Source organism: Lactuca serriola, chromosome 3 (assembly GCF_051521515.1).
Source record: "Lactuca serriola cultivar US96UC23 chromosome 3, Lser_US96UC23_V15, whole genome shotgun sequence".
NCBI classification, from domain to species: Eukaryota; Viridiplantae; Streptophyta; class Magnoliopsida; order Asterales; family Asteraceae; genus Lactuca; species Lactuca serriola.
In genome coordinates, this window is record NC_136410.1 from 172,943,620 (window position 1) to 173,005,486 (window position 61,867).

The window sequence follows — 61,867 nt, forward strand, 5'->3', positions numbered from 1 at the left end:
TAAAAAATAGGAACTTACAGAGTTAGTTAGTGGATTTTACCTGAAGTAGAGCCATACGTATTGACTCTCCCATCTCTTAGATCTCTCAGGAAAACAGGGCAGCGTCGTCTCCAATGCCCCTTCTCTTAGCAATAAAAGCAAATGGACCTCCTTGGCACATTATGTGGGATAATCTCATGCTCATTCCTTTCTATACTTTCAATGTTGCTAGTGTCCAATGAAGTATAGGAGTTTGATCGACCAATCAGATTTGCTTGACCATTGAGCCAAATCACCGCTGATTCAGCAACAATAAGAAAATAGGACAAATCAATTAGGGTCATGTCGTGGTCCATCATATAGTACTCTCTAACAAACTCACCATATGATTCAGGAAGTGACTAAAGAACCCAGTCAACAATCAACTCACTTGAAATTTCGACACCCAACATGCTTAACCTATCAATGTGTGACTTCATCTCTAAGATGTTTGCACACACAGGTTTCCCATCTTCGTGTTTACTTTCCAAAAGGGCTTGAGTGAGCTTGAACTTTTCAAGCCTTTGAACTTGTGGGTCAGGGAGAACAATTGGAGGTCGTGGAGGAAGTGAAGCATGACTCTCATTTCCTTGATCGTATCTCGGAACGTCATCTTCATTTGGAAAGCTTGTTCCAAAGGATTTGGGAAGACCATTGTAAGATTCATACATCAACAAAACGGGAGAAAATTCAAGTTAAGTTGATTGAGTCCTTAATAAAACACCCAAATGAGTTATTAAGGCTAGGATCCAACACAATATTCTACAACCTAGAAGAGGGATTCCGTAATCTAGTTGCAGAATATTTGAAGGTAGGTAATTGAAGATTTACCAATTTCAACCATGAAAAACGAAAAGGAAGTTTAAGTTTTAAATGAATTGAAACTCCTAGATCTTTTAAGATTCATTGAAATTTTCAATGGCATGTTTAAATCTCTATTATGCCCTTCTATTTATGACTGGGATGCCGAGGATCACAAATAAGGTGTGAATAACCATACTAATCACGTGGTTGAAGGGCCAATATATTTGTTTTGGGCTAGAAATTAATGCATGGATGGTTTAGGGTTGTTATTAATGTGTTTTGGACATCTTTTGTGTTTGTATGAGTTTCGGTCTAGGTAGGTTTTCAAAGACTTGTACGGTATGCTAGATAGTTTTCGGTTTATCCAAGTTGTATTCGACATTTTATGATTGAATTGTATGCATGCTTGGTTGTTTAATCTTCTTCTTCTTCTTCATTTCTATTGCAATTGATTGATCATTAGATTGATCCACAGATTTGGGACCTGACAATTGGTATCAGAGCAATTCTATGACATCCCCAAAATCAGGGACAGAAAAGACCGTTTTGTTTATGCTTTGTAAAAATTAGAGTACTTCATTTTATAAAAGTGTTGCGGAATTTGTTCCCAGAAAAACATGGTAAATACGTAATTAAAACATTTTCGAAGAAACGTATTTATTTCATTTTAAAACGTTTGGGATGTCATCGTTAATACAGAAACATAAGCATAAACAGAACTTATAATTGTTTACACTAGTGATCTACATCTCTTTAAATCTCTCGGTGTAAAGTGACTTCATATCAACACCTGTGATATAAATAAACTGAGTGGGTCAAGTTGGGAAACCTGGTGAGTACATAGGGTTTTCAACCCACAATAATATAAATATTATGTTAAACAATCAAACAATCCACCCAATCACCCATCCCCATTATCTTCTTTACTCTTAAGGATTTAATCCTAAGAGTCATCTATCCTGCATTCGTTTATTCCGAAGTCCCTTACTTCCAGGGTTATAGGGCTGGCACTAAATCCATAGCTGCCGATGTTCGTTCATAAAGCACTAAATCCATAGCTGCTATATTCTACTCATCGGGTACTAAATCCATAGCTACCAGTGTTCAATAGGTACTAAGTCCATAGCTACCAATTCCTAACAGGTACTAAATCCATAGCTACCAGCGTCTAACTAATAGGTACTAAGTCCATAGCTACCAATTTCCAACAGGTACTAAATCCATAGCTACCAACGTCTAACATGTACTGAGTCCATAGCTACCGGTGTTCGTCCCATAGGCACTAAGTCTATAGCTGCCAATATATGCTCACGTCATCTTCTGTCTCTCATCATTCATCTACCCATCTCTTACCCAACATATTCGTATATATAAAATACGTATACAGTTTAAATCCTTTAAAACATGTATAAAACGTTCATCCAGCATAGACAACAAGTATTAAGATAATATGCACACATAGCACGTAGTGTATATAAAATACTTCATATCTATGTGTAAGATGAAAGGGACTATGCACTCACTTGAAATGTGGTGACTCAGCTCTCGGACAACGCTTCGATACTCTCAAAACGATATTCCTTCGATAAAATCTAGTACCAATACCACTAGGGTTTAGTCTAACGATAATCACGATTAATTAATAGTCTAGCTATTATTACCATTATATAAGCTTTAAACAATACTTATATAACCCATAATAATAGCCCAAGTATTTATTATAAGTTCCTAATAACGTTACTATAATTAAATAAAAGCTATATTAAAAATAGCGTAGGCGTAGCTTACTTACAACGGGTTTTTCTCAATACTGAGCGCCGCTGGAGCGGCGTTCCTGATCCGAAAGGGTCTTCTTCTCGGAGCCGTCGGGCACTCCGGGGCTTCCGCCTCCCGCTAGGGAGGTTCCCTAGGCTTTTCGGGGTGTTTCGGGGGGGGGGGGGGGGTTCGGGGCTAGAGAGAAGTTCTAGAGAGAGAGAGAAGTGAGGGGAGGTGTGAGAAATGAATGGAGGCCTCACCACTTATTTATACGGGCTGGAGGAAGGTTCACGTCGTGAATTTTTAATATTCACGTCGTGAGCCAGGCGCAGCCTGGTGCTGACACGTGGCATCGCACACAGGGTGAAAATCAGCCGATTTTCAAAAATTCATAACTTTCGCATACGAACTCCGTTTTTGACGTTCTTTATATCCACACGTAGGTAAAAAACAAGATCTACAACTTTCATTTAGACTCCGTCGGCTAATTCTTGACCGATCTCAAATATAACAGTAGGAGGTGTTTAGACAGTTAAATGACCGCGAAGAATTCGTAACTCCTTCATATGAACTCCGTTTTCGTCCATCTTTTTACCGTTGAGTTCCTATTAATGAGATTTCAACTCTCATTTAGGTCGGGTAAGCCAAAAACCGTTCGAACTAAAATTCGAGTTTCAGGTCGTGCACTGCTAAGCCGAATCTTAGAAAAATCATAACTTCCTCATACGAAGTCAGATTTGGGCGTTCTTTTTATCGACGCTCTTAGTTTAACATATTCTACAACTTTTTTTTAGATTGCTAAGGCTAAATCTCGCTCTATCGTAAATTCACTATTTACGCTTCCCGGTATCGTGTCGGTTTTGCCGTAAAACTTCGACGGGCCATAACTTCTTCGTTATAACTCGGATTTCGGCGTTCTTTATATGTACGGAAACCTTGTGACATACTCTACAACTTGGTTAAGATTATTTATTCTAAACAATCTTTTGTCAAAAAATCATTTTCGACCCCTATTGCCTCTAATTTGACTAGCCCGGATCTACGGGCGTTACAATTATCTCCCCCTTAGGATGATTACGTCCCGGAATCATCAACGAAACAGGGTTGTATAATGACTCCATACGTCATCTCTTCATCCTAGGTAATAATTATAACTTCTACATTCCTTCAAGTCTATCTCTTAGACTCATTGACTGCAAGCAGTACTCGATCGTGCACCTGCTCTATACCTCAGGTTAGACTAATTATGACCTTTAAGTCACAATCTCGATCCTTACTAGATACGAACTTGAGATGAGTTCTTTTATTACTACCATAGATCGATGTGTCATATTCTAATGACCTATCATCGTACGTTGCAACACTTAGACTTAGGTCTCTTAGAGTTAAACTCTGAAACAGACTATGCCTTCCTTCATGTTCTAATGTGATATAATCACACGTTAACATTAGGCATTTCTAGCTATCAACTTCTTTAACAACGAGCGCGATATTTCTATTGATCGCTTTGATTCCAATCGTTTGGTTTAAGTCGGACGCTTCATCAAACTTGGTTCTCTGAACCACGTAACCTACTCATCGTAGTCGGACTCAATGGGATATGACCACTAGGGTCGGGATAACAACAATATTCTTAGTCATTACCGAAACGATGGTAACGACACACCGGAATAAAACGAAATCAATTACTAGCTTCTTGGTAACCTTCTGACTTTCCCTGATCCAAGTGTGAGTCCTGTGCTTCCGGTAGTATAGGCCTCTACTACCATTCACACCTACTCATACTCGTCCCAAGTATTGTCTCGCAGTTTCCCAAGTCACCATGCAACAAATCACACAATTATTCAACACATCAGATAACAAAACGAAGGTTTTATATTAATTCTTGAAACGATTACATAGGTGTTCAAGTTCACCCTAGACTATGCCTCTATTAGGATACATCATAAAATACTATGGCTACTACATAACTTGATCTTCCGATGTGAAGTTCTCATCGTTGATTCCTCGCCTGGTTCTCTGCCTCGTCGAGGATCATGTGAAATGCCCTTGGCCTTGGTGGCGTTTCTGGTCTTGTTGCTTTATTTTTCCTTGGTCAGTCTCTAGACATGTGCCCCTTGCCTCCACATCCGTAGCATACTTTATCATTATGTGTGCAGTCCTTGGAATAGTGACCAGTCCTCCCATACTTGTAACAAGTCACTTCCTCGTTGCACTTCCCACCATGTTCTTCTTGCATTTATCACACCATCTCGCTTCACCTCCATCTCCTCCTCCAAGCTTTGAGAATTTTCTTTCCTTGTTCGACCTCGAAGATCCTTCAAACTTCCGCTTCTCTCCTGCCTTATCTTTTTCTAGACCCTTTTCTCTTATCTGGGCCTCTACGTTCTTAGCTGCCCTAACAGCTGCTTTCAAGGTAGTTGCCATTTTGACCATTGTGCCAAAGTCAGTGGGCAGTCCGTTAGCAAACCTATCAATCTTGGAGAGTTCAGTAGGCACCAAGTAGGGGAATAGCTTCATCCTCTCAGTGAATGCGGTGGCATACTCATCAACACTCATCTTCCCTTTCTTCAGGTTCTGAAACTCGTTTTTTAGGTCTATCAGATCTATCTCCGAGCAGTACTGCATTTTCAACTGTACCAAAAACTCTTCCCACGACATCCTTAAGGCTTCTCCTCATGGCATCGTATCTGCCAATAGCTTCCACCAGCTCAAGACTCCAGTTTTCAGCTGTCTTACTGCGAAGATAGTCTTCTGTTTCTCGTTACAGCTGCAGCTCTCAAACACCATCTCCATCTCAGAGATCCAATCCATAATCTCAACCGGCTTTGGGCTTCCTGAGAGGCTTGGTGGTTTCGCACCCAAGAAATTCTTGTACATCCGCACATCCTTGTTGTTTCTCCCTTCTGGGCCATCCCTTTGCTCACCTTGAGTCCCTACTTGACTCACTTGGCGGCTATAGTTCCCTTCCTCAGATTGCTCGGGAAATGGCTCCGTTGGTTCAACATGTACGGTAGGTTCGTCCCTATTCAACACCCGTCTCATTTCTTCCCTTTGTTCAGCCAACATAGCCCGAATCATGGCTTGAACTCCGACCATGGTGACTGGCTCAGGCGCAACTTCTTCTGCAACAGGTATTTGCTGAACCACTGGGGGTTGGTTCCTGTTCCCATTTGCGTTTACGTTTCCGCTACGGGTCCTTACCATCTTGATCTACACACCGAATAAGGTGAATCTAGATTTCTACTTAGGATTGACGGTTGAATCATCCTTATCACCCCGAAACGTTTATATGCTAGTTCTAATATCGTATTCGTACGTTTAGAATCCTAAACACATAAGGTTTCCAGATCCGGTCGGCAACAGACCATAGATCCGAACAATTAACAACATATCATGCACAAAGCATTTAGCACATAAAAGCAATTTAGGCATCATTCCTAAAATAAGCTAGTGCTCACGCCTCACAATCATCGCTTAGCATTCTAAGTTTAAGTCTAGAAATAAATCCATATTCCTAGTTCGCTTAAATTAATGCTCTGATACCAACTGTGACATCCCCAAAATCACGGGCAGAAAAGACCGGTTTGTTTATGCTTTGTAAAAATCAGAGTACTTCATTTTATAAAAGTGTTGCGGAATTTGTTCCCAGAAAAACATGGTAAATACGTAATTAAAACATTTTCGAAGAAACGTATTTATTTCATTTTAAAACATTTGGGATGTCATCGTTAATACAGAAACATAAGCATAAACAGAACTTACAATTGTTTACACTAGTGATCTACATCTCTTTAAATCTCTCGGTGTAAAGTGACTTCATATCAACACCTGTGATATAAATAAACTGAGTGGGTCAGGTTGGGAAACCTGGTGAGTACATAGGGTTTTCAACCCACAATAATATAAATATTATGTTAAACAATCAAACAATCCACCCAATCACCCATCCCCATTATCTTCTTTACTCTTAAGGATTCAATCCTAAGAGTCATCTATCCTGCATTCGTTTATTCCGAAGTCCCTTACTTCCAAGGTTATAGGGTTGGCACTAAATCCATAGTTGCCGATGTTCATTCGTAAAGCACTAAATCCATAGCTGCTATATTCTACTCATCGGGTACTAAATCCATAGCTACCAGTGTTCAATAGGTACTAAGTCCATAGCTACCAATTCCTAACAGGTACTAAATCCATAGCTACCAGCGTCTAACTAATAGGTACTAAGTCCATAGCTACCAATTTCCAACAGGTACTAAATCCATAGCTACCAACGTCTAACAGGTACTGAGTCCATAGCTACCGGTGTTCGTCCCATAGGCACTAAGTCTATAGCTGCCAATGTATACTCACGTCATCTTCTGTCTCTCATCATTCATCTACCCATCTCTTACCCAACATATTCGTATATATAAAATACGTATACAGTTTAAATCCTTTAAAACATGTATAAAACGTTCATCCAGCATAGACAGCAAGTATTCAGATAATATGCACACATAGCACATAGTTTATATAAAATACTTCATATCTATGTGTAAGATGAAAGGGACTATGCACTCACTTGAAAGGTGGTGACTCAGCTCTCGGACAACGCTTAGATACTCTCAAAACGATATTCCTTCGATAAAACCTAGTACCAATACCACTAGGGTTTAGTCTAACGATAATCGCGATTAATTAATAGTCTAGCTATTATTACTATTATATAAGCTTTAAACAATACTTATATAACCCATAATAATAGCCCAAGTATTTATTATAAGTTTCTAATAACGTTACTATAATTAAATAAAAGCTATATTAAAAATAGCGTAGGCGTAGCTTACTTACAGCGGGTTTTCCTCAAAACTGGGCGCCGCTGGAGCAGTGTTCCCGAGCTGAAAGGGTCTTCTTCTTGGAGCCGTCGGACACTCTAGGGCTTCCGCCTCGCGCTAGGGAGGTTCCCTAGGCTTTTCGGGGTGTTTCGGGGGGGGGGGGGGGGGTGGGGGGGGGTTCGAGGCTAAAGAGAAGTTCTAGAGAGAGAGAAGTGAGGGGAGGTGTGAGGAATGAATGAAGGCCTCACCACTTATTTATAGGGTCTGGAGGAAGGTTCACGTCGTGAATTTTTAATATTCACGTCGTGAGCCAGGCTGGCTATAGCCTGGTGCTGACACGTGGCATCGCACACAGGGTGAAAATCAGCCGATTTTCAAAAATTCATAACTTTCGCATACGAACTCCGTTTTTGACGTTCTTTATATCCACGGGTAGGTAAAAACAAGATCTACAACTTTCATTTAGACTCCGTTGGCTAATTCTTGACCGATCTCAAATTTAACAGTAGGAGGCGTTTAGACTTTTAAATGACCGCGAAGAATTCGTAACTCCTTCATATGAACTCCGTTTTCGTCCATCTTTTTACCGTTGAGTTCCTATTAATGAGATCTTAAACTCTCATTTAGGTCGCGTAAGCCAAAAACCGTTCGAACTAAAATTCAAGTTTCGGGTCGTGCACTACTAAGCCGAATCTTAGAAAAATCATAACTTCCTCATACGAAGTCAGATTTGGGCGTTCTTTTTATCGACGCTCTTAGTTTAACATATTCTACAAATTTTGTTTAGATTGCTAAGGCTAAATCTCGATCTATCGTAAATTCACTATTTACGCTTCCCGGTATCGTGCCGGTTTTGCCGTAAAACTTCGACGGGCCATAACTTCTTCGTTATAACTCGGATTTCGGCGTTCTTTATATGTACGGAAACCTTGTGAAATACTCTACAACTTGGTTAAGATTATTTATTCTAAATAATCTTTTATCGAAAAGTCATTTTCAACCCCTATTGCCTCTAATTTGACTAGCCCGGATCTACGGGCGTTACAAATTCTACTGTCGATCAATTGTGTTTTTCTGTTTTCGGCTCGTCAACAACTCGCGATCTTCATTTTCGGTCAATTGGCAAGTTCGAATATGCTCTAGTTTGAAGACTGGATCGTTGTTTGCTTTATCAAAATCAATATCTACATCATATTTAAGTTTGTGAAGGAATTCTTATAGTTTTCGGTTGTATCTACACACACTGAAAACTCATTGTCATTTGTGTTCTGATCAAATCTGTGTACTTGGAAGCATTTTTTGGAAGTTTTGGCTGTGCGGAAAAATTTGGCAATCGGATCAAGACTCAACGTTTTCACTGAAAAAAAAATCCTTAGTTTTCGGCTCATCTTCAGAAACCGAAAACCATTTTTGTTCATCTTAGGAAACCGAAAATACAAGCTTCTTCAGAAACCGAAAATCCAAGTTTCTTCAAGAAACCGAAAACCCAAGCAGAAACCGAAAATCCAAACATTTTCAAAAACCGAAAACTCACTTGATTCTAGTTTTCGGTCTAACTTTTCCACCGAAAACCTGTCTTTGATCAATTTTATTTTTCTTTCAATTTATTTTTCAAACAAAATCGAATATTTAAAAAAAAACATCAAAAAGGGAAAAACAAATGGATTCTCAAAGCATGACAGTACATCAGGAACTTGACACCATCATGGGAAAAACTTCTCGGATTCCCCGACTCCTAAATGTTGAAGGCTTCCCGGAATGGGAATACTGGATCGAGAAGTATATTAAAATGAAAGACTTAAAGATTTGGCATAGTATGCTTAGGGGACCAATTCGACTTACTACTACAGTGGATAACACAATTGTCGACAAACGGATTGAAAATTATACAGATGAGGATTTTGAAAAGGTCGAAAAGCAGGAGAAAGCCCTTGCTACGCTTACAATGGCATTATCTCCAGAAATCGATCAGGGTTTTTGTGAGTATACATCTGCGAAAGCACTTTGGGAAGCATTAATAGAATCTATGAGGGTAATGAGGATATGAAGCAGAGTCGTCAGGACATGCTTCGACAAAAGTTGAACATGTTCAACTATGTCCTGGGCGAAACTCTTGAGAATCAGCTCCAGAGGTTTATTACTCTCACTACAGAAATGAGTTCTGTAGGTGTTTCGGTAACAAGATTAGAAATCAACAAGAAGTTGTTAAACTCCCTTCCAAAATCCTAGGACATGAATGTCTCAGTGATAAAGAAAAACAAAAGACTTAAACAGGCTGAGTCTGGCAGAAACTATAGCTATCATCAAGGCTTGTGATCTTGATGACAAATAGAGAGAGATTAATCATGTTAATTCTTATTCCACTGCGAATCTAGGGATACAAGCAACAAACAACAATGATTTTTCAAGCTTTACTGTTGCGCTAGCTCCTCAAGTTACCCCAACTTCACATGTTCAACAAGTTCAACCTTTCATGACTCATCAACCGATTCAACCTACATCCTATGTTCTCCCTTCCATGCAACAAGTTCAAGTCTCTCAACCTCAGATCACTTCTCAACATGTTAATCCCATTGTTGGCTCATCTAATGTTGTACCTCCTCAATCTCATGGTTTCAGTTCTTAGATGTCTATCATGAAAGAAAAAGAAGAAAATATGGCCCTTGCCACGAGTTTGTTAAATTTCTACAATGCTTTTGTGGCTGGAGAAATCTCCCCACAACTTTCGTTCGTCGACCTTCATCAGATTCATCCTGAAGATGTAGAAGAGATGGATATAACCTGGCAGATGGCCATGGATGTGTTCAGGGCAAAGCAGTTTTCTAAGAAAACTGGCAAAAATAACTAGAGTGAGAATTCTGACAAAAAGGTCGGATTCAACAAAGGCAAACTTTGTTCTTACAATTGCCATGAGCCAGGGCACTTTGCTAGGGAATGTCCAAAGCCTGACAGAAGGGAAAATGTTGATCGAACCATGGTGCCAGTTACCTATGTCCACAGCAACAACAGAGGATCCTCATCAACCAATCAATCTGCAATGTTGGCTCAATCCTTTGATTGGGAAGATCAAATTCAGACCCTGAATATTTCAGGACCAGAATATACTTATTTGGCCCAGATCGAGGATTGCAAAGAGAAAGAGGCGGAGATAGATCCCGAAGAAGATATGATGAACCTCGAGTTTGCTTTCATGGTGCAAACTACCTCTGACCCATTTAAGCCCGAGGTAAGTGAATCTGGTTGATCTCCATCTTGTGCTAAAACTATGAAAATTTTGCGAAAATCAATAGAGTTAATCAAGAGAGAGAACGAGGACTTAAAATATGAGGGATACACACTTAGGAAAAACCAAAAGCCCTTAAAGACTCAACTAGAAAATAAAATAAAGGGCTTTAGGAAATTACAAGAGGATTATAGCAACGAATGTGAGAACTAGGACCATATCAAACGAAAATTTGAAACTGTGACTACTGAACTTGACTCATTGAAAACATGTTTTGAAAATGCTAAATTCAATTTTAAAAAATTTGATGGGTCAAGCGAAGTTGTTGCGAAAATGATAGAAAATCAAATACAGTGGAAGGATGTCACTTGTGTAAACCAAAAGAAAGTAAGACTAGTTTTTGAGAGTGTCCCTCCTCCCTACAATCACAATTATACTTCTATTCCATTATCTCAGGAAGAAATAGATCGAGAACCTTTTCTTTTTTATGGAAAACCTGCTTCTGAACAAGTTACATGTTAAAACGAAAAGGTTTTGGATTGTAACATTTCAAATTTGAGTGCAGATAAATCCATAGCTCAAGGGGAGCAGAGAGATGAAGAGTCTGATGTTCTTAAGTCTAATAATGATGATGTGTAAAATTTTGGTGTCAATTTGTGTAATGAGTCTACATTAAATTCGAATTTAAACAATTTTGTGTCTGGTGGTATTGTTTTTTCTGATGATAAGATTGCAACTGATAATGTTTTGTCTGAGAATGTATCTTTGTCTGATTCAAATGCTTCTACATCTTCCACATTTGCTTCAAAATCCTATGATTGTTCTTGCAAATGTGAAAGTGGTAGAAATAAAAATAAAAGAAAGAAATCTGTAAAAAGCAGTGTTAAAACCAATGATAGTAAACAAATATGTTTTAACTGTGGCACTACTGGACACATTGCAAGAAACTATTTAAACCGGATATTTGTATCGCACACATCAAAAAAAGGAGAGAATGAATTTCGGGGATGATCTTTAACTAGAAAAACCCCTAGAATTTGTTCTCGGGATGGTGACTTGAGCATAAATCCAAACAAGAAAATGGACAATTTTCAGAAGAATAAACAGGTTTTCCACAAATTCAATAATAGTTTGCCAAAATCAACTCAGGCTAAGCCTAAGTCGATTTTGTCAAAGGGCAGGACCAGATCTTCATACTCTTTGAGTAGAAAGTCCTCCGGCTCAAAGCAAGCTACCAAAGTTTCAAAGCCTAACTTTAAATGGGTACAAAAATTGAATTCAGATCAGTCACCATTAACCTCTAACTCTAATGAAAGGAAAGAATCAAATGAAAAATCTGTGAAAGTAAAGGGTAAACCCAGGATTGTGATGACCTAGGTTCCCAAAATTGAATAAATTCGCTCCTTGTGCAGGGACAGTCGCGGAGGAGTATCGTCAGACCTTGGTATGTCGATAGTGGCTGCTCCCAGAACATGACAGGAGATATCTCCCAACTATATGACATTCAAACATTTAATGGGGGATATGTCTCGTTTGTGGGCGGTGAAGGTGGAAAAATAACTCAGAAAGGAATAGTGTCGAACGGAGTGCTTAGTTTTGAAAATGTCAACTATGCTCCTGAATTGAAGCACATCCTGTTCAGCGTCTCTCAGATTTGCGACAAAGGGTATTCGACGCACTTTACTGATAAAGAATGTCTTATTTTAAAGTCGGGCATTGTCATTCCAGAGGAGTGGATTCTTGCAAAATCTAAGCGAGATGGGAATGCCTACATCATAGACATGAACAGCAATATTCCCGATGAAGTCAGTTGCCTATTCTCCAAAGTCTCATAACAAACTGCGATGTTGTGGCATCGTCGTCTCGGTCACGTAAATGCAAAGAATCTGAATCGGCTTGCAAAGAACGAATTGATCCGAGGTCTGCCTGTTAGAGATTTCATTACGTTTGAAAAGTGTGTTTCATGTGCTTAAGGAAAACATCATCGGAACGTGTCCCCTTCGGTAGTAATATGAAAACCATAAAACAGGGGTTGAACTCTAACTCTTTCGGAACGTCTAAGAGGTAAGGGCTCGTCAATTGGTTCAGCCGGAGTTTCCACCTCGGTTTGAGTGCCAGCGGTAGAGGTTCCTTCATCTATCGACTCTTGAATCTCTTCAAGCTCGATTTGCCTCCCACTGTCTCCTTGGCCTATGAGTTCTCGCTCTCGGAAAACTCCTCTCCTCGCAACAAAGACAACATTGTCCTTCGGTCTATAGAAGAGATATCCAAAGGATTTCTGCGGGTAGCCGATGAAAATACATCGCTCACTACGAGGTTCGAGCTTGTCATGAGTATCTCATCTTACGAAAGCCTCGCAACCCCAAACCTTGATATGTGCTAACGAGGGAGCTTTCCCTATCCACATCTCGTGAGGTGTTTTGGCAACCTTCTTAGTAGGGACTCGGTTAAGGATATGGGCGGCAGTCTCTAAGGCATACCCCCAAAAAGAGATAGGTAGTGAAGCACGACTCATCATAGAGCGAACCATATCCAATAAGGTTCGATTACGCCTTTCTGCTACACCATTCAACTGCGGTGTCCTAGGAGGCGTCAATTGTGAAACTATTCCACACTCCTTGAGATAATCGTGGAACTCAAGACTTAGGTACTCTCCTCCTCGATCGGATCGAAGCATCTTGATTTTCCTGCCCAATTGATTCTCCACTTCATTCTTGAACTCTTTGAACTTTTCAAAAGTTTCTGACTTTTGCTTGATTAAATAGATATACCCATATCTACTATAGTCATCAGTAAAAGTCACATAGAAGCGGTTCCCATCCTTCGTGGTTGATCTAAATGGTCCACATACATCGGTATGTATTAGGTCCAATAGACCCTCACCCTTTTCGCAAGTACTTGTGAAGGGTGACTTAGACATCTTTCCAAGAAAACAAGACTCGCATGTGTCATCTTCCCTAAGGTCGAATGACTCCAACACTCCATCCTTTTGGAGTTGGGCTATGCGTTTCTTGTTGACATGTCCAAGACGACAATGCCACAAGGATGCTTTATCCATACTATTGGAAGAATCTATGTTTAAAACATCATTTCCTAAGTTATCAACAATCATAATAGTTTCATAAATTCCATTACACGGTATTGCTTCAAAATAAAAGACACCATTTAGATAAGCTAAAATAGAACCATTCTCATTATTAAAAGAAAATCTAAAACCTTGTCTAAACAAACCATGAAATGAAATGATGTTTCTAGCCATTTCTGGCGAATAGCAACAATTGTTCAAATCTAAACTTAAACCATTCCTAAGCACCAAAGAATACACTCCAATCTTGGTCAAAGGCGATGATCTTCTGTTCCCCATGATTAGATTTATTCTTCCAGCCTCCACATCCCTATTTCTTCTTAGTCCCTGCACATTAGAATAAATGTGGTAACCACAACCGGTATCAAGAACCCAAGAAATAGCATGAGATGAATCGTTAGATTTAATTGTGTATATACCTGCGAAAGATGGCTTGATCTTTCCTTCCTTGATGGCTTGCAGGTACTCTGCGCAGCTTCTCTTCCAATGTCTTATCTTGTGGCAGTGGTGGCACTCTGCCTCCTTTGGGTTAGGGCAGGGCTTAGCAGGATCAACTTTGGTCCCACTAGAAGAGGCACCATCTCGGGCTTTAACCTTGCGATAGTTCTTAGACGAAGCCTTCCTCTTCTTTCCCTTTCCTTGTCCAATAGCCAAGACAGGAGTAGCGGGTGTGTTGGGAGTTGGTGCAACAGACTTGTCCTTGAAGTTGCTCTCATCGACTCTCAAGAGACCTTGGAGTTTGCTTAGGGTGACCTCTTCTTTGTTCATGTGGTAGGTCATCCTAAATTGATTATAGCTTGGAGGCAAAGAGTGAAGCACCATGTCGATCGCCAAGTCTTCCCCAAAGTCAACATTCAACTTGCGAAGACAAGCGACATACCTTTGCATCTTTTGCAGGTGCACGGTAAGAGACTCTCCATGACCCATCTTAGCGGAAATCATGTTAGTGAAAATCTCATAACGCTCTTGCCTCGCATTTTGGTGGTATCTCTCCAATAAGTCTTGATGCATCTTGTACGGGTACATGTCCTCATAGGACTTTTGGAATTCGGAGTTCATAGTGGCTATCATGATGCAATGTACCTTCGTTGCATCGCGCTCATGAGTTTCAAAAGCGGTCATTTCAGCCGGAGTAGCGATTTCAGGGTTAATTTTCTCGAGCTTCTCATCGATGACATACTCCTTATCCTCATAGCGAGCAATGGTGCGAATGTATCTTATCCATTCGCTAAAGTTCGTTCCATCAAAGGTGACCTTTTGACAAAGGCTCATCAATGTGAATGAACTAGCAGCAGCGTTGTTTGCGTTCGACATCTACAAATAGAAAGGACAAAGATAGATTAGAATATGAATCCCTAATTATCACCCAATAAGAAAAATTAGGGCTAGGATCCAACAGCAATATTTACATATTAGAAAAGGGATGCCGTAATCCAACATGCAAATAATATGAAGGTAAGTGAATGACGATTCACTAATTCTCCACCATGAAAACCTAACTTTAAGTTCTCAATTAATTTGAGAATTCCTAGGTTTAGATGAGATTCATTGAAACATTTCAATGGCATGTTTAAATCTCGATATGCCCCTCTTGTTTGTGACTGGGATACCGAGGATCACAAAGCGGGTGTGAATTACCATGCAAATTCACATGGTGCCTTCATTGTAACGATCATCTATTCGATGTGCCGGTAAACCACACACGCTCCATCGAACTATGATAAACAATGAATCACCCTTTGCCACCTTTTCTTAGAACCAATTAGTGTGCCGGTAAACCACACACGCTCCACTAACTTCTTAGCAAGGGTGCAAAGTGTAATTTCATGGGATTGCATGAATTCACTTTTCCTAAAGTAACTAAGATTGGGAAATTTTATAAAACATATAGTTACTTTGTATTTCATATTATACTTTTAATAAGAGGATGAGGTTGCCCTATCCTACTTGTTCGGCTAACGACCCTCCACCGATCAAGTAAGCGGTGGGTGTGAGTGTACACCCATTAAGCGCCATTTTATAGGCCGCAACCTTATACCCACCTTATAGATCGGCTTCGTGAATGAGGACTACTAACGGTAAGACTAACATTTTAGTTATACATACATACATACATACATATATATATATATATATATATATATATATATATATATTAATCTTGTAATATTATATTAGTATAGGGTTATTTTTTCAACTTGTAAAAATCTAGGGTTTGAAATTTAAATTGTCTAAATTAAAACTTTTAATCACAAAACATAAATTTCAAAACTTGAGGGCAAGTTTTAAACATTTAAAACATAGAGGATCAAATAACAAATAATCTTAATTAACAATTAATTCCATAATTATCCATATTTGATTTATTTAAGATTTCTTGCAAGATAATTACCAAGTTAATCAAAATAATTAATTAATTATCACATAAGGAAATTAAATATTTTATTAATTGATAAATATATTTAATTAGATCAATATTATAGTCATATATATCAGAAATTCAGATTAGGGTTGATCTAATATGATAAAGGCAAGTTTCCATAAGATAAATATCAAAAAATCCCGAATCTGGCCCTTCCTGACGCTCGGACTCGCCGAGTCAGGCCAACTCGCCGATTCCACTATGGGACTCGCCGAGTTCATGACTCAGAAACACAAATTTCGAATTTTGCAAATAAGATTCAAACAAACAAGCAACAATTTAATAGAAACCAATCTAGGCTCTGATACCACTGATGGGTTTTAGCCATAAGAACTTTCCTATGTGCGCACGCAAAAACCTTAATGCTTGGATCTAGGTTTTCTAATTAAACATGATTTCAATCCAAGACTTCTAACGACTAATTAGGTATAAGAACAATACAAAATCAGATCTAGAAGTTTACCTTTGAATCTCTTGTTTGATCTTGTTGTCTTGGAGCTCTAGATTCATAATTATCACTCCTCTAATGGCTTACAAACACCAACTAGCAAAGAGGATGATTTGAGAGAGAGAGGAGAGGGAAGATTCGGCCAGGGTTTCTTTTCTTTTGAAGAGATGCCGATTTCACATGCCCTAAGGGTCTATTTATACTTGTATGCTCCTAGGGTTTCACCCTTAAACCCTAGTTGGATAATCCTTACCCAAAGCAATCCAAATCCTTACCAAAGATAAGACTTGGAAGATTTGTGGCTATCCCAAGCCCTAGAATTCATCCATCCTCTATCCATGGAGGATTTACAGTCTAAAGTGTAACTATCAAATAATTGACAGTCTATACCCTCTTATTTAATTAATCTCCTTAAGTCACCAAATTAATACTAATTAATCTATGACTTATATTAATCAAATAACAATATTATTATTACTTATATTATTCTCATAATATATTAATAATATTTATTCTCTCATAATAAATCATCCTATCAAGTTTCTATGGTGAAGGCAACCCAAAAGGACCATGCACAATCGGGTCAAATACTTGCCTAATATAGTTGCAGCCTTAGACACTATTCCAACAAAAGTCAACTCTTCCTTCCTATGCTTTGTAGTTGGGTCGAGAATGGGCTTATTGAAAGGAGTTATGTAATAATTGGAGCCCATTCTTGCATTGTTTGAAAAACATATAGCTCATCAGGAAAAAATTTCGGCCCATTGGGCTCCCATGAGCGTTTACGGCCCAAAACAAATCTAGAATGAGTTTTATGGCCCATTAGGGCTAATTAGGTTAGTTGTGGCCCAATAAGGTCCATTAGGGATAAACTAGTTCATTTTAGGCTTATAAGGCCCAAAATATTAAGTTTTCATGTATATGGGTCCAATTAGGGCCCATTTGAGAGTTCTATGTTCAAGATAGTTAAATTGGAAGCTTATTGGTCTATTAGGCCCAATAAGGAAATCCCAGTCCAACATGGACTTAAACCGGGATTTCTAGGGTTTCTAATTCTTTGTTGACTATTTGCAGTGCTTGTATAAGGTGTTTGATTGAAGTTTTGTTGTTATTGAATAAGCATCATACATGCTTTCGCATTTTTGGTGCACATAGGATGGTATAATTGTTGTTGTTACAAAACATCAAAATTCCTGGTTGTGACAATCTAACATGCAATTAATCATATTGATTTAAAATGGGTTTTAGATCTGACCTTTGATTGTTATATAGAAATAACAATCAATCCTTGGCTTCAGAAAGCTTAGTGCCTCAAGTGCTGCACCTCTAATGGAGTCACCAACACCACTAAGCAACTTGGATGAAGAAGGATGAGAGAGGAGGCACCAAAAACGGCTGGAAACCCTAAGGAACTCTTAGCCACTTTTTTGGGGCATAGGGGCCCTTTATATACAAATAAGCTATTAGGATTTATAGCTAGGAAACCCTAATCTGACTGCTTAAGCCCTAAGCAGCCCATGGACTCCTTTAACATATCCCTTGGACGAATTCCTTATGGGCTTACCATAGAATTCATCCAACCTGTATATTATTAGTTAATCCATAGCCCAATTGTAATTATCTTATAATTACAACTCCAGTCCCCTAAGTTTAATTCTTAATTAATTCTTAACTAATATTAATTAAACATTATGATTTCTCCTTTAATATATTATTTTTATAATATATTAATAAATCATAATTAATCCTTTTTCTCCTTAATTCATCCTACATATTGCTATGGTGAAGGCAACCCAAAAGGACCATGCTCATAATCGGGTCAAGTACATACCAAAATAGTTATGGACTTAGACACTAATCCAACAAACACCTCCAATCCATGGGAACGTGATCGCTGCAAACCCCTTGACCTTTGACAGTACCAAGCGTCTGGCACAAAAATTGTATAACCATGGGGATGGAAAGGGTGCGAAAACTTCTGACACCAAACCAAAGAGAGAGGACAACAAAAACAACCGGTGAAACAAAAGAAAGAGGCGACAAAATCAGAATCAACCAAAAGGCTACAAATTGTAGCAGTCTATGCTGCTACCACCCAGATCACACAAGTTCCAACTACATCAGCATCGACCATACCAACACCTGCAAATCCTTACGCAAGTACTCTGTCCAAGTGTGATAAATGCAACTTCCACCATAATGGTGACTGCCGAGACTTGCAGTACACCAACTGCAATCTCGTAAAAGGCACATCATCCGATACTGCAGGTCTTAGCCACAACAAAACAACCCCCAACACAACAATGCCAGGTCCAGCCGAGCATGCTATGGATGTGGAGAGAATGGTCATTTTAAGCGAAACTGCCCCAAAGCCAACAACCAAGGCGCAGGAGGATCGGGCAGAGTCTTGACAATGGGACAGGGGGAGGCGGTGCAAGATCTGACTGTTGTCACCGGTACGTTTCCCCTCAACAACACTTATGCATGCATTTTATTCGATAGTGGGGCTGAGCGGAGTTTCGTGAGTCATAAATTCAAACACCTACTAAATCAAAACCCCTAAAAGTTAAGTGAAGCCTTCATGGTGGAGATGGCTAATGTGAAGACTGAAACAACCAAAGACATTTTCATAGGGTGTACGTTAACACTAAATAATCACTCGCTTCAAATCAATTTGATGCTGGTTAATATTAGAAGTTTTGATGTGATCGTCAGTATGTATTAGTTAAGCCCCCACCATGTCGATATTATGTGCCGCGAGAAGTCCGTTTGCCTTCACCTACCCACCAACTAAACACTTATTATATACAACGATAAACCATGTGCAAACCTCCGCCTTATCTCGTGCATCAAGGCACAAAAGTTCATGCATAAGAAGAAGCATGTCTTTCTAGACCACGTAGTGGACAAACAGAAAGAGGAAAAGAGCATCAAGGATATTCCGGTGTTATGTAACTTTCCAGGCGTATTTCCCGAAGATCTCCTGGGAATACCTCCCGAAAGGCAAGTTGAATTTCGGATTGACCTGATACCTGGAGCCACATCACTTGTCAAGTCACCCTATAGATTAGTGTTGGGTTATGAGCATTCTAACACTCCTAAGTGTACATGCAACCCTAAATACCTTGGATCTATGTTTTCTCTATTATACATGCAAATATGAACTTCCAAGGTATTATCCTAATCTAGCATACAAAACAATGAATATAACAAGATAGAATACATACCTCTTTGATGTAGAAAGTCTTCATGAAGCTTGAGTGCCAAGTGCCTCAAGTGTGACACCTCAAATGGTTCACACAACACCAAATACACTTGGAATAACTTGAGAGAATTCTACACTTTGAGGTGTCACACTTGAGGTTATGTAGGAACTTTTGGGTTATTCCATTTCTCTCATTTTAGTCTATCCCAACACTAATCTATAGGGTGACTTGACAAGGTATTTAGGGCTGCATGTACACTTAGGAGTGTTAGAACTTTTCGGCTAGCAAGTGTGACACCTCAAAATGAGAGAAATAAGACCCATGGGTTATTCCATTTCTCTCATTTTAGTCTATCCAAGTGCATGATGCCATGCAACCCAAATGGACCATGCCGGGTCGGGTCAAGTCTTACCAATTATAGTTATGGACTTAGACATTAATCCAACAGTCTCCCACTTGGATAAGTCTAAAACTATTATTGTGTATGACTTCAGGAACCGACTGGCAATCGTAGCTCTCAAAAGCTTCTGTCGAACTCTGACCTTGTAGATAAACTCTGACCTTTGTCAATGACTTGTCCATTAGATAAGGGATCATATATTCCTCCATTCTAGATATCATATGGACTGAGACATGGATTATAATAGTTCTCTCTGTCCATTTGTTGTTTCCCGATTTCCGATTTATGACGACTGACTAATTGAACAAATCAAATCAGTCCTGGCCCGGCCAAGCACTTCCATTTGTCATCATCAAATCATCGAGGGGCCCACAGATATCGCTTTTATCCCGAAGGTAAAAGGAATGGATAAAATTCGACTGATATGGCTTGTTCTACTACTTGTTGAATCATACACAAAAGCACGTTTTATAACACCGAGTTACCGAATGCGTTTTCGTGAAATCAATGTACAACCAACTCACAGTAACAACTCATATCTCTAGGTTTGAAGAATATAATATATTATTGTCTCATGATCACTCATGATAAAATCCATGAAGTGATTCCAATGAGCGCGGGTTGAATCCAATACTCAGAACTTATGAGAACTCATGAGTGTTGTAGCCCTTTGTCCAACATCTTGGACCTCTACAAGCCAACCCATGACAGTCTTCATTCATATCTACTTCCAACATATGACCAACTGTGGATGGTTTGAATAACTTAGTCATTCCGGAAGAATAACCTAGTTTATTTTGGAAGTCAAAACATGCAAAATGAAACACAAGAATAATTGAATCCAATATGGTATCAAAACCTATGAACATAAATAATACGCCTTTTATTTATTACCATGTGATTACACATTATTCATTGTATATTGTTTCAGCTATCAACTTTATTCTTGAATTTAAAACAATAGTTGTCCCATGCTCCAAGCATGTACACTATGTTTTCTAAACTCTAGTCATCCCACACACCAAGTATGTCTACTATGTTTGTCTATGATCTTTACTTTGTGAAATGGATCAAATGAACATAACTCCAATGATCCTCTTTTCACAGTCCCAAATCCTTACTGCAAAAGCAAGAATTCCAAATTCATGCCATTTACTAAAATCTGTGAGATTCTAAACTTATATGCATTGATCCTCTTGTAATGATTATGCACAAAGTCAGAAAGACTTGACAACAATCATTACAGAGCATTCCAAAGAAGATCGGATCCTTGGAAACATCCTTCTTGCATTAAGTTTCCTAATCTTACACAGATTAAATAATTTCTAACTTTGAAACATTTCCAGATTCCATTTTGACTATCACTTCTGAACAAGAGTTGCCTCCTTACAGATTATGTCAATATGGTCCTTCCAGAATTATCACTATACTTCCAATTGTCCTTGAGCAACCAATCTTTGGTAAACCTTAGATTGTCCTCGACAATTGTTTAATCCTTTTAGTCACATCCAATTCTAGACCTTTTCCCTTCTTAATGCCCCAGGCATTTGGAAAATTTTAGAAAGGATGAATATATAGCACGTGTAATCGATCCTATATCCGAAGCATATGGGACACGATTCATGATGTCTCACATAAAGACTAAACCGTTCTTTTGATATAGCATTTCCATTTCTATTTGCCAAGTTCTCATAATTCAGATTATGAAAAGGAATGCCGTAATCATAATCGAATTTTAGAACACAAATAATGGACCCATATACAGAATTTCCTTATGTTGAGCCATTCCAACATGAAATTCATATATATATATATATATATATATATATATATATATATATATCCTTGACTAAATGATTAAAACCTCAATCTAAGCTTTTAGATTTGAGATGAAGTATAATTTCCTCTCCCTTAATTATAGCAAAACAACTTTTTCCCAATTGAAACTTTTTGTTTTCTATAATTAACATTGCTAACTTGCAATACTTATCATAATTATCATGTTCCCACTAACATGATGATTATTATCATAAGACTTATGCTCCTACTAGCTATGACATGTACTCATAAATCAGCTGGACTTCTAGAAATCAATACTTTATTGACTTTCTTACCAAAGTTCTGATTTCTGATACTGGATTGCTTTGATAAAACTCTATCATAATCATACACCTTATCTTAGATAGCTCACAGGTGTGTCTAAACAATTTTTAAGAACTATGAAAAGGGATGTCGTAATCATAGTCTCAATTGTTTAGACCTTTGCCGATTCTCACAAGTCCATGTTAGTGTGCCGGTAAACCACACACGCTCCACTAACGACTTTGAGAATGCAAATATCACAATTGCTATCTAGCTAAAATCTACTTAGTGAAAGTGTTTCCTCACCATCATTTTCATGAATCGGAGAGAAACCTTATGACACTTAGATTTAATGGTGTATGTGTTCTTATCCATGTGAACTGTCAAAACCATAGTCACAAGACAAGGATAATGACAAATCCAAACTCATATGGACTGAACTCAATCTTTATTTCTTTCCACCTGGCAGCTCATGGGCCTGCCATTGCTTCCAAGTTGTTGTGCAACCAATTGAGAACTCTAAGAACTCATATGCACAGAAAACTTTAATTGGAATGGGCATAGAATATGTCAACACGATAGGTTATGAACCTCAAGTCGTGTGCTAGCGAAGGACTTCAGGTTTTATTCTTGATTAGGTCTTGAGACTTTCAAGACCTTTAAGACTCCCACTATCCTCTTGACCTATAAGACTCCCTTTTCAAACATCCAAGAGATAGTGCGGATTCTAATCAAGACAAACACTTCACACAATTGGCCTTAGTTGGTCTTTGTTTTATCCAAAACATCACAACTTACCAATTTCAAATGTACAAGAGTAGAAAACTTTTACTCTTACATTTGACAAGTGTTTTAAACCTTCTTTAAGACATGTCACTCAAGTTACAATCTTGGAATATGACTCTAAGAATTGTTTTTGGAACGAAGTATGAATCATCTTCTTGATTTAACCACTTCAACAATTCATAGCTCCTCTTCTTAGCTTTAAGAAGGCACTTAGAGGATGAATTGTGATAAGGTCTCTAAATCATTAATATGATCATAAAAACTGATACCAAAGTACTCTCCCATCTTTTCAGATTTGAGAAACTTTTATCCTTCTGCCTAATTTGATTCTTCTTATTCGCTCTGCCTTACATTGGAACCTTTTCCAATGTCTCAGAATTACACTTAAGCTTGTAAGTATAACCATATTTACTGAGCTTTAGTAAATTATGACGAATAATCTTATCGATCTTTTGTGGTGGACTTGACCAGTGCACAAGAATGTGTACTCGATCCCTTAGTCCTTCACTTGACTCACACATCCATGTGAACAAGTAATTAGTCTTAATTTTCAAATACTTGAAATTTCTCATTCATCATGCTATACGACTTGCATGATTCCAAGTTCTGGTCCAATTGAAACTTGGGTGATGAGAATCTTTCGTTATTTGGTAAATTTAGACATTACCACAAATGAAAGAATAAATTTCATATTTCTACTCTTGCTATTAATGGAATCATATAAGCAACAATTTTTCCTCAAATGCCATTGTAAGGATATTTTAAAATAAATAAAATCATCATTTTTTCCTTTTATTTTAAAAACTTTGCGGAAAAACTATCCTTACAATCCATATGAAAACTTGTTGTTATCTATTCCTAAGCAATAGCTCATATCTCCTAAGAAGTAGCTCAAGAATCCGATCTTCAAACTATGCGATAGAAATCTATCTACGCGATCAGATTCAACATATTCTTTATTTAAGTTTCTTTACTTTTCTTTGATTCTTAAAACATCACCATGTGACCCAGTCACATCTTGTATCAAGAATCTCAGAATAGAAACTTAGCAGAGTTAGATAGTGGACTTTACCTGAAGTAGAGTCAAACTTATTGACTTTAACATCCTTAGGTAAATTTAGCAGCTTCGCAACTTAATTCCATTTCCTTTGGCAATATAAACATATGGACCCTTTGGTAATGGTACACGGGACTATCACAGACTTAGTTTTTCTCTTTACCATTTGGTCAACCGAGTTGACTATGGTCGATCCCTTTCCATTGGGAAGAGAGAGCTTTACTGGATATCCGGTGTCACCATTGTCAATGTCCATCAAGTTTTAGGAAATTGATCTTAGCAAATAGATAAGATCATTAAGGGTCTTGTCATAGTCTGTTTCATAGGTGTCCCAAAGGAACTCACTATGTGACTTAGAAAGTGATTGAACCACCAACTTTCTCAAGACTTTGACACCCAACTCTCCCGGCTTGTCAATATGTGACTACATCTCCAAGATATGACCACACATAGACCTTTACTTACCAATAGGGCTTGAGTGACCTTAAACTTTTTAAGAACTTGTGGGTTTGGGAGAATAATTGGAGGAGGTGAAAGAAGTATGATTTCCATGGGACATCATCTTCATTTAGGAAAGCTCGTTTCAAGAGATTTGGGAAGATCATAAATGTCTAATCCAGACATCTTTTGGGAGATATTCAAGATAGTTGATCTAAAGTCCTTAATATGACACCCAATATGAAATATTAAGGCTAGGACCCAACAAGCTATTTTATAACTTAGAAGAGGGATGCCGTAATCCAAGCTATAAAATATTTGAAGGTAGGTGAATAACGATTCACCAATTTCCACCAAGATAAACGAAATGTGTTATTAGGTTTTAATTGGATTTCAAACTCCTAGATATTTTGAGATTCATTGAACTGTTCAATGGCATGTTTCAATCTCGAGTGTACCCTTCAGGTTTTGTGACTGGGATGCCGAGGATCACAAAAAAAGGTGTGAAGTAACCATGCAAATTACTTGGTACCCTTAAGTGTTTACCCCTCAATCGATGTGTCGGTTAACCACACACGCTCCATCGATACTATGATAAACATTAAGTTACCCTTTGCCTACCTTGTTAAATACGAGTTAGTGTGTCGGTTAACCACACACGCTCCACTAACCAACTTAAACAAAGTGCAAAGTCTAATTTCATGGATTAGCACCTTATTCACTTTTTCCTAAGTAACTAAGATTGGGTATTTATAAAAGGTTTAGTTACTTAGTATTTATCATTAATACTTTTAATGAAGGGAGAATTATAGTCCTGTCAAACCCGTTCGGCTAACGACCCTCCACCGGTCAAGGACGCGGTGGGTGAGAGTGGACACCCATTAAACTGCCATTTTATAGGCAGTAACCTTATACCCCCTTATAGACCGGCTTCATGAATGAGGCCTACTAACGGTAAGGCTGACTTTACTATACATATATAAATATTATTAACTTATAATATTATAAAGTATAAGGGTTGAATTTTAACTTTTAAAATTTTAAGGGCTAACTTGGAATTAAAGTATTCATAAGTGAAAACTTTTTTAAATTCCAAAACTTGAGGGCAAGTTTTGAAACTATTAAAAACTAATTAATTCCATAACCTATGTGTTTAAAGTAGTTTTAATCCAAAAACTCTTCAAGTTCCATAACTTGAGGACAAGTTATGGAAGACTTTAAACTAATAAAAGAATTAACTTTTCTTTATTTTATAACTTATGGAATTAATTAAGGTTACACCTTTTATTTATTTATTTATCATTTAATGAAGAGACTCTTGGTCCTCCATAACTTGAGGACAAGTTATGGAGTCATAAAACCATTTAATTAGAACTAGACTCTTCATTTTGTAACCTTTGCCAACTTTTATGAGTTTTATGAAACTTAAATGTGACTTTTCATATAACTTGAGGACAAGTTACAAAAACACATTTTAGAATCAACTCTTAGATTAATTTGGATTGAAAACAACTATTTCACTCAACTTTTCTATTAATCTAAGCAACTCATAAGAACAAGATAATTCAAATCAAACTTTTTCATGTAATTAGTCTAAACCTTAAACTAATACAAAACATGAATCTATTGACAATTATCTTTGAAATTGGATTAGCATGAACATTACCACATCAAAAACAAGTTTATAAGTCCAAAAACATCTTAGGGTAATGTTCCTAGTCTAATTCCAGGCAAAAAAGTCGAATTTATGCTGTCTGGGGGTCCAACTCGTCGAGTGCACGAACCAACTCGGCGAGTTGGATGCATTTTGCCATAGAATCGGCGAGTCTGCTGGGCAGACAGCATCAAAACTCGATTTTTCAGCTACTTTTGCAAGTATAACAAGAAAACAAGCCTAAGCTCTGATACCACTATTGGGTTATGAGCATTCTAACACTCCTAAGCAACTATTTCACTCAACTTTTCTATTAATCTAAGCAACTCATAAGAACAAGATAATTCAAATCAAACTTTTTCATGTAATTAGTCTAAACCTTAAACTAATACAAAACATGAATCTATTGACAATTATCTTTGAAATTGGATTAGCATGAACATTACCACATCAAAAACAAGTTTATAAGTCCAAAAACATCTTAGGGTAATGTTCCTAGTCTAATTCCAGGCAAAAAAGTCGAATTTATGCTGTCTGGGGGTCCAACTCGTCGAGTGCACGAACCAACTCGGCGAGTTGGATGCATTTTGCCATAGAATCGGCGAGTCTGCTGGGCAGACAGCATCAAAACTCGATTTTTCAGCTACTTTTGCAAGTATAACAAGAAAACAAGCCTAAGCTCTGATACCACTGTTGGGTTATGAGCATTCTAACACTCCTAAGTGTACATGCAACCCTAAATACCTTGGATCTATGTTTTCTCTATTATACATGAAAATATGAACTTCCAAGGTATTATGCTAATCTAGCATACAAAACAATGAATATAACAAGATAGAATACATACCTCTTTGATGTAGAAAGTCTTCATGAAGCTTGAGTGCCAAGTGCCTCAAGTGTGACACCTCAAATGGTTCACACAACACCAAATACACTTGGAATAACTTGATAGAATTCTACACTTCATGAAAATCGGCTAGCCCTTCTATTACTCTCTAGTGACTGATTTTGGTGAATAATATGATGCTTATATAGTGTGTTACAATTAGGGTTACACCATGTCAACCCTAATTGTCATGACCTTTCATTTCCATGACCCATGGGTTATGTAACCTCCATGGAGCATCCTATAGGCTTAACCCAACTTGATTATCCATGGAGCTTTGGCGCACTATATAAGTTATGGATGATTTGCACAATTAACCCATATATTTAATTAGTCTTCTTTTGATCACTTAATTAATCCTAGATTAATTCTTGATCAATACTAATTAAATAATCTTATTATTCTTATTATTAATATACTAGAGCTTATAATATATTAATAACCATAAGTGTCTTATTTCTCTTATTTTAGTCTATCCAAGTGCATGATGCCATGCAACCCAAATGGACCATGCCGGGTCGGGTCAAGTCTTACCAATTATAGTTATGGACTTAGACATTAATCCAACAATTAGCCCCTATGGAAATACATGAGTTATCTAGCCAATTGAGTGAACACCTAGACAAAGGATTCATAAGACTGAGCTTCTCACCTTGGGGAGCTCCGGTCTTGTTTATCAAGAAAAAGGATGGATCTTTTAGAATGTACATTGATTATCAGGAGTTAAACAAGCTCGCCATCAAGAATCAATACCCTCTCCGTAGGATTGATGATCTATTTGACCAGCTTCAGGGAGCCAGTTACTTTTCCAAGATAGATCTGAGATCTGGATACCATTAACTGGGAGTCCGAGAAGAAGATATCCCCAAAACTGCCTTCTGAACTCATTATGGACATTATAAATTCGTGGTTATCCCCTTTGGTCTAACGAATGCACCCTCATCATTTATGGACCTAATGAGCCGAGTCTACCGACCGTTCCTCGACAACTTTGTGATTGTCTTCATCGATGGCATACTCATTTATTCTTTGGGTAAGGAAGAGCACAACCAACATTTATGATAGGTCTTAGAAACTCTAAGGGCGAAAAAGTTGTACGCAAAATTCTCCAAATGCGAATTCTGGATTCGTAGAGTGGATTTCTTGGGACATGTAGTCAGTGAAGAAGGGATACATGTAGACCCTTCAAAGATCAAAGCTATTGAGGGTTGGGCAACCCCGAGGACACCAACGGAGATCAGATAATTTTTGAGCCTTTTTGGTTACTAAAGAAGGTTCATTAAAAAAATCTCCAAGATTGCTAAGCCCCTCACCACCCTAACCTAAAAAGGCGTGCCCTTCAACTAGGATGCAAAACAAGAAGCTTATTTTCAAACTTTGAAATAAGCCCTCTACAGTGCTACGGTGTTGTCTCTGCCAGAGGGAACGAAAGATTTCGTAGTGTATTGCGACGCTTCCAATAGAGGGTTAGGTTGTGTAGTTATGCAGCACAGAAAAGTGATAGCTTACGCATCCAGAAAACTAAAGATCCACGAAGTGAACTATACCACTCATGATCTCAAGTTGGGAGCGGTAGTCTTCACCCTAAAAATTTGGAGACACTATCTCTACGGTACAAAGTGCACGATCTTCACAGACCACAAAATCCTCCAGCATATCCTGAATAAAATAGAACTAAACATGAGGCAGTGACGATGGGTTGAGCTGCTAAAAGACTATGAATGCGAGATCAAGTACCATCCAGGCAAGGCTAACGTGGTGGCCGATGCCTTAAGCAGAAAGGAATACTCGGGACGCTGAGTAAAAACACTAACAATGAACATCCGTTCCCACCTGTCTTCACAAATCAAGGAGGCTCAACTGGAAGCCTTGAAGCCGGAGAACACCGCAAACGAAGCATTACGTGGGATGGAGAAGAATCTTAAAATCAAAGAGGACGGAGCTTACTATCTCATGAACCGGATATGAACCCCAAAATTTGGAGGGTTCAGAGACGTAGTCATGAATGAAGCACACAAGACACAATACTCCGTCCATCCGGGTTCCAATAAAATGTAATTGGACATCAAACAACATCATTGGTGGTCGAATATGAAAGTAGAGATTGATACCTACGTGGGCAAGTGCCTGACTTGCGTAAAGGTTAAGGTGGAATATCAGAAGCCCTCGGGATTGCTACAACAGCCAGTGATACCCAAGTAGAAATAGGAATGAATAACAATGGATATTATAACCAAATTGCCTAAGTCGTGAGACAGACTGGATGCCATTTGGGTGATTGTCGATTGGTTGACTAAATCCGCCCATTTCCTACTAATAAAAGAAACATATAAAATGGAGAGACTAACACGGATCTACATAAGGGAGGTGGTGATACTACATGGAGTACCGATATCTATTATCTTTGACCAACATAGTAGATTCACCTCGCGATTTTGGCAGTCACTCCAGAAAGCATTGGGGACCTAGCTTGATATGAGTACTGCCTACCACCCCCAGACTGACGGCCAAAGTGAGCGAGCCATTAAAAAACTAAAAAATATGCTCCGAGCTTGTGTAATAGATTTTGGCAAAGCATGGGATACCCACTTGCCACTAATCAAATTCTCCTGCAACAACAGTTACCACACAAGCATTAAAGTCGCTCCCTTCGAGGCCTTGTATGGTCGGAAATGCATATCGCCTCTCTGTTGGGCTGAGGTAGTAGACACCTAACTAGCAAGGGGACAAGTACCAAATAACACCCTCATATGACCTGAGATCATCCAGGAAACAACTGGGAAAATCGTCCAAATCAGGGCACAACTCCAAGCATCTCGAGATAGACAGAACAGCTACACAGACAAAAGACGAAAGCCGGTGGAGTTTCAAGTAGGAGATCGCATGTTGCTAAAAGTCTCTCCCTGGAAAGGGATGATAAGTTTCAGAAGATGGGGAAAGTTAAATCCACAATACATCGGATCATTCGAGATCCTTGCCAGGATCGGTCCGGTGGCCTACAAGCTGCAGCTACCATCAGAGCTCAGCAATGTACACCCTGTCTTTCATGTGTCAAACCTCAAGAAGTGCCGATTGGATGAAACCCTCGTTGCTCCACTCGATGAGATTGAGGTGAATGAAAATCTCTTGTTCACTGAAGAACCAGTCGAAATTATGGATATGGAAGTGAAACATACGAAACAAAGCCACATTCCCATTGTGAACATTCGATGGAGTACCAAACGTGGACCTGAATTCACGTGGGAACGTGAGGATCAAATGATGCATAATTACCCTCATCTCTTCTCTAATTCTTAAGAGTAGCTTCGAAAGAATTTCGGTACGAAATTCCCTCTAACGGGTGGATGATGTCACAACTAGCAAATTAGGGCTAGGTTTTCTATCTTTATACAAGATAATGTCTTTATGTAATCTTGTAACCCTACTTTTGTTATGAGCCAAATTTCAATACTATACAAGTTTATACAACCAAAATATAACCCAATAAGTTATATCCACTCAACTTTGGGCCTTAACCCAAGCTTTTCCCAATCCAAACCTCTTATTGGACTAAGATCTTCTTATTGGGCCCTAATGGGCCGATAACCCTTCCAGTTGATCTCTTAGGACGTAAAACCCTTCTTGGGCTGCAAGAATTTATTCTTAGACTCTAATAGGCCTTCCAAGGCCGAAAACCGCTATTGGGCTCCTTTTTGGGGGCCAAAAAGCCTTACTCGACTCTCATATGAACCGAGAACTTGTATTTGGGCCATAGTGGAGCCGAAAATTATTTTTTTGGGCTCATTGAATCAAATATTAACATTGGGACTTCATTTGGGCCGAAAACACTTCCACTTAATCTTCTTGGGCCGAAAACCCATATATAGGCCCTATTGGATCAAAAAACTTTATTGGGCTCTCTCACCTAAACCAAAAATTCTTATTGGGCTTAATACACTTCTTTTGGCCTAGTATTGGACCGAAAACCATTCTTGGGCCGATCCAATCCCAAAAACTTGAGCAAACCACAAACCTTATTGGGGTTAAGGAGTTCTCGGCTACACTTTGAAAGCCCAAGCCCATTCCTTCTCTTTCTTTTCCCCCCTAACCGATCAGATTTGTTTAAAAAAAAGGGAGGAGGGTTGACTTTTGGATTGCCACCTCCTTATGGCACAACATATAACTATGCATTATCTTGCATATTTCCATGCAAGTAGTGAATACCCCCCATGTAACCAAGTTTAAATTTCTCTTCTCTCTTCATCTCTAAATGGCCGAACACCACCACAATTACCCCTTCACTTCTCATTTCCTAACTCAAAATCCTATCTTATTCTCTCTCAATCCTCAAAGAAACTCTCTCTTATTCCTTCTCAAAAATTGTGTGAAGTGTGTGCTTCAAAGGTTTTCTCTTCTAAGATCATAAACTTTATAAGTTGATATAACATTCAAGTTGTTTTATTTCCAAATTTCACTAAGATAAATTCTCAAACAACATCATTTTCATGTTTATGCTCCTAGAACTACCTCAACTTCGAAAACCTCCTTAAGGAAGCACTCTAGGCCGAAAACCTCCTTCGCTTTCCTCCTCAAACCGAAAAACACCCCAAGGTGAGTTTTATACCCCTGTTTTCGAGTTTTCCCTTCTTTAAGGGGGGGGGGGATACTAGTCAAAGTCATATGTAAATCTTTGTATATTTGCTTATATGTGCATGTCTTGTATGATATGTCTGTTAAATGTTGTGAAATTCGTGCTAAGGGTCCATGAACTCGAGATTTTTGGTTAAATCTGAAGTTGTTGGAGTTAGTTAACTTGATATGTTGTTAAAAACGAAAACTAGTTTCTAAATGAAATATGTTTCACTTGAAGCATGGTAAATATCACAAGGTTTAGTCCAAGAATATGTTTAAACAAATTTTTGGCATGAAAACATGAAAATGATAAAATACGGAAGTTTCACTAAAAATGGACTGATTTCGGCCATAAAAGTAAGAATGGGCCATTTTTGGACATTCTAATAAAAATGGACCAAAAATAGACTATTTAGCAAACATGGGCCATTTTGAACACTTTTGTCAAAATGAGCCTTAAATGAATATTTTTGTAAAAATGAGTCATTTTCGATAATTTTGGCACTATTGGGCCATTTTCGACATTCATGGTAATAATGGGCCATTATTGACATTTTGGATAATATTGGGTCGTTTATAAACATTTTAGTAAAAATGAGCCTCTTATAAAAATTTGGGTAAAAATTGGGTCTTATGTGACAACTCTTTTTTCATTGGGCCTTATATGACAAATTGTATGTTAATTGGAGCTTTACTGATAATTTTAGTAAAATTGGACCTTTCATGACAATTTGGGTAACAATAGGCTATTGTTGACAACAATAGTAAAAATGTGATATTTTGACATTTTCGGTAAAAACGATTATATTTTTATCACTTATGGTTTGTAGTCGAAAATATATACTAGTAACATTATTTATAACGTTATAATGAAACTCAATAGTCGCATAAATTTCGTTGAGCCTCTTTCGACACTCCTTCACTCGTACATACCTAGTGTACATAGAAAGTCCTGTAGTTATAACCAGAGTCTCCTGGAGGGAAAACGAGATATTGTGTATAGATCTATACGAGGTTAACACCCCCATACCTGAGGTGCTCGCTACAGCTAGACAGACCAGTCTAGGATGAAAATTATATTTAGAAACCGACGCTTAAAGAACGTCAAGACAGACACTCTCGTCATATTAGTATGGTTGTAACAACTCACATATAGAGAATAACAATATTATATTATATTAAAATTTACGCAATATCAGGCCTTTTTTATGGTTGTATTTGCCAATCTTGAACCCAAAAGTTATAATCAAACTTCACAATTTGAAGAATGGTGAGAACCTATGAGTTCTCAGTAAAATGGCATGGATATGAATAAGACTTGGTTTATTGTACCTTTATTTTTGGACAAAATAATTTTGCTCACCAAACGTAGAGGTAAACGACAGCTAGTTGAGAATTTTAGTTATAGTGTTTTAAATACTGATTTTTATATCAACTAGTAAGAGAATGATTGTACATTTTATTTGTTTTTTTTACATAATGATCTAACATTCAGAGAATATGTTCTCACTGCATTCTGTTTGTTTGCCAAGTTTGCATCGTTATTATTAATATTAAAATTCAAATGACAATTTGATTATTTATAAGACTCTAAACAACAATTTCATACTTTTTAACTTAATATTTCTTGTACATCTTGTAATAAATATGAATTAGTTAATGACATGCGATCCTTAATATGGAGATTAATTATGGGTATTACATTGACTGAATATCAATATCTTATAAAAATGGAACTAGTGATATCATGAAAGATGAAAGATATTATGAAAGGAGGACGAAGAGGTGATAATTTTAAATAATAGTCCAGCTTTAACTAAGCCATGTTCCGACTTCCGATAACCGTACAATTTAACAAAAAAAAAAGATATTAGTGGTTGTCTTGTGAGTAGGTGGTTTCAAATTAGAACGGTTTAGTTTTAAACAAAACCGTTTATGAAAGTTTAATTATGTAAATTACTTATATAACATTTTATCATAATATAATCTTTTATAGTTAAATTATATTAAGAATGATGTGTTAGTTTATTATTGGTTCTTTGCATTTTCACAAATTAGATGATTTTTGCATGAGCCTATATTCAAAATGCTATATAATCTAATCATAAACTATATTAATATTTCAACTCTTAATTACTTTATGTTTACTTTCAATATTTATTTGGTAAATTTTGAAATTTTATTTATATCCCTAAACTTTTACAATTAATTAAAATTATAACTTAAATAATCTGTATAATTTTAAAATTTTGAAACCCTAAAACACAATAATTTTTTTGGCTTCTCCAATAGAGCTAGTTTAATTATCAAAATTAATCATTTAAGTAAGAAAAGGTTTATCAACATAAAATAAGGCAGCCATACATATGCTAGCACAAATGGAGAGCATGGCAGTACTTGGCAAATAAGGCAAGAAAACAGGTCAAGCTTTGTTGCCCCAAAAATCACTTCATTGCATGTTAAGCTTCCACATCTCCCAAAGAGTGTAAGTGTTGTTTGTTTTTTCAAAGCAAAAATATCTGAAGTCTGCGGACCACCTCTGCAACCATCTGTAGTAAAAGAAGTGGAACAAATGGCTGCAACATTTAAAAAAAATATGTTTGTTTTTTAACGTCTGCAGACTGCTGCAGTAAATTAAAGTAAGACGTGAAGAGGTTTGAAACAGTTGGTTTAGTGCTGCGCCACGCTGCACACGCACAACAGTTTTTAAGTCAGAAGTCTTCTGAAAAACAAACAACTGCAAATGGCCAAATGTTGCGCGTGTGCTGCACGGCGCAGCAATAAGAGGCCAGAAGAGGTTTTTTAGAAAAAACAATCAGCACTTAAGTAACAACGACCCACATTAGTTCTACACAAAAATGTCTTCAAGTCATCCACCAATACAATCTACCAATCTGTGCCATCAATTTTACCAAAAAAAAAAACAAAAAGAATGAGTAGTATCTAGTGAGAAATTTCATGATATATTAATGAGGTTCAACAAAAACAAGTATTATTTTACCAAATATGATTTTATTTCGTAAGGGAAAATCGAGCTACTTAACAAACAAGGTTTTTGAAAGATATATAAATGGCATATACTCCATTAACTCCCAACTACTCCTCTGAAGCTATAAAGAGAGTTTACAATTTTTTCTCTCTTGTCAAAACTTCAAATTTAGAGGAAAAAAGAAACAACCATTGAGTCATTCAATTGAGATAAGTCCCTCAGAGTCACAGACTATGGTGGTGTCATCTGCCTCATGTAAGCCTTCCTCTCATGGATGTGTTCAATAAGCTTATGCGCCAGAGAATTATCTTCCATTGGGTCTGAATCTATGATTCCCCAATGACTAAACACACATTGTGGGGAAGCCTTCAATGATAAAGACTTGAAAGCATCATATAACTCGAATGATTCTCTTACGGGAATATATGCCTCAAAGGTGACCCACCGGCTCAGCGTCCTTTGTCTCATTTTACGAAACCAACCGCGTCTTTGTTGAAACACACTTTTTATCTTCTCAAGTGATTGCTCATAAGCTTGTATTTCAACCAAAAATATTGGCTCCATTAGCTGTCAGTTGAGAAGCCAAAACTGCATCCCGAGCAGTTATAATCAGTTCATCGAGATCGAGATCATGGGTCATCATTGGGTCATCACATAAAATCTCAAAACAAATACCTCTCATCGTCTCTCCGGCTAACCCACCGGCCCTACAGGCCTGCTGGAAACCTTCAATAACAGCTTTCTTGAAATCGTTAGAGTAATCAGCTTCCTTGCACCCACCAATTAATATATTTGTCCCACCGAAACACCAAATACGTTTTGTGAAATTTTTGTCCCAATTGGGTTCTTCACACATGTACTTTGTACAGGCTTCCCAGCCTTCCTGGGACCAAACAACCTATCCTCTATGGCATAAGTAATTATGACACCCAGGGGTGTGGCCCTCACATCCAGGAGGTTATCATCACTTGGTGATACCTCTGAAACAACCGTTTCAGAGAAAGAAACGAACGGGGCAGAAATAACGATTTCCGCCCCGTCCAAAAAACTGTCCTTCAAGGCATCCAAACAGATTTTCAAATGGAGCTCGCCACCACACGAAATAACATGTCTAGCAGAATCTTGTGTGTAACTAAAGATTGGATCTGTCTTGGCCAGACACTCTAAGCCCCTCATGAGTTTGGGGAGATCGGATGCCACCTTACACCGGACTGCAACACATACAACCGGCACCGCAGATAACCTCATGTGCGCATCGGGTATGCCTCGGTTTCTTTCTCTGAGGTTATAGTTGCATTTTTGGTGATAAATTGATCCAAACCTAGCAACATTACCGTGTTTCCGCAAGGAATATTTTTTAAGATTCCTCGTTTTTTTCCAATGCAAATAGCAGTTTTTTCCACAATAGTGACAAAGAATTCCTTGTCTTCAGCATAGTTAGATCCCAAGACCCCGACCTTCATACCGGTTGAAACCCGTCCCGAAAAAACCCGGCCTAGAACCCAGAATCGACCCGATGCAGGAATCATTTTCGATACATAGAGCATGAGAGGGCCATTGGGGTCGCAGTTTCTAATTGCCTCAGCATACTTATCATCTTTAGGACCTTCATACAAAATCTCCACACGGTATTTTTGAGCAACGCAGGGTGAAGGCAAATGAAACACCATCATTTTTAGTAAAACGGGAGGAGCGGGAAACCACTTCCGCATAACACTTTTCACCAATTCTCTGCCCACCAATTTTGTCTCTTTAGACGTCAATGTAACGCCAAGTTCTTTCAATACAGGCAATAACCGATCCTTCTGGTCATTCATGCAATACCCAATCACCGCCATAATAGGTTTATAACAAAACTGAACAAACCCACGTTTGCAATTGCGAGAACTGTATCTTTTTTTGCTCCATCTTTGCGTTTCCAGATTAAAATAGTTGTCACCCCAAAGTCTCTCCATCATCGTTGGCACGTCAACATCAAACTCAAGAGCGTACTTTTCCGCGAAATATTTCAACGTAAATGCCCATCCATGAATCCCAGACGAAAACGCCACGTTGCCTTTTGCGGGGCTCACCGTGACATCATCTAACTGCGGGACCTTATTGATATCAATGGTGGCATTCACCTCATTAATGATCCCTTCCAAAGTTTTATACACTTCTTCACCATCGGCTTCGCAGTCAAGGAAACATGTTTCCATTTTGTTAACGGTCAACGCGGGCCGTATTCCTTCAAGGAGTGCGTGGCGAATGACGTTTTTGGTTTGGATGCAAACACCCTCGCTACAGTCAACAACAGCAAGAGCGCCATCGGTGATACGGAGAGCAGCATTAACTTCCCCAGAAAATTCAATTTGCCCTGGTGAGTCAATGAGATTGATGATGTACTTTCTTCCGTTATGTTCTCCTTCGAAGGCTTTGAGGTCTGATTCTGTCATTTCATAGTAGATTGAAGTGTTGGTTGACTTGATGGTGAAATCGCCAACACCTTCTTGGGGGATGCTACCAGTAAAAGCCACAAGGGAATCATTCAATGTGGATTTTCCTATTAGGTTAAAAAGACGAATGATTATTAGTTAAATTAAAATTAAATATGATGTTTATAAATTCAGTTCTACCATGGCCAAAAGCACCGATAATAGATATATTGCGTAAGTTATGTTTGAAATCCATAACCTTACGAACTTCATCAGCTGTAAACTTCACTTTTGCCATCGCCTTCGCCTTCGATTTTGTCTGTTGGATTGTGGGGTTTGAAAGGGCAATTTATAAAGTAAATTTATATTATAATTTGATGAAATAGCAAATATATATATATATATATATATATATATATATATATATATATATATATATATATATATATATATATATATATATATATATATATATATATATATATATATATACCATTTGGAATATTAAATGCTTCTAACAGAATCCTGCAAGAAAAAATAGCAAAAAGCGAATGGGTTAACATTACAAATGGCAATACTGAAGAAAAGATATTAAAAATCTAAAAAAAAAAGATATGGCTGCGACAATCCAGACGGCGATGAGCGACCAGATGCGGGTCGATTGACGATGCTTGCCTGAAAAAGAAAGAAAACAAACAAAGCTGCGACGATTCCACGGAGGTTCCGACCAGATGTAGGAATATTGATAATGGCTGCGTACAGAGGGAGGAGCTGCGACGATTCCGACGCCGACAAGAAGGGCGACGGCGATTTCGACAAGCATCGTCGAAAGGAAGAGACCAGGCGAGTATTCGTGAAATTGAAAGCCCCAAGTGGAACGGAAGGACGTTAGAGTTATATTGCATCAAGGGCAACGATGTAATTTCATAAAATAAATTACTAAAATATTCCTTATGGGTTTTGTTTTTTGTTTTTGTTTTTTTTTTTTTGCACTCTGACGGTCTAGGTTTTTATGGTGCACTCCTGCTACTCCCACCACTAGGCACTAGCCACCGGTCACCATAACCTGAAACACCATCATTGAGACCGACCGTCATCCCCTCACACCCTTTAACCCTAACCCACCCTTTGTCATTGACCACCACCTACACCTCTTGTCGAAAAGAAATAAAACCTGATCCAATGCTCAACCACCTCCAATACCCAGAAAAATCATGTTAAAATAAACCAAGCACCAAATCAAAATAAATCCAAACAAATCACAACTTGTATTCTTTTTTCGAATTTCAAATAATCAAACCTCTATTATTTTTTGGAATTTTAGAACACAAAAATCAAACATCAAAAGTCAACATCAACATATATTAACAAAACTAACAATATTTAAATAAATATTAAAGAAAAATAACATAATTTTATTTTTGAAAAATTACAAACACGTCCATAATAGAATCGACCAAAAAGTTCCTTTTTTGTCAAAAAAATATATTGCGGACTAATATTTTGGATTTTAGACAGAAGTTTTAGATTTCGGAAAAAAAATACTCTGAAATTTAGTAACAAGTCTAAAATCCAAATAAACAATTTGAATTTCAAGAAATACTTTATTTTTTTATTAAAACCTAACAAAGAAATGTAGCAAAATGAAAGTATATACAATATAAGGTTTTAAATCACATATTTAATTGAAAAATAATAGTATGGACAATGAAATTTAAAACAATAGCCAGGTCAAGGAGATGTTGTTAAGTGGTATTATCAGGAGTTATTTTTTAAACTTTTTTTTAAAATTTTTTTTACTTTATAAAAATAATCTAAAAAAGAAGCTCTTAAGTTTTAAGAAGAAATCCAAAATATCTACTCTAATAAATAAAAGTTTTTTTTTGCTACATGTCACACCCTCATTCAATTTGTCAAATGTCATTTTGTGGTTATTTTGAATTAATTTTTTTTCCACATGTCATTTTATAAGTTTTTTTTATTAAATTTACATAATATTTTAATGTAATAATTACAAGACATATTGTAATAAATAGATATCAATTTCATTAATGAACTTACATTTTAATTTTAAAATTTCCAAATTAAAGCTAATAAGTTTCTTTTGTTTATTTATTTAAATTATTTGTTTAAATTTAAAAGATAAAAAACATTTCAATTATAATAATATTTTTTCTTATTTTGACATTTATATTTAATTTTTTAAAATTAACTCATGTAATACATGGTCTTAGAACATCCACAATGCATTAAACTTATTAGAATTTAATGAATTGACAGATCATCATTTTACTTCCTATACAACTCTACATTAATTTTTCTACAATGCATTGAACTCAATAGAGTTCAATGGAATATATATATATATATATATATATATATATATATATATATATATATATATATATTCAAAAAATATATTACATCTTTAAGTGGTCATCCCTTTTCTCAAGTTAAAATATTTTTTTTAAACAATTTTTTTTATGCTAAACCCTTTTTAATAGTTTTAGTTATCATCATACAACGAATACAACGAATGAGAAGATAAACATGCAACAAGTTGCGCCGCATTAAAGAGTTCAATAACCATTGAACTTCATATTCATTGAACGACAACATTGCATCCAATAATGGTAGAGTTTAATCAATTAAATGTCAATTAGACATATCACCTCATTCAACTCTCTCATTAAACTATGCATTGTGGATGCTCTTATAACCGGTGTTATAACAAATATCACCATTATTTTTCAAAAACTTAAAAAAAAAAATTTGATTTTTGTTTATTTTAATTTAATTAATATCCTTTTATTTTAATAAAAACCAATTACATGTCACAAAATAATTACTCAATAACAATTTTACACAGAATCAATCTCCTCTGCAACCCATTTTGTCGCCGGACAAAACGTTATCAAATAATCATCGGAAAAACAATTAACCAACGGCGCCGGAGTATCAAACGCATAACTATAATACGACGGACACACCTCCTTGAAGATCCTCGAGTACACACTCGGCTTGCATCGATTCGGCGTTCCATACTCATTCCGACAACAAAACTTATCATCATCAAAAGCCAAACAAGCACTTTTGCAAGCAACAACTTCACCCTTTTCATTCAAAACCTCAAGTTCTTCCGGGCAAACATCATTCAAATCCTTCTTACACCCTCCGATTCGACATTTCGGTGACGAAGGTATCGTCGTCACGGAGACCGGGATATTGTAGCCGTCGACTAAACTCACATCGTAAAAACTGGGTTTACTTTTGTCGGCTTGTAACGCGAATTGAACCAGTGTCACCGGTGGAGACCCAATTAGCCCGTTGCAGTGTAATTTTCCTCCGCAATCGCCGGTTTCACAGGTGGGAGCGTTATTTGAACCAAATTTGCACCCTGTTCTAGCCCAGATCCGACCTACCCAATCGGCCGGAGCTTGGATTTTGCGTTGTTCTCCTGGTGGAAGGTAGAAGCCGCCGTATGCTAACACCGGATGGCCGTCGTTTGCGGCGGTTGCCGGCCATATTGGATATGGGCATTTGTTGCTGATGTAGAAATTGCAGGCTACCGCCTCTTTCCCTGTAAAATAAGGGGTTTATTAATTTATTTCATTTATTTATTTTTATAAAATAAAAATGAATTTATAACTTTTTTAGAGGAAAATTTTAAAGTTTTTATCTGTCGAGTACTTGTGTGATTTATAAAAATTAGGATATTGGTTGAACAAAATAGTTTTTATAATCATATTGATATACTTATTTAAATTAAAAAAGAAAAAAAAAAGATATTAACATATTACATAAAATATAAGGGGAAATTACCAGACAAGATAAGGAAAACTGAGAAAAGAACAAATGGTCTTGTTGGCTTCATTTCTTTTTTGTTGTATAGGTTTTTGGATTTTAAAAATGTATTTATAGAAGGTTTATAAGTTCTAATATGTGGTTGAAGTATTGTCTAAGTCTTTAAAGTAGTGATACTACCTTCCTTTAAAAGACAAGCAAACCTTGAAGTTAAGGGATAAGGCGCCACCTCGCAATGAAATTACAATTTATGTTGTGAGTTTAGTTTGGATAAGTGTAAACATTTTCCAAGTTGAATCATGTAAATATGCAACCAATCTGGCTCGATGTTGTACTTGTTTTTTATGCTTCACAAATAGATATAATATTTATCTTTTTTCTTTAGAGTTCTAAAAGTATGATTTTTTTAACAAAGCATGGAGAGTGGGACTCGAACACGAGAGTCTCTCTCTCCTTAAACATGTCCTTACACATCTAGAGTGAGGTCCTTTCATAATATTTTTCATTAACTGTTATATATAAGGGTTAATCACTTAGAAAAGTAATGAATTTATGTTTTTGTCCACAATTAGGTAACTATATTTTTTCGTTCACAATTGAACATTAAACTTGTTTGACATGTTCAAAATAGGATAATATGACCGATAATTACGGTAATATTATCATATTATGAACATGTCAAACAAGTTTATTGGTCAAATGTGTACGAAAAAAATATGATTACCTAAATACGGACAAAAACCAAAGTTTCTTATCCGTTTTGGTAATACTGGACAAGAACCGTCTTAGGGACTGTGTGTCATGTGATCAGGCTCCGACAGTCAATGAACAATTAGGTTAGATATGGTCTAACCCAGTTTAGCCCCGGCTAGTCATGGACTAAGTTGTGTTGCTCGGTCTTTAAAACACATACAACCTAGTCCATTAAGCATATACAACCTAACCCCTAACTAGCTTGGCCTAAACTGGGATAACCCAAAACTTAACCATCTCCTCATACACAAGATCGGACAACCTAATTTTATTTCATATCAATGGATCTTATAACTACTTGTACTTAAGATAAAGAACTCAATATTACCAAAATAGGTAAGGAACTTTGGTTTTTGTCCAAATTTAGGTAACCATGTTTTTTCATACACATTTGACCAGTAAACTTGTTTGACTCGTTCATAATAGGGTAATGTTACCGCTAATTACTGATCATATTACCTTATTTTGAACAGGTCAAACAAATTCAATGGTCAAATGTAAACGAAAAAAACATGGTTACCTAAATGTGGACATAAACCAAAGTTCGTTACCTTTCTAGGTCATTAACCTTATATATAACTATTAACTTCTAACGAATAAATTATTATTATTATTATTATTATCAAAAAAGCAAATGTATATATAGGTATTTTATATGTAGTTTTTAACGCTTTTTTTACGTATAAATATATTTTTATATGATGAACAACCATACAAGATGTTGATTGAATTAGTAATTTAATTAGCTACAACTACAACTCTTACTTAACCCGAATCAAAATACGAGGAAATTCATTAGTGATGGTGTGCCTAGGGCAGCACAACAAAGTCGCGTCCAAGCCCTAAAGTCGGGCACACCAGCCAGGCTCCGCCCAGCGGGCTCAGCGCCCGCTGGCGCCCCCGGGAGCAGAATGCCCGGGCGGAAGGCTCCCGCCCGCCAAGTGACGCTCCGTGCTCCAAGACAAAAGATACGGTCAGGAGACAAACAGTGGGATCAGAGCATTACCGTCAGAGCCAATGAGGGCGTTCTAGCAGTTGAAGGCGCATGACCTGTCACAACTGTAAATTTTGAGCCATGTAATCTATATATTCAAGTTAATGTGAATCAAAAACTTCAATCAAATACATCATGCAAGTACCACAAATAGTCATCAAACAATTGGAGACCCTAGAAGTTCTTGTTAAGTCTATTTTAGACTAGAACTTCCTTATTGGATCCCAATGGACCAATAAGCTTCCAATTAGACTATCATGGGCTTAGAACCCTAATTGGGCTCTAATTGGACCCACACTTATTTATTTCAATATCTTGGGTCATATTGGGCCTAGAATGAAATAAATCACAAGCTTTGATCCATAATTTAACCTAACCTAGCTTATTAAAGCATAAAAATCACAATTTTATTTTATAAGGCTAATAAGCACCCAAAACTAACTCTAATTTTGGGCTTAAGGGAAAAAGCCCAAATTTTTCTTTTCCCTCTCTAAAATCTCGGCCCAAGGCCCAAACACAAGAAAGAGTTGACTTTCAAGTGACACCTCATCTTTACCCATAGGATATCCATGCATTATTCTCATTTCTCCATGCACTTCACTTCAAAGATCACTTCACTTCTTCTCTCCTCTCTCACTCTCGGCCATACACACATACACCCACCAAAAATCTCTCAAACACTCTCTAGATCACTCAAGAACATCTCTCCCCCTCCATCCAAAATCTCGAAAATTAGGAAGCATTCAAGAAGGTTCTTCCACAAAAATCAACATCTAAGGTAAAGTTTTGCTTGGATCTATGATTTGTATTCCTTATTTATCAAACATCTCTTCCTAATCCATGCAAAAATCATGATCTTGCACTCTAGAAACCCCCATAATCTCGAAAAGTTCATCAAGGAGTGCAAAGGCCAAAAGTCACTTCATTTCTTCCAATCTTTCTTCAAAAACCGAATCAACACCCCAAGGTGAGCTTCATACCCCCTATTTTCTGTTTCTATGAGTTTTGTGGGGGGGGGGGGGAATACAAGTGAAAGTGTAGATCTATATGTGTTTTGTATGCCTTGTATGATTTCCATGCTTATATGTATGCTTTTATGTGTTTTTATGTTGGATCTAGCCTTAAAACCCATCAAAACCGAGATATATCTTGTGTTAAATGATTTTAGCTTCAAATATATTTCTAAACACAAAGTGTTTCAAGAAAAATGGCTAAGTGGTTTAGTAATAATTTTCTTTGGGTTAAAAACACAAATTTTGGGCCTAAAATGTGAAAAATGCAAAAATAAGGGCCCAAATTGACATTTCACAGTTTCTGATGGATGAAGTGTGCCAAAACAGTTTCCATAAATAAATTTCTGGAAATATACTCATTTAGGGGATTAAAAACATAAATTCCAAGCTTAATGGGCTAAAAATGAAAATTTCGGCCCAATAAGGCCCATTATGCGAATTTTTCTGTTTTGGAGGGCCAAAACTGTAACTTTCTGTAAAACAGTGGACTATAAGTGTTCCAAATCCTTTTCAAAGGTTTAAAATGCTTTTTAAATTTAAAAAGGACCAAAGTTGCAAAAATTTTCCAATTTGGGCCAAAATTGTCAAAGTTGCGAAAAGAAGGGATTAAAACCGAGAAAACTGCATTTTCAAGGATTTAAACTGTTTTTATGAAAAATATGTTGAAAAATATTAATTTCAATAATTTTTGGTGTTAAAATGTCAAGAAAAATAGTTTAAGGACCAAACCGGGAAGTATTTAATAAAAAGGGTTGAAAATGTAAATTTTACAAATAATGAGGGGCTGAAAACAGGAATATTTCAAGGCTAGTTCAATATACACAATTTGATCAAATAATGGCACCGCGACTATCGACGAAATACAATACATTACAATACCAAAAGTCGTTGTTAAACGAATTGGCTCGGTCTCGAGCCAATAGAAATCTACAACTACTAACACTACGACACTACGATTCATACAAGTAACGTTTGGTAATACATTATACATGTGAGTGTGCACAGACGTCTACGCACCATCTTTGGGCCCCACAAGTGTAAAATCTTGTTCGTTGAGCCTAGCTAGCCCAATGACCTGATCTTAAGGCCCGAAGACATTTTTTTTTACGGTGTGTTGGGTTTTACCGATCCGACACAACGTAAATGGACTTTCAATGGCTTGTATACCACCGGTCCCCAAGGGTCCTTTGGTATTGCTAGTAAAGTCTACATTTCATGCGAGGCGGGTCGGGGACCCCTCGTACATTTTATCCCCAACCGGCTAATGGAGTTACCGGGGCCTTCGTGACCTCTTTCTCTTCGGATGTGGGACTACACCTAGTCAGGGCGATTGGATAACGCGATTAGTACTGACGACGCCTTCGGAGTCGTTAGTATAACTATAAACTGGGCGTTTGTGTAACGCGGGTTTGTAGTAAATAATCCTGCTCGAGAACCTTCCAACGTCGCCTGGGACTGACACTATACGCTATGCAATGGTTTCAATGTAACATCACGTAATTCAAGGAACTAGGAGAACATCGGGTTTTCCTAGGGTTTTCAATACGTACAGATTTGAAATGCATACATTTTCAATGAACATTTTTTACAAGTATAGAAACAAACAAGCATACCTATGGATCTTCACAAATGTTTTCAAAAGCTTATCTTTTCAGAAAATATCGGATTTTCTGGTGGTTTTTCAAACAATACAAACATTCGATTTCAAACACTACTTATGAACTCACCAACATTTCATATGTTGACGTTTTTCAAAATACTTGTATTCTCAGGGAACCAGTGAATCAAGGGAAATCATATTCAGTGATGGTTGCAGTTTATTTTTGTATGAATTGAACAAATTAATTTTTGGGGAATGTAACGTTTAAACAATGTATGATATGTAAACACTACTGGTTGTACTATGTTGATGAATGGTGACGAATGTTGTTATGTTTCATATATATTCAATGTTATGGTATTCAATTGAGTCACGACAGCCCCCGGACGTTTCCGCCGTCTGGTTCGGGGGTGTGACAGGTTGGTATCAGAGCTTTGTTTATAGTGAACTAGCATGTCGAGCCATACATTGATATGCAACTATAAACCAAAAAGAGGGACTAACATAACTCTGAACAAAACAAGTAAAGAAAACACGCTTGCTTGCATTAGGAATAAGAACCTAACGCTGAATCAAACACAATAACACTGGTATCTCGGTTAATTCGGGACTGTTCTTAGTGATACCAAGGAGTGAATGTAGCCTGATCAACTACATTCTCTCCAAGGTAAAACTAACACACGTCTTGATGAGATCGGGATAGCCAGGGAACCTAAAACTATACCCTTTATCACCCAAAAAGAGAATGTTTGCTTAGTCTGTACAATAGTCATAGCATCCTAGGATAACGTTAGCATATTTACGTACTCGCGCAGACAGCATGGCTGGTTTTCATCACCCTGGAGACCCCTACTTCCCTAATCAGGGAAACAACGGGTGGCTAGAGGAGGAGGAGCCTGAGGAGCAGCAGGGTATCCAGTATCATCAGGCTTTAGTAGCTCACGGGATGCTTGTGGATGAGCCAGGAGAGAATCCAGGTGAAGCACACGATGTCGGACCCGGAGAATACATAGACACTGACTACGAGTTTGGAGGAATCGACAGTGACGACGAGGAAGGTCAGGCTGGGGACCAGGACCCCATCCCGCCATATGAGGACGTAGCACAACCCGATCACCCCGCTCCACCAGTGAACCCCCAAGAGAGAACCGTTCCCTCGAAGCTGAGGTCGTCGCACTGCGACAACAGCTGTATGCTATGGAAGCTCGGGCGGTGCAAGCAGAGCATGAGAGGGATGAGGTTATTGGAGACATGGCAGAGATGGCGCAATTACTGGCGCAACATTTCGGCATGTGACTTTGGCACCACCTCCTGACGCAGCTCAACGCGGTTAGGGATAGACTTATCATAGTAGGTTATTAGGAACTATGTTATGTACTCCGGCTCTATGTTTAAGTGACTACACTACTCATGGAGCCGTTATGCTGTCGGATTAGCATTACTTATGTATGCTCCTACGAGCAAATTTTCTTGTACTAAATGCGGATAATATTAATAAACTTTTGTGTGTTTTGCTAAATTATTCTCAGTTGCTATGTGTTGAGACATTATGATTGCATGCTTGATGATAGTAATGTTTAGGTTCGCACCATACACCTAGTTAGTAGAGTCGCCACCTCACAGAAACCATGTACACTCAACATCTTTCCGTTTCATGACAGAAAGATGCCTCGCCCAGCTACTCGCGGAAATCCCGAACCAACCCCGCCGGAAGTTAACTCCACTGCTTTCCAGGCAGCCGTGTCTGCTGCAGTCACAGCGGCTATGGCACAACTTCACCGAGGGAACAACGGAGGAGGTAACGGACAAGGATCCGGAAGTTCGAACAACGGGACGAACCAAGGACTCACTAAAACGTGCACCTACAAGGATTTTGCGAACGCTAAACCCCGAACTTTCAACGGTACCGGAGGAGTGATCGCCCTAAAGCGATGGATCGAGAAGGTAGAGTCGGTATTCGAGATATGCGAGTGCCCCGAGCAGATGAAAGTGAAGTTCGCGGCCTGCACTTTTGTGGACCAAGCACTCACTTGGTGGAATGGTCATGTGGAAGCTATGACACTCCCTGTCGCCAACTCTATTCCCTGGGCAGAGATGAAAGAGATGTTGACGGCTGAGTACTGCCCCCGAGGCGAAATACAGAAGATGGAGCAGGAACTATGGAATCTCACGGTGCAGAATGGGAACATCGATGCTTACATATCGAGATTCAGCGAACTATCTCTGTTGTGCCCGGGTATGATCACATCAGAGGGAAAGAAGATTGAACGATTCATCTGGGGACTGACATCCCCCATTCAAGGGAATGTGATAGCTGCGAACCCTGAAACTTTTGACAGTGCGAAGAGATTGGCAAAGAGGCTATATGATCATAACCACAAAAAGGGCGAGAAACCGGTAGAGACTGAGAAGAAGAAGGAGAGTGATGGTAAGAAAGGATGGAACAACAAGAGGAAGGGGCGTCAGGGTCCCGAGACCTCTAAAAAGCAGCAAACGGTGGCAGTTCACGCTGTCACTGCGCCGGTACCAGCCACATCACATGCTCCAGCCTCAGCTGCTTCAAATACTTCAAGACCCTATTCCGGTAATCTTCCCAAATGCAACAAGTGCGGTTTCCATCACCAAGGAGAATGTAGGGAGTTCCATTGCACCAGTTGCAACCGAAGGGGACACACTGCAAGGTTCTGCAGGACTTATCCTTCTCAGAACCAGAGTCAGGGAAACAACCAGAACAACAACAACCACCGCAATACCAACAACACCAATGCCGGCGGCAACAACGCAGGGCCTAGCCACACCTGTTTCGGGTGTGGAAGGACGGGACATTTCCGTCGAGACTGCCCTAACAACAACAACAACTCAGGAAACAGAGGAGCAGGAAGAATGCTGACTATGGGTCAGAGTGATGCAGTTCAGGACCCCGCAGTTGTGACCGGTACGTTCCTCCTAAACCACACTTATGCATGCATCTTATTTGATACCGGAGCGGAGCGAAGTTTCGTAAGCGAGAAGTTTAAACATTTATTAAAACAACCCCAAAAGTTAAATGAAACCTATACGGTGGAAATGGCCAATGGGAAGACCGAATCCACTAGGGAAATCTACGCTGGATGTACCCTAACCCTTAACCAACACGTCTTACGAATAGATCTGATGCCAGTGTCAATTAGGAGTTTCGATGTGATTATCGGCATGGATTGGTTAAGCCCCCACCATGCTGAGATTATGTGCCACGAGAAGGCCGTTCGCCTTCGTCTCCCGAATCACGAAACCCTAGTAATTTACGGAGACAAACCTAGCACGAATCTTCGTCTTATCTCGTGCATCAAAGCACAAAAACATCTGCGAAAGAACAACTTAGCGTTCTTGGCCCACATAGTGGACAAGGCCAAAGAAGAAATTAACATCCAAGACATTCCGGTAGCGTGTGAATTCCCGGACGTGTTTCCTGAAGATCTTCCAGGAGTACCCCCAGAGAGACAGGTTGAGTTCCGAATCGACCTCGTCCCAGGAGCAACTCCTCTCGCTAAATCACCATATCGATTGGCACCTGCTGAAATGCAGGAATTGTCCAGCCAACTCAGTGAGCTTCTGGACAAGGGATTTATCCGACCTAGCTACTCGCCATGGGGAGCTCCGGTGCTCTTTGTCAAGAAGAAGGACGGATCTTTCAGAATGTGCATCGATTACAGAGAGTTGAATAAACTCACTGTTAAAAACCGCTACCCACTCCCACGAATCGATGATCTATTCGACCAGCTCCAAGGAGCTAGCTATTTTTCTAAAATAGATCTACGGTCCGGATACCATCAACTCAAGGTCCGAGAAGAAGATATTCCTAAAACCGCTTTCCGAACCCGCTATGGACATTATGAATTCGTCGTAATGCCCTTCGGTCTAACGAATGCACCTGCCGCATTCATGGACCTAATGAATCGAGTCTGTCGACCATTCCTTGACAACTTCGTCATTGTGTTTATCGATGACATCCTCGTCTATTCTCGAAGCAAAGAGGAGCATGGCCAACATCTCCGACAAGTCCTAGAAACGCTGCGATTGGAAAGGCTTTACGCCAAACTCTCTAAGTGTGAGTTTTGGCTACGGAGCGTGAATTTTCTAGGTCACGTAGTTAGCCAAGATGGAATTCATGTGGATCCCTCTAAGGTCAAAGCTGTGGAAGGATGGGCAACTCCGACTACGCCCACAGAAATTCGTCAGTTCTTAGGCCTAGCAGGCTACTATAGGAGATTCATCCAAAACTTCTCTAAAATCGCCAAGCCACTTACCTTGCTTACGCAAAAGAGTGTGCCATTCAAGTGGACAGACCGACAAGAGATTGCGTTTCGAGCCTTGAAGCAAGCTCTTTGTAGCGCTCCTGTACTATCTCTACCCGAAGGAACGGAAGATTTTGTAGTTTACTGTGACGCGTCAAATCAAGGTTTAGATTGCGTTCTCATGCAACGTGGAAGAGTGATAGCATATGCGTCCCGTCAACTAAAGACGCACGAAGTAAATTACACAACCCATGATCTAGAACTGGGAGCCGTGGTCTTCGCCCTAAAAATTTGGAGGCACTACCTGTACGGTACAAAGTGCACCATCTTCACAGACCACAAGAGCCTCCAGCACATCTTGAATCAGAAGGAGCTGAACATGAGACAACGAAGATGGGTGGAGTTGTTAAACGACTACGAATGCGAGATCAAGTACCATCCAGGCAAGGCCAACGTGGTAGCTGACGCATTAAGTCGGAAGGAGTACACAAATCGCCGTACGAAAACGCACTCGATAACCATTCAGTCTCATCTGACCGCTCAAATTGCATCAGTCCAGGCAGAGGCTATGAAAGCGGAAAATAGAACTAGCGAGGCATTACGCGGAATGGAGAAGAACCTGGAAGTCAAAGAGAATGGGGTATACTACTTCATGAACCGTATTTGGGTTCCAAAAATCGGAGGATTCAGGGAGATCGTTATGAAGGAAACCCACAAGACACGATACTCCATTCATCCTGGTTCGGACAAGATGTATTTGGACATTAAGCAGCACTATTGGTGGCCTAACATGAAGGCGGAAATCGCAACTTATGTTAGTAAGTGCCTTACGTGTGCCAAAGTAAAAGTGGAATACCAGAAACCTTCCGGATTGTTACAGCAACCGGCAATCCCTGAGTGGAAATGGGAGGGGATTTCTATGGACTTCGTGACCAAGCTGCCCAAGACGTCGGACGGATTGGACACCATATGGGTAATAATCGACCGACTGACGAAATCTGCCCATTTCCTGCCCATCAAAGAGTCCTACAAGATGGAGAGGCTGACGCGTTTGTACCTACGAGAGATTGTAAGACTTCATGGAGTGCCAAAATCTATCATCTCGGATAGGGACAGTAGGTTCACGTCACGCTTTTGGCAGTCGCTCCACAAGGCCATGGGAACTCATCTTGATATGAGCACCGCGTATCACCCACAAACGGACGGTCAAAGCGAACGAACCATTCAGACGCTTGAAGACATGCTTCGTGCATGTGTGATAGACTTCGGAAAGTCTTGGGATACCCACCTACCGTTGATCGAGTTTTCATATAACAATAGTTATCATTCGAGCATTAAGGTGGCCCCTTTCGAAGCACTGTACGGGCGTAAATGTAGATCACCGTTATGTTGGGCTGAAGTAGGTGACACCCAGCTAGCAAGAACACATACGTCAAACAGGGCATTAACGGGACCGGAAATCATTCGCGAGACCACAGAAAAGATTGTCCAGATCAAAGCTCGATTACAGGCATCGCGTGACCGGCAAAAGAGCTACGCTGATAAACGGCGAAAGCCCTTGGAATTCCAGGTCGGTGATCGAGTATTGTTAAAGGTCTCACCCTGGAAAGGGGTTATACGTTTCGGAAAACGGGGAAAGCTGAACCCGCGATACATTGGACCTTTCGAAATCGTCGCCCGAATAGGTCCAGTAGCATACAGACTACAACTACCCGCAGAGCTAAACGGTGTACACCCCGTGTTTCATGTTTCTAATCTGAAAAAGTGCCTATCAGATGAAACCCTTGTCATTCCTCTTGACGAAATCGAAATCAATGAGAATCTCATGTTCGTCGAAGAACCAATCGAAATTATAGACAGGGAGGTGAAGCGTACTAAGCAGAGTCGCATCCCGATCGTGAAGGTACGGTGGAACGCAAAGCGTGGGCCAGAATTCACGTGGGAACGCGAAGATCAAATGAAGCAAAAGTACCCTCACCTATTCTAGCATTCTCAAATCTAGCTTTCAAACAGAATTTCGGGACGAAATTCCCTCTAACGGGGGGATGATGTCACAACTGTAAATTTTGAGCCATGTAATCTATATATTCAAGTTAATGTGAATCAAAAACTTCAATCAAATACATCATGCAAGTACCACAAATAGTCATCAAACAATTGGAGACCCTAGAAGTTCTTGTTAAGTCTATTTTAGACTAGAACTTCCTTATTGGATCCCAATGGACCAATAAGCTTCCAATTAGACTATCATGGGCTTAGAACCCTAATTGGGCTCTAATTGGACCCACACTTATTTATTTCAATATCTTGGGTCATATTGGGCCTAGAATGAAATAAATCACAAGCTTTGATCCATAATTTAACCTAACCTAGCTTATTAAAGCATAAAAATCACAATTTTATTTTATAAGGCTAATAAGCACCCAAAACTAACTCTAATTTTGGGCTTAAGGGAAAAAGCCCAAAATTTTCTTTTCCCTCTCTAAAATCTCGGCCCAAGGCCCAAACACAAGAAAGAGTTGACTTTCAAGTGACACCTCATCTTTACCCATAGGATATCCATGCATTATTCTCATTTCTCCATGCACTTCACTTCAAAGATCACTTCACTTCTTCTCTCCTCTCTCACTCTCGGCCATACACACATACACCCACCAAAAATCTCTCAAACACTCTCTAGATCACTCAAGAACATCTCTCCCCCTCCATCCAAAATCTCGAAAATTAGGAAGCATTCAAGAAGGTTCTTCCACAAAAATCAACATCTAAGGTAAAGTTTTGCTTGGATCTATGATTTGTATTCCTTATTTATCAAACATCTCTTCCTAATCCATGCAAAAATCATGATCTTGCACTCTAGAAACCCCCATAATCTCGAAAAGTTCATCAAGGAGTGCAAAGGCCAAAAGTCACTTCATTTCTTCCAATCTTTCTTCAAAAACCGAATCAACACCCCAAGGTGAGCTTCATACCCCCTATTTTCTGTTTCTATGAGTTTTGTGGGGGGGGGGGGGGAATACAAGTGAAAGTGTAGATCTATATGTGTTTTGTATGCCTTGTATGATTTCCATGCTTATATGTATGCTTTTATGTGTTTTTATGTTGGATCTAGCCTTAAAACCCATCAAAACCGAGATATATCTTGTGTTAAATGATTTTAGCTTCAAATATATTTCTAAACACAAAGTGTTTCAAGAAAAATGGCTAAGTGGTTTAGTAATAATTTTCTTTGGGTTAAAAACACAAATTTTGGGCCTAAAATGTGAAAAATGCAAAAATAAGGGCCCAAATTGACATTTCACAGTTTCTGATGGATGAAGTGTGCCAAAACAGTTTCCATAAATAAATTTCTGGAAATATACTCATTTAGGGGATTAAAAACATAAATTCCAAGCTTAATGGGCTAAAAATGAAAATTTCGGCCCAATAAGGCCCATTATGCGAATTTTTCTGTTTTGGAGGGCCAAAACTGTAACTTTCTGTAAAACAGTGGACTATAAGTGTTCCAAATCCTTTTCAAAGGTTTAAAATGCTTTTTAAATTTAAAAAGGACCAAAGTTGCAAAAATTTTCCAATTTGGGCCAAAATTGTCAAAGTTGCGAAAAGAAGGGATTAAAACCGAGAAAACTGCATTTTCAAGGATTTAAACTGTTTTTATGAAAAATATGTTGAAAAATATTAATTTCAATAATTTTTGGTGTTAAAATGTCAAGAAAAATAGTTTAAGGACCAAACCGGGAAGTATTTAATAAAAAGGGTTGAAAATGTAAATTTTACAAATAATGAGGGGCTGAAAACAGGAATATTTCAAGGCTAGTTCAATATACACAATTTGATCAAATAATGGCACCGCGACTATCGACGAAATACAATACATTACAATACCAAAAGTCGTTGTTAAACGAATTGGCTCGGTCTCGAGCCAATAGAAATCTACAACTACTAACACTACGACACTACGATTCATACAAGTAACGTTTGGTAATACATTATACATGTGAGTGTGCACAGACGTCTACGCACCATCTTTGGGCCCCACAAGTGTAAAATCTTGTTCGTTGAGCCTAGCTAGCCCAATGACCTGATCTTAAGGCCCGAAGACATTTTTTTTTACGGTGTGTTGGGTTTTACCGATCCGACACAACGTAAATGGACTTTCAATGGCTTGTATACCACCGGTCCCCAAGGGTCCTTTGGTATTGCTAGTAAAGTCTACATTTCATGCGAGGCGGGTCGGGGACCCCTCGTACATTTTATCCCCAACCGGCTAATGGAGTTACCGGGGCCTTCGTGACCTCTTTCTCTTCGGATGTGGGACTACACCTAGTCAGGGCGATTGGATAACGCGATTAGTACTGACGACGCCTTCGGAGTCGTTAGTATAACTATAAACTGGGCGTTTGTGTAACGCGGGTTTGTAGTAAATAATCCTGCTCGAGAACCTTCCAACGTCGCCTGGGACTAACACTATACGCTATGCAATGGTTTCAATGTAACATCACGTAATTCAAGGAACTAGGAGAACATCGGGTTTTCCTAGGGTTTTCAATACGTACAGATTTGAAATGCATACATTTTCAATGAACATTTTTTACAAGTATAGAAACAAACAAGCATACCTATGGATCTTCACAAATGTTTTCAAAAGCTTATCTTTTCAGAAAATATCGGATTTTCTGGTGGTTTTTCAAACAATACAAACATTCGATTTCAAACACTACTTATGAACTCACCAACATTTCATATGTTGACGTTTTTCAAAATACTTGTATTCTCAGGGAACCAGTGAATCAAGGGAAATCATATTCAGTGATGGTTGCAGTTTATTTTTGTATGAATTGAACAAATTAATTTTTGGGGAATGTAACGTTTAAACAATGTATGATATGTAAACACTACTGGTTGTACTATGTTGATGAATGGTGACGAATGTTGTTATGTTTCATATATATTCAATGTTATGGTATTCAATTGAGTCACGACAGCCCCCGGACGTTTCCGCCGTCTGGTTCGGGGGTGTGACAGGTTGGTATCAGAGCTTTGTTTATAGTGAACTAGCATGTCGAGCCATACATTGATATGCAACTATAAACCAAAAAGAGGGACTAACATAACTCTGAACAAAACAAGTAAAGAAAACACGCTTGCTTGCATTAGGAATAAGAACCTAACGCTGAATCAAACACAATAACACTGGTATCTCGGTTAATTCGGGACTGTTCTTAGTGATACCAAGGAGTGAATGTAGCCTGATCAACTACATTCTCTCCAAGGTAAAACTAACACACGTCTTGATGAGATCGGGATAGCCAGGGAACCTAAAACTATACCCTTTATCACCCAAAAAGAGAATGTTTGCTTAGTCTGTACAATAGTCATAGCATCCTAGGATAACGTTAGCATATTTACGTACTCGCGCAGACAGCATGGCTGGTTTTCATCACCCTGGAGACCCCTACTTCCCTAATCAGGGAAACAACGGGTGGCTAGAGGAGGAGGAGCCTGAGGAGCAGCAGGGTATCCAGTATCATCAGGCTTTAGTAGCTCACGGGATGCTTGTGGATGAGCCAGGAGAGAATCCAGGTGAAGCACACGATGTCGGACCCGGAGAATACATAGACACTGACTACGAGTTTGGAGGAATCGACAGTGACGACGAGGAAGGTCAGGCTGGGGACCAGGACCCCATCCCGCCATATGAGGACGTAGCACAACCCGATCACCCCGCTCCACCAGTGAACCCCCAAGAGAGAACCGTTCCCTCGAAGCTGAGGTCGTCGCACTGCGACAACAGCTGTATGCTATGGAAGCTCGGGCGGTGCAAGCAGAGCATGAGAGGGATGAGGTTATTGGAGACATGGCAGAGATGGCGCAATTACTGGCGCAACATTTCGGCATGTGACTTTGGCACCACCTCCTGACGCAGCTCAACGCGGTTAGGGATAGACTTATCATAGTAGGTTATTAGGAACTATGTTATGTACTCCGGCTCTATGTTTAAGTGACTACACTACTCATGGAGCCGTTATGCTGTCGGATTAGCATTACTTATGTATGCTCCTACGAGCAAATTTTCTTGTACTAAATGCGGATAATATTAATAAACTTTTGTGTGTTTTGCTAAATTATTCTCAGTTGCTATGTGTTGAGACATTATGATTGCATGCTTGATGATAGTAATGTTTAGGTTCGCACCATACACCTAGTTAGTAGAGTCGCCACCTCACAGAAACCATGTACACTCAACATCTTTCCGTTTCATGACAGAAAGATGCCTCGCCCAGCTACTCGCGGAAATCCCGAACCAACCCCGCCGGAAGTTGACTCCACTGCTTTCCAGGCAGCCGTGTCTGCTGCAGTCACAGCGGCTATGGCACAACTTCACCGAGGGAACAACGGAGGAGGTAACGGACAAGGATCCGGAAGTTCGAACAACGGGACGAACCAAGGACTCACTAAAACGTGCACCTACAAGGATTTTGCGAACGCTAAACCCCGAACTTTCAACGGTACCGGAGGAGTGATCGCCCTAAAGCGATGGATCGAGAAGGTAGAGTCGGTATTCGAGATATGCGAGTGCCCCGAGCAGATGAAAGTGAAGTTCGCGGCCTGCACTTTTGTGGACCAAGCACTCACTTGGTGGAATGGTCATGTGGAAGCTATGACACTCCCTGTCGCCAACTCTATTCCCTGGGCAGAGATGAAAGAGATGTTGACGGCTGAGTACTGCCCCCGAGGCGAAATACAGAAGATGGAGCAGGAACTATGGAATCTCACGGTGCAGAATGGGAACATCGATGCTTACATATCGAGATTCAGCGAACTATCTCTGTTGTGCCCGGGTATGATCACATCAGAGGGAAAGAAGATTGAACGATTCATCTGGGGACTGACATCCCCCATTCAAGGGAATGTGATAGCTGCGAACCCTGAAACTTTTGACAGTGCGAAGAGATTGGCAAAGAGGCTATATGATCATAACCACAAAAAGGGCGAGAAACCGGTAGAGACTGAGAAGAAGAAGGAGAGTGATGGTAAGAAAGGATGGAACAACAAGAGGAAGGGGCGTCAGGGTCCCGAGACCTCTAAAAAGCAGCAAACGGTGGCAGTTCACGCTGTCACTGCGCCGGTACCAGCCACATCACATGCTCCAGCCTCAGCTGCTTCAAATACTTCAAGACCCTATTCCGGTAATCTTCCCAAATGCAACAAGTGCGGTTTCCATCACCAAGGAGAATGTAGGGAGTTCCATTGCACCAGTTGCAACCGAAGGGGACACACTGCAAGGTTCTGCAGGACTTATCCTTCTCAGAACCAGAGTCAGGGAAACAACCAGAACAACAACAACCACCGCAATACCAACAACACCAATGCCGGCGGCAACAACGCAGGGCCTAGCCACACCTGTTTCGGGTGTGGAAGGACGGGACATTTCCGTCGAGACTGCCCTAACAACAACAACAACTCAGGAAACAGAGGAGCAGGAAGAATGCTGACTATGGGTCAGAGTGATGCAGTTCAGGACCCCGCAGTTGTGACCGGTACGTTCCTCCTAAACCACACTTATGCATGCATCTTATTTGATACCGGAGCGGAGCGAAGTTTCGTAAGCGAGAAGTTTAAACATTTATTAAAACAACCCCAAAAGTTAAATGAAACCTATACGGTGGAAATGGCCAATGGGAAGACCGAATCCACTAGGGAAATCTACGCTGGATGTACCCTAACCCTTAACCAACACGTCTTACGAATAGATCTGATGCCAGTGTCAATTAGGAGTTTCGATGTGATTATCGGCATGGATTGGTTAAGCCCCCACCATGCTGAGATTATGTGCCACGAGAAGGCCGTTCGCCTTCGTCTCCCGAATCACGAAACCCTAGTAATTTACGGAGACAAACCTAGCACGAATCTTCGTCTTATCTCGTGCATCAAAGCACAAAAACATCTGCGAAAGAACAACTTAGCGTTCTTGGCCCACATAGTGGACAAGGCCAAAGAAGAAATTAACATCCAAGACATTCCGGTAGCGTGTGAATTCCCGGACGTGTTTCCTGAAGATCTTCCAGGAGTACCCCCAGAGAGACAGGTTGAGTTCCGAATCGACCTCGTCCCAGGAGCAACTCCTCTCGCTAAATCACCATATCGATTGGCACCTGCTGAAATGCAGGAATTGTCCAGCCAACTCAGTGAGCTTCTGGACAAGGGATTTATCCGACCTAGCTACTCGCCATGGGGAGCTCCGGTGCTCTTTGTCAAGAAGAAGGACGGATCTTTCAGAATGTGCATCGATTACAGAGAGTTGAATAAACTCACTGTTAAAAACCGCTACCCACTCCCACGAATCGATGATCTATTCGACCAGCTCCAAGGAGCTAGCTATTTTTCTAAAATAGATCTATGGTCCGGATACCATCAACTCAAGGTCCGAGAAGAAGATATTCCTAAAACCGCTTTCCGAACCCGCTATGGACATTATGAATTCGTCGTAATGCCCTTCGGTCTAACGAATGCACCTGCCGCATTCATGGACCTAATGAATCGAGTCTGTCGACCATTCCTTGACAACTTCGTCATTGTGTTTATCGATGACATCCTCGTCTATTCTCGAAGCAAAGAGGAGCATGGCCAACATCTCCGACAAGTCCTAGAAACGCTGCGATCGGAAAGGCTTTACGCCAAACTCTCTAAGTGTGAGTTTTGGCTACGGAGCGTGAATTTTCTAGGTCACGTAGTTAGCCAAGATGGAATTCATGTGGATCCCTCTAAGGTCAAAGCTGTGGAAGGATGGGCAACTCCGACTACGCCCACAGAAATTCGTCAGTTCTTAGGCCTAGCAGGCTACTATAGGAGATTCATCCAAAACTTCTCTAAAATCGCCAAGCCACTTACCTTGCTTACGCAAAAGAGTGTGCCATTCAAGTGGACAGACCGACAAGAGATTGCGTTTCGAGCCTTGAAGCAAGCTCTTTGTAGCGCTCCTGTACTATCTCTACCCGAAGGAACGGAAGATTTTGTAGTTTACTGTGACGCGTCAAATCAAGGTTTAGGTTGCGTTCTCATGCAACGTGGAAGAGTGATAGCATATGCGTCCCGTCAACTAAAGACGCACGAAGTAAATTACACAACCCATGATCTAGAACTGGGAGCCGTGGTCTTCGCCCTAAAAATTTGGAGGCACTACCTGTACGGTACAAAGTGCACCATCTTCACAGACCACAAGAGCCTCCAGCACATCTTGAATCAACGCCGTTGATCCTGTCTGGTACGGACCAGACAGGGGCGCTAGGTATAAAAGGATGCATTCTCAGACTAGCGAGGTAAGTTCTCTGGCCATTCTAGAGAATACATACACAAACCCTAAATCATCCTTAACTTGACCGTCGGAGCGTTCTACCGGGAGCTCCTCCCGGAAAGCGGCTGACGACCTTTGTTCTCTGTGATCTTTCAATAGCAATCAGGCAATCAGGAAGAACCTAACCGAAGCACAAGCGAGGTCAAACGGGGAACGAGGTTTCGTCATTTGGCGCCATCCGTTTGTGAGACGAAGAACGCAAACGAAAAGCACGAAAACGAGCATCAATGACGTCCAGCGGTAACGACGGACAATCAGCTAGTCCCATACGTCCCATGACGACGTTGGACGAAACGCCACCACCTGCACCGGCCAGCAGGGTCGTTTTAAGTGAAGGAAGTTATACAGCAATCGCCGGAGACGCTTCACAATTATCGTTTCCTCATCAAGAAGTAACTCCGGTGGAGTTACTCCCGTCTACACAGCTTCAGATACCACCGTTCTTCGCACCGTCGTTGCAACAGACACGGGAAATCTACTCGACAACACCCTCGTCGGGTTACATTTCCAGTTTCCTGCCGCCATTCACAACACCTTCACCGCTTCAAGTGACGAGTAGGCAGAGTTCCACAACCCCATTGCCGCCACCGGCGCAAACCATGATGAACAACCCACCACCCGTCTACCCGACGACCTGTACGTGGTCAGGACCCACTATATCTGTTAACAACAACCTGCAACAACCGGTAATAATCAACCCCGCTGCGTCCGTACCCACTTTCTCCACTAGTTATCCTTTTCAGTTGCCATTCCAACCATACCCCTTTTATGGACCAAGTCCGGGCTACTTTACACCACCACCGCATGGTACGAACTCCTAGTACCAGCAGGGGACGTCGACCATCCCAGGCCAGGATGGTTTTTCCCGAAGCGTAACGTCTCTGTTTGTCAAAGAGCTGTTGGATTATGAGATACCAAATACCGCAAAACTCCCAACACTCAAAACGTACAATGGAACCACCGACCCGGACAGTCACATCGACACATACGAATGGACGATGACGTCGCTAAAACTCAACGAGAAGTTCTGGTGCACATACTTCCCAACAACGCTCAAGGGCAACGTCGGCACGTGGTTCAAAACACTACAGCCAGACAGTATTTCAAACTTCGCTCAGCTCAAGTATCTTTTCCTCACCAACTTCATGCAGCTATGAAAATACAAGGGGGACTCTCACTCCATTATTGGTTGTAAACAAAGAGAGGGGGAATCTGTACGAGAATACTTCACAAGATTCACAAACGCCACGCTAGATGTACCAGGGCATGACGAAAGTCACACCCCCGAACCAGACGGCGGAAACGTCCGAGGGCTATTGTGACTCAATTGAATACCATCACAATGAATATACATGAAACATAACATCATACATTACCAAGCATTGAAATGTTACAACTGGTAGCGTTTACATTCAGTACATTGATCCATAATATTACATGCCTAAAAGTAAATTGTTCGATACTAATTAAAACAACAGCAAGACGTTACTGTACATATTTTCCTTTTCGATTCACCTGTTACCTGAGAATACAAGTATTTTGAAAACGGTCAACATATGAAATGTTGGTGAGTTCATAAGTAATGTTTGAAATATAGTGGTTTGTATTGTTTTGAAAATCGCCAGAAAATCCGATATTTTCTGAAAAGAGCATAGTATAAAAAGTATGAAGATCCGTAAGTATGCTTGTTTGTTTCTATAAATGTAAAAGTATGATTTGTAAAACTCGGTATGTAATCTCGTAGGTGTATTTATTGAAAACCCTAGGAAAACCCGATGTTTTTCCTAATACTTTGCATCAAATGATTTATGTCTTGTTATTTCATTACGAGGGGTGTATTCGTTGAGTCCCGGTGATGTTGGATTAATTATGGATTGTGAATTGTTATAAACACACATTAATGAAAATGACTAGTTTACAACCATACAAACGATCCCTTAGGCGTCGCTCGCACTATTCACTTAATCCAAACACCCGGACTTCTTGTAGCCCCACAACCGAGGAGGAAAAGAGGGTGCGAAGCCCCGATATTTTCCGTAAGTCGTTCAAGGCTATCGTGAATGCGAAGGGCCCTTAGCCCGACTCGCATTTGGTGAATTCTCGACTTTACTAGCAGCACCAGAGGGCCCTTGGGGTCCAACAGCACAAAGCCTGTAAAAGTCCTTTTACACGGAATTGGGTCATATAAGACCCAACTACATGCAAGCGAGTTTCCTTCGGGCCTAAAGATCATGTCATTGGGCTAGCTAGGCCCAACAAACACGATTTGAAACTTTCGGGCCCAAAGACGGTGTATCAACGTCTGGTGTATTCCCACGTGTGTATTGACTTCCCGAAATTTCCGCGTGTGTATTGAAGTTTCGTCGTGTTAGTAATTTCGGATTCATTATTGATTCGAGACCGAATCAATTCGTTTGATAACGATTTTTGGTGTTGAAGGTGTATTATAATTCGCCGATAGTCGAGGTGCTAGTATTTCATCATGTCGGATTTATTGTTTAAAACATTAGGATATTTCATTATTACAGCCCCTTTCTTTTGGATAATTTACACTTTTAAACCTTTGTATAAAAAAATTTCTATTTTAGTCCTCAAACCATTTTTCTTGACACTTTAGTATCAAAACTTGTAGAAAAGTTATTTTTCAGCTCAAAGTTATTTGAAAAACAGTTTTAGTCCATCAAATGAAATTTTTCTCAGCTGAAACCCTTGTTTTCGCAATTTTTACACTTTTGGCCCAAAGTAGAAAATATTTGCATCTTTGGTCCCTTTTAAATATGAAAAGCATTTTTAACCCTTGAAATGGACTTGGAGCACTAGTAGTCCCATGTTTTACAGAAAAATACAGTTTCAGCCCCTCTAATTTGAAAATCTCGCATATTGGGCTTTATTGGGCCGAAAAAATCATTTTTGGCCCATTATGCTTAAAAATTTCACATTTAATAAACATAGAAATCATACAAAGCATACATATACTCA

The 61,867-nt window shown here is 39.2% G+C and overlaps 2 protein-coding genes and 1 pseudogene across 2 annotated transcripts; all 3 read right to left on the bottom strand.

Moving 5' to 3' along the window:
* Positions 1-34,912: 34,912 nt before the first annotated feature.
* On the bottom strand, positions 34,913-35,245 carry LOC145095880 (elongation factor 2-like). The gene has a single exon (XM_079033695.1). The coding sequence runs from the start codon at positions 35,243-35,245 to the stop codon at positions 34,913-34,915; it is 333 nt and encodes a 110-aa protein (XP_078889821.1).
* Positions 35,246-35,464: 219 nt separating this feature from the next.
* On the bottom strand, positions 35,465-37,368 carry LOC145095881 (elongation factor 2 pseudogene; annotated as a pseudogene).
* A 2,485-nt stretch (positions 37,369-39,853) lies between these two features.
* On the bottom strand, positions 39,854-41,029 carry LOC145093376 (pathogenesis-related thaumatin-like protein 3.5). Its single transcript, XM_079031492.1, has 2 exons — positions 40,918-41,029; positions 39,854-40,675 (listed from the first exon to the last, which is right to left on the bottom strand). The coding sequence occupies exons 1-2, from the start codon at positions 40,967-40,969 to the stop codon at positions 39,957-39,959; spliced, it is 771 nt and encodes a 256-aa protein (XP_078887618.1). The 5' UTR covers positions 40,970-41,029; the 3' UTR covers positions 39,854-39,956.
* Positions 41,030-61,867: the final 20,838 nt, after the last annotated feature.

Bases quoted from the DNA above. Each gene is read 5' to 3' on its own strand.
- LOC145095880 (XM_079033695.1), bottom strand. From the start codon at position 35,245: ATGGAGCCAATATTTTTGGTTGAAATACAAGCTTATGAGCAATCACTT.
- LOC145093376 (XM_079031492.1), bottom strand. From the start codon at position 40,969: ATGAAGCCAACAAGACCATTTGTTCTTTTCTCAGTTTTCCTTATCTTG. The intron at 40,676-40,917 runs GTAATTTCCCCT...CTTATTTTACAG, and splicing joins AGTTTTCCTTATCTTGTCTG to GGAAAGAGGCGGTAGCCTGC.